Source organism: Trachinotus anak, unplaced genomic scaffold (assembly GCF_046630095.1).
Source record: "Trachinotus anak isolate AG129_WGS33_773 ecotype Australia unplaced genomic scaffold, CSIRO_AGI_Tana_v1 ptg000019l, whole genome shotgun sequence".
NCBI lineage: Eukaryota > Metazoa > Chordata > Actinopteri > Carangiformes > Carangidae > Trachinotus > Trachinotus anak.
In genome coordinates, this window is record NW_027273870.1 from 22698197 (window position 1) to 22770285 (window position 72089).

Sequence of the window (72089 nt, forward strand, 5' to 3'; positions counted from 1 at the left end):
TTTACTTTTTCTTACAGTATGTTTGCTGTAGTGTCTCACTAACTGCTGTAATCATTCAAAATCAGTCACTGTTGCCTCTTTTCTCTCCCTCCAATTTATTCTGATATACAGCATGGGTTTCTTTGTCTCCAGCGTGTTCCTCGAATGCACTACAGATTTCTGTGTTTGCTGATCAATGCCTGATATTAGAGTAGTTCAGTAAGAAAACAGACCGACCTGAAATGTAATATAGAGAGATGAATGGGGAGAGATAATGATCATGTTTTGCATGACTGAAACTCACAAATATATTATAACACATATTGTAATGATGAGCTGTTTGTATTTTAAAATAATATGGCAAGAGCCACTGAAAGGGAGGATAAAGGAAGATTTCCAAAGGCAGCACAGGATTATTATGACTAATAATTTTGGGACATTGTTGAGTAGAAACATAATGTTGTGAGGGACAGAAAGGGATGAAGAGTCTCTTGAGAATAAAGCAAAGTGAAACATGTGCACATGTTGAAAAAAGAGAGTGACTTAAAAAGAAACAATAAATGGAGTTCAGCAGAAACTTTCTTTTTTTTTTTTTATATATTTTTTATCCCAAAGTTGCACCAGTGACAGCTGCTGAGAGTATCCTTATGGTGTCCGAAAAGATTAGCAGCAAATGTTGTGATACTTGAATGACTCACTGTTACTAATGGTCACTTTTAAGCCATTTATTTATTTATTAATTCATTTGTTTGTAGGTTCGGTTTCATAAAGGCAAATGTTTCTGGGCTTTTCAGAAAGTAAAGTGAATCTTAACATAACAAACCTTATTGACTGATTTGGCACTGCCAAAGAAAAACATATTGACAATATTATTTGATAGATTGGAGGCAATATTTAATGATTATTGTAAATTCACTTAAAGGATAAGTAATCAATGACTTACCAGTGTCTGTCAGTGACTGTCTTTAAAGTTGGGAATCTCCATATTTAAGAGGCTGAAGACAGTTGTCTTTTTTAAAAAATGACATAAATTATTCTTTAATATTTTATTATTTTTTAAAAAATCAATCCTGTATTAAGTGGTGGGGGGGTGGGGTTATGACTGACTGACAGGCAGGCATTGTGAATACCATTAACTAACAATAGCATAATAGCCATTTCATTCTCGTGGACGCACACACAAAACTGTTATTAGCATTTCTGTGATTATAAGGTGGGTGATGATCATCATGGGAGGTTGGATCATATTGTTGACGAAGCAGAAGTTTTGGCTTCTGGATGATTTAAACGCCTTCAATCAATCACCAGCACAATACGACAGTTTCCTGGTGCGCTACTGAGTACTGGGGCTTTTTTTCCCCCTGAAACTGATAAAAACATGAATGATAGTTCAAAAAGAATAATGAATGGGCTGAAATAAAGCAGAGCAGGAGAGCGTAAAGCCATGAATGAAGAAGTGGGACGCTGCTCCGAGCAGCTCAGTTGCTTTTCCTCCTTTCGGCCACCGAGCGACAGTATTTCGCCCCCCCGCCCCCCCCCCCTCTTAGAAATAAAAAGCCCCGCTCCTCTCCGGACTGTTTGGTCACATGCTGGGAAGGTTTGAAGTTGCGGCTTCATGTCACACATGCGTACCGACAAAGTGAATGGCACACGGGCGCAGGAGTGACGCCGAGGCGACCAGAGAGGCGAGACGACCGGAGCCGACCCACGGCAGCTGGGCGACGTCCACGCAGGAGAGAGGGAGAGGAAGGAGGAGAAGAAGAAAGAGGATGAAGATGAAAGCCGCGGGAGGCGACAGTATCCCACCACCGGCGCCGGTGAGAGCCAGGCTTTAGGACGCGCAGGGAGCCGCGGCGCGCTTGAATTTGGCTCAGCTGAGAAAGTTCAGCGGCTGTATACAATGGTTATAAATGGGTCTCACCTGAACAGCTCCTCGCCAGACCCCAGTGACACCGTCCTGAACCGCCCGCCGTGGGTCACCACAACTCTGGGCTGCTTCCTCATCTTCACCATCGTCGTTGACATCCTGGGCAACCTCCTGGTCATCTTCTCCGTCTACCGGAACAAGAAGCTCAGGAACGCAGGTGAGTCGGTTACGAGTCGGGGGGGGGAGAGAAAAGTGTGCGGCAGCTGCGTTTAAAAAAAACTAAACAACAAAAACAACAAAACAAAACAAAAACTCTTCAGCCGAACCTTTTTAAAGTGACAGCAGCCACATGTCAGGGCTGTCGGGGTAAAACACACTTGTGCTCGGCCGCTGTGTCACTAATGAGAACAGTTTGCTTTTGTTTCCCGGTGAGCCGCTAAATCCGAGCTCTCACAATAATACAACCTCCCATTAAGCTGCCCCCCCCCCCCTCTCTCTCTATTATATCCTTTTAATAAAAATACTGCCACATATATTCTTACTCTCGCCGGGTTATTAAGTGGTTCGGGTCAACCCCCCCCCCCCCCGCTCGCCGCAGCCTACTTTCTGAAGCGGATGTAATTTCCCTGACCTGCACCGAGTGCTGAGCGGGTCCACGGTGAGGAGCGAGGAGAGACACCACGGTCACTGTTGACAGTGTGAGGCCACGGGGAAAGCCCGGCGCTCGTCCCAGCTGTGCTCACACTAATGCCTCCCAGGCTCTTCCGCTATCGATGTTACTCCAGCCTGCAGATTTTATTTAATAATGATAATGACAACAGAATTAAAAAAAAAAAAAAAATTATTACCAGGTCGATGATGGAACATTAAGCCCAGGAGCGTGTTTTCGTACACACCACTTGGACGTGGGTTTAATTAAGATAAGGGCTTTGGATTAAATTGTGCGCCTGGAGTTTGGACAAGATTGACAAGGCGGTGTTGATGTTGCCGAGCGAAGGTGGTAAAACGCTGATGACTGAATAGTCAGAGAGGACTGAGCGCTGCTGTGAAAGCCCGAGAGGCTCCTGCCGTGCTCAGGTCCGCACACACGCACTGGCAGCTACACTTAGACCGACTGTCATCATTTGGAGGTTGTGGCAGGGCGATTTGCTAAATACACTCCTGACATCACCATTTCACTCACTGCAGAAATGTTAGGGTCAGAAGAGATTTCCATCATGTGGGTAGGGAGCGGAGATCCCCTGCAAGGAACACTAAGTGATATCCAGGATGTACAAGGATGTGATTGCCTCTCACTGAGATTCTTGCAAGCTGCCATTGCTTTATTTAAGCGCACATGCAACTCTGCAGTAGTCACAGAGTTGCATGGGAACACAACACTTGCTGTCTTGAAATAGAATTCATCTCTGAAACTGAAAACGTGTGATTTTTTTTTTATTTTTTTAATTTATTTATTTTTTTTGTAAGTCATGGTACTGCACGTTAAATTGTGGAACAAAGTATGAGACAAGAGGAGAGATATATTTAGGAAACTGCATCTTTGAAGTTGTTCCGTTATTTAAGGCTAATTAGCAGCAGCAGCAGGACTTTAATCAAGCATGGAGTTAACTTATATTATCTCCACTTTAATGATGTGTGTGGTTGAGCCTTTCTAGCTGGGATTACCATTTATTTATTCACTCCACTGGATATTCAATTTTCGCTTTGCCACACTGAATTCCAACCAAGCATCTGGAATAAAAGTCCAATGTCTGAGGATCAAAAGAAAGTGGGGGGTGGAAGGGGGGGGGCAGCTTAATTACTGTTTTGCAAAACTGCCCATGAATACAAATAAGGCCTACGTATGCTGATGACGCGGTTGCTCAAATTCATGGCTTTTGAAGTGCATTTGCTACTTTCCATTCAAGGTCTGGAGACGTGCGTGCCTAACTTAAGGCTCTTTCAATTTCCTGTGCAAAAAGCCATTGGCAAATTATGTGCAAATTGGCAGACATATTGATTGATGCAAAAACTTTTCCATTCATACTTTCATCACTGTCGGAATGTTCTGAGGACGGGGCGGGCTGATACTGTTCATTTTGCTGAGCCTTATCGGGGGGGAAATTTGATGCCACAAATGATTATTTCATCCGCAGCCACAGATTTGACCTGGACTGACCAGTCTCAACTTTCAGGAGTGGATTTTAACTGCTGCATTTTCTGTCCTGAAAGAATTCAATTTCCTGTCATCGAAGACATCAGAGCTCCTCGGCGGAAAAACAAATGGACATAAACTTTCTTGGCATCAACTAAATGTTGTTAGAGATTGCACAGCAGTCCAACAACAAGGGGGTGAATTAAATAATGAGTAATGAAATATACTCAGTGGAGAAGCTGGCAGGCGTTGTGTGGTCACATATTGCAGGCAGCAGCAGCACTGCTGTCACTGCGTGGCCTAACCCTCCGTCAGCGCACAAAGTGGCCAGTGAGAGAGGGAGCCAACAACACATGGTGAGCGGTTCGAGCTGCATGACTGGACACAGAATCAGTTTAACGCCAATAAGTCATGTTCTGTTGTAGATAAAGCAGTTTTTTTGATTCATGAGGGGAAAAACAAAAGATTCCAACAAGCTGACAGTTTTAGCTGGCTTTTCGGCTAGAATGCAACATTAGCTCATGAAGTATTGCACGAGGCAGTTTTATGTCGTTTTTATAGATGACGACAGAGGAGAAAACCAAACCTGGTATCCCTGTGTGATTGTTGACATGCCATGCAACGCCTTTTCTTCGCAAAGGTTGTGGTACAAGACTCTGAGCTTTGAATTTGAATTTCTCACCGCTCTGGCAAAGTGGAAAATCTGAGCAGTCCTCGTTGTCAAGTGTAGCGACCCAGCCAGGGCCAGCAGTCTTCATTAGACAACAATGGAATCATGCTTTTTTTTTTCTGAATGAGAACAAAAGAGAGTCAGATGTCTGGAAAATATCTGAAAAGTCTTATTTGTGTCTCACTATCCCTTTTTTTTCTTTTCACAGCAGAAAACTTTGCAGGTTCGACAGCACGGGAAGTTTAAACAGTGACTTACCTACTGTACCATTCACAGCCTGAAGTGACAGACAAAAGACAAGCTTTAGTGTGCTGATACCTTTGTGTACTGAGATTCTCTGCTGCGCGCCACATCGGAGCGGGGCTGTCTGTTTCTGTGCATGACACAGAGTTTATCCTTTTTTTTCAGGGTTGCGTGACTTGGCTGTGTGTTGGCAAAATGTTATTAAGAATCATTCAGTATACCTCCGGTGTCTGGTACGGTAGTGTTGCTCTTTTGAGGCATTAATGCAGAATTAAGTGGAATTTGCATTTGTCTTCAATTAAAATGAATCTTTTAGCTCTCTAAATATCCATTGGCTTTGTTGGGAAACGGAAATTAGCTCCGAACTGTGGAGCTCAATAAAGAGTTGACTATGAAAAGAAAACAAATCCCCTTCTGTAGATGTTGTACAGTAGCTGTTGCTTTCAAAGCATCCTGTTTTATTTTCATCATGAGGAAAGCCATTTGAAAGACTTGTTTTGTGAGAGACTGTAATCCTGTAGACCAGGGTTAATCAGGGTCTCATGTATCAGTATCAAGAGTGCACAGCTATGATTAAACCAAAGAGACCGAAGAGACAAGTTTCTTGGGGTGAATTTATTTTGCTGGAACAAAGCTAAAAGAAGGACTGTACTCATGTTTCCTCCCTGTCGAGCTGAACTGATCTCCAGTTAAACTTTTCCCAAGTTAAACATGGGTGGCAAGCTGTCTTTAATTGATTTGATAAACTCTAATGATACACTTGCATCTGAATTACCTGGCCTCTCTGCACTATCCTTTTCTTCTAAAAAAAAAAAAAAAAAAATCATCAGTGTAGTTCTGTGCCTAGGAACCGTTAGCAACATCTCCCACATGAATGGCTGCGTTTACTATTCTCTAAAACTGTGCGTTCCCTGCATGGCAAAACCACACTTCAGAAGAACTTTCATTGTAAAGACTCAATGTAGAGTTCAGTAACACAGAGAAGCCATGTGTCTGCGAGAAGTTGTCAGGCATTGTCAAGCTACTCTGCATAATGTATCCATTGCCAGCAGTATCAATATCGGGTGGCTGTATCATGTGTTCCCACCTCTGATGACAAGACTGCCTCTTTGTGAACCCTGCTGTGCCCGCTTTGGCTCACACTGCTGCAGTTTCACCAACAGTGACTGAAGTTGTTTTCTCATATGAACTCCCTTTCATACACTCCAGCAGATTGTCTGTGTCTCACCTACTGGAAACACTGTAGAACACGCACTGTGGAAGTTGCAGTGTTTTGTTTGCAGTTGTCTGACGATTTTTCGCAGTCTGCCTCATAGTCTCTCCAGTTGAACATTTTCGTTAGCGTCTTTGTGTAAATGACCCTTCTTTTTCATCGCACGCTGTGAATTCTCCAGACGGCAACCAGTGCTATTCACACATAGGCTCAAGGGGACAGTACATGGACTTTGTACTATGGAACCAGCAGTGTAAAGTCTGTTTACTGTCTAGTCCAACTGATTTGGATGTTTGCGTTCTCACATACAGCTCCTCCGGGTGATGTCTAGATAAGATCTGGGTTGCAGTGCTTGTGTGAAAGCATTATAAGAGACAGGAGCTGTGAATGCATGCCATCTGTGGCTAAAAAGTTCTTATGGTGTGGTGTTAGGCTAAAATAAATTTGCCACATCATGATCAAAGCAAGTGTGTGTTGTAAAATGTGTTGTATTAAGCAAAGGACAGTGAACAATGTGTTATATCACATTTTGTTCAAGTCACGCTTCACTCAAAACTGTGTTTTACTTGATATTCCTTGACTTTGATGTTTTTATCGTGCAGAGTGTGCAGAGTTGGACACTGCGAGTGCTGTATAAGGAACAACATACTATTACTGAGTGGCTTCTTTATGCCACACAGCCTCAATTCTTTGTGGCACTGAAGGTCCCTAAGGTGTTCTACTACACGGTGCATCATCATGCTGGATGAGATGATCAGATGATCAGTTTGCAGGAAACTATTGCAGTTCTCACACAGTGTAAAGAGAGCGAGCGTTAGACAGGGAGGCTGAATCTGTCTCTACACAGGAGGTGTGGCGTGAGCAGCATGTTAGCAGAGCAGCAGCAGCAGCAGCAGCAGCCTCCATGCTTGTAAACACATGATGCGTTCAGGCACAGTAGTGACTTGTAGGTCACTGCAACTCACCTCCTCACCTCCCTAACACTGTAGCTAGGTATGAAAAAAGAAGGGAAATAGACTTGAAACATGAATATGAACAAATATGTTCTGGGCCACGTTTATGAGTGAATATTGATAGCTTAATCATCTTGACAGCTTGATTCACCATGTCCTGTGTATCCTGTAATTCCTGAATATAAATTAATTTATCGGCTAGTGCAGAAAAAATGCAGACCATAAATAGAAAAAAACTAGGGCTGTCAAACGATTAATTTTTTTCTTAATCGCTGAATTTCAATAGTTAATCGCTATTAATCAGATGTTTTATCACATGATTAAAATTATATTATTTTTCATTTCAGAACTGTTTTCTCTTGCTTCACAACACATAACCGTCACTCTGTTTGAACTAGAAGCTAACATTAGCATGTTTGTGTAATTATGAAGATGTCTGACAATTTATTTATCCGTAGACGAGCTCTGGGTTAAGTTAGATTTTTCAACTCGTTTGATCTTCACCGACGACGATTCAGGCATTGGATGTAAACACTTTAGGTCTCCTGACACGCCCCTTTATGCAGACCAGAACCGCCCCCCTTTTGCTCCCATAGACATGACCTGAAGTATCTTGCTCCGCCATGTAAGGTGTCTGTGGCAGCTTGACAACAAGTAAGGGTGCCTTTGGTAACAGCATCAGTGATGGTGTAAAATAAAAAATCTTTGGTGGCACGCGATTAACACGATAAAAAAAAAAAGAAAGGCCTTATGCTCATTGCGATTAACGCGTTAATGCTGACAGCCCTGAAAAAAAACGAAAATTGGATTTGGTGTCATGAAATTCTTAAGGATTAAAACTTTAAATCTGAGTTTAAGATCTGTGGAAGTGTGGAAACTTGAACCCGCCAGTGGACAAGGTATTTGAACTTGGAGAAACCATATCAGGCACAGATAATTATTCAAAGCTGAGTATTGTTATGTTTCATAAGGCATGAATGTAAAGGATCTTTAAAGTTTCTCTTTTGTGTATGAGGCAGATTCAGCTTTTCAGTAAAGTTTAACAGTATTTAGTTCAGGTTGGGCCTCAAGTGGGCCTCAAAGCTTAAGTTATTAAAGGGCCCCTCAATAACTGGAAAGGCCAAAGGTTAGAGAGTATGAGTGTGTGCTAAGGTTGACATAAGAGGCGCTGCACTGTATCTACTGTATGTTTCCTTGCCAAGACATCATCAGATTATATGCCTCATAAAATAAACACAATCTCAGGGCAGTCACATATTTTCTGCTGCTCCGCGTCATTGAAATGTTAGTTCTGAATTTGATACCATCCTGAGTATTTATCCCACGGATCGTTAATATTTGAAGAAAAACAAGAGGTAATACAAACACTGCAACATTTAATTAAAGTCCTTACATGTCAATGTTGTCCTATCATTCCAGCTGCTCTCTAACAGATACGTGACAGCACAGGAGCCGTGGCAGCTCACTGGGTTTGTCAGTTTCTGCGGTGATTGCTGTGACAAGCGTCGGAGCGGCACAGTATGGTGGAGCAGCTTAATAGCATAAGAACTGAAAGAAAAAGGGCTCAGCGGGTGAAAAATACAGTCTAATTGGGGACCCACAACAGCCGGCAGGTCATGACTTTGCAGTTAATTCATAGTTTGCCCAAGCTGAATAAATGAACATTGAGTGGGAGAGGATAAAGATCTCCTTCTTTTACTCATGAGGCACTTAACTCCCAGCTATAGATTAGTTAATGCCCCTGTTGTCAGCCAGGACACGGGGAAAAAAAAAAAAGGAGCGCCTGCTAGCGTACCCCGAGGCTGATCTGCACCTGATAACTTCCAGTCAGCATTAACCACCTCTTCCCCTGCTTTTCACCGCGCTCCCCGAAACATGGAAAAGACTTGATACATTTTCATTAATTACGCCCGGCCTGCAGATCTGCTTCGTACAGATTTCCCGTCAGGGGGCTTTTGTGGGTCTCATAAGGATTAAAACTCAAAACATTAGATCACACATGTATCTAATTGGGTAGCAGATATATATGCACGGCTGTGGTTCCGCTGCTGGGATTGTGTGCATGATGTTATCAAACCTCGTCTGGCTTGTTTGCCGCTGCCTTTCGCTCTCAGACACAGCGAGGGAGAAAGGTTCACGACAGTACATGATAGTGGAGATAAAGGCAAAAAGAAGGCAGGCAGCAGATTGGTGCGAGCCTGCCATACAAAGCAGACACACAGTGAAAGAGACAGCGGCTTATTTCTTCACTCTGAGAGAGAATCTGAATCTTCTTTCAGTCATGTTAGTTTGTTGCTTCCACCAGGGTTAGGCTGGGCTTATCTTTTTTTTTTTTTTTTGTGACAGCAACCATCAGCAACCATCATGGGAAAATTGCTCAGTAAAAAGCTGTCTTGTTTTTCTCTATTTGACCCAACTATTCAAGTCTTGGCAGGTGCCACATTGTCCTGCTGGGTTTAGGCCTCTTTCCAGGGTCATCTGAGAAAGAAAAATTGACCCAGCAAGCGCTCATTTGACTCAGTCGACTCTTTACTCGCTGCCTCAGCCTTCTAGACGATTTCATGATTTTCTAATATTTGCTTGATAGGGTTATCTGTACACACCAGCCTGCCTGCAGTAATCCATTCTGTATATATGATTTGCATCAGCTGTATGATAAGAATGTAGGCTTTGCTTTTCCACATGTCTCCTCTGAGAAGACATCTCTCTGTCTCTTTATGTTTCTGCCCAGCATTTGGTATTCCACTCACCAAGTTTTTTTTTTTTTTTTGTGCCTCATCTCAAGTCTACCACCTTCTTTATACTTCTCTCGCTCACAAGTTTACTCACCCTCACACGCACACTGGATATTTTTATTTTTTTCTCTTTTCACTTAAATTTGACCTTCTAGGCTTCATATTCCATGACACCCTGTCTGTTTGTATCACTCTGATCCAACACCCCCACCGTTCTCCAGGGATGTTATGTTGTCAGACCGCATACCTGTAGAGGAATTCTGCCAATAGCACTTTGCATCAAGCCAGTCAGGCAATAAGACGGTTATCACACAAAGCCTGTGGATTCCAGATTATATAAGGGCCAAGTGGGCAAAATAATTTAAGCCTGTTATTTTTGATAAGAGTTAAACAATAACCGGCCTGACGTGGTCGAATTTAACGAGAGCAGGCGCCTGGCATCTGGTCCTCTCTGTGGCGACCCCCCTGTGCATGCCTCCATTCTCTTGCTCTCATGCTGATTGTGTCCGTCTCTCCGTCTCACACACTCGAGGAGAGAGCATGTTTTTTTAACTTCAAAAGGAAGACGCAGTCTATAAATACGTATACATACAAGAGAGCATATTTGCAGCCATTTCAGATCCCCCCTCCACCCCCCCCCCCCATTCCAGCTACCCTCCCTCCCCCCTTTCCATGCTTCCCTGTGCTATTTTTAATCATTTACAATATAATACAGTGAAACTTCTTTCTGCTTGATGGGAGCTCGGGATGACGCACATGGGAAGCTTAGGGCAGTGAGATCAAGTAAAACCTAATGCTCATCCAAGGGGAACTATGCATAACACATGCATACTGTAGAGTGCTTACTGTAGAGCGGTAACTATTTGATTACGCATACACACACACACACACACACACACAAGGCGGTAAAAGCTCAGAGGTTAGAGATGCTGCTGGTGATGAGAAGGGTGTTTGAATCCCAGTTTGAGCTGAGTGGAGAGAATCAGAACGGGGAAGCGGGAAACGCTCTCCTCAGCGCTCAAGGTGCCCTTGACTGAAGCACTTAGTCCACCATTTCTTCACTGGCAAACAGTGGAAGACTGTGGTTGGACTCAGCAGCTTCCAGCTGTGAATGCGTCAGATTGTATGACTGTTAAAATGGGACGCTGATGAAAAACAGAAAAACATGCAGGCTCAGTCAGTCCTTCTCAGATGTAATTTAACGCACAAACTGACCTCATTGTCGTTCAAATTCCTCCTTCATTATCTCTGTCCCTTTTTTGTTATTTTATCATTAATAGCTCTAAAAACAGAGTACGGTCCGTCCGGTGGACTAACAAGCAAACTGCTCAATCAGAGAGCTTCGTCATTCTCTATGAGCCAATGGGCTGATTCGGTTGAATGGCATGTAATGATGATTATTTTGGCAGACACACGAATGCCATTTGATGTAGCTCTGCGAACACTGCCCCATTCAGCCTTATCAGACCACTGTTTGCAACATGCTGAAAATAATCCTGAGGTTAGAGGGGTGCGTGTTTTCTGTGTGAAATTAGTAACATTGTTCAAACGATGTCTGATCTAAAATAGGAGAGCAGATCTTTTGTTTGATAATAGGAACTAAATTTGGAGTAGGCTTAGAGTTGTCAGAATTTAGGCAGCACATGTAAGCCCTGTCAGGAAATGAAAACGGGATGTAAAATTCTCAGAAGATAACAAATAGTAAGATAATGTTTTGTTGTTCAGAGACAAAGAAAAAAAAAAAAGAGTCTGGCCATTTCAAATCTGAATTTTCTGAGACATTCATGAAGACACAATTGTTCTTTCAGGCTGTACAAGATGAGATTCATCCTGAATTTCCTCAGAAGTCTGTAAACTTTTGTGTTATATAATAAGCAGTAGCGAGAAATCTTCTCTGTTAGATTCACTTTGGTACAGACTGAAGACAGGACTTTTTAATCAGTCCACAAAACAGGAGATTAGGACAAGATTTTACTCATTTTAAAGTCAGTATTAAATAATCTTCAGTAAAATATTAAAGAAATACTTTGCAATAAGCCTTGTTACCTTAGAAATCAAAATAATGAAGAAGAATTTATTGCATTGCTAAAATTTTCTGTATTGTTTGTCCAATATTAAGCCTCTTTTACCTCAGTGTTGTGGTTTTATGGCTCACAATTGTACTGTTTCCGGTTCATTCTTTTCCGAAGCAGGCAGCGAAAAACCTCTGGTATACCCTTCACATGCTTCACATGCTTTCTGCTCAGTACCAAATGGTAAAGAGTCAAAGTTAGTGACTAGCTTGTGAACGTAGTGGTGCATTTAGCAGTTACAGAGCCACGTATTTCCCCAAGGAATTGGTGGAAAACAAATTTGAAGCTAAAGATTGTACACTGGATGTTTGTCAGGTAGTCAGAAATATCACTGTATTTGCTGGATGTCTCAGTAAGCAACTGTTTGCTAACAGTGCACGTTGACGTGTTTACAGCTTGTCTTTGCTGCCCCTAAGAGTAAAAGACGAAAAACAAGACTAGATCAAAACCTAGTATAATGGACCACCTTTGGTCAAATCCTGATTTTATAAATGCAAGGTTGTCTCACAAAATCACCAAACACATAAAGGAAACACAAAGACTGTGCTGTGTTTTCAGCTGTATTTACTTATAAAAATGATCAGTAAGAGAGAAAGTCATTTTTTCAGGCTTTTCCTGTATTACAGTCTTAGTGAAAGAGAGAGATGAGAAAGGTGGGCAGAGAGAGAGTGAGGTTATGATTTGCAGCAAAGTGTTGCAGGCTGGACTCAAACCTGGCCCGCCGCGGCAAGGACTAGGCTTGGATCCGGGATCCTCAATAGTTTAGCCTTTAGTTTCAATGGACAGAAACCGTATTGCTCTGCTGCAGTAAGCGTATTTCATTTTAATTTCCAGTGGCTGGTGTTTCTGTTGTTTACATGCTAGTCAGACCTGCTAGTTTCTTTAGTAGTTACTGATGAGTTCACTCTTTCCCTCCCTCCCTCCCTCCCTTTGCTCAGTGTATTTTGTTTAGTTTTTCCTCTGCCTTCTTCAGTTATAATGATACTTGTAATAAAAGTAGTTTATTTGCAGTAATGGTGGCAAGGCCTAGTGAACTGGAAGCGTTCCTTTGCTTCCCTGCAGTTCCCGAGCAGCCAGGAAACCAAAGCGGCTTGGTAGACTGCCCGTAACAAGAGGTGTAGCCCTAAGCCCCTGGTTGGCATCCATTCACGGGCCAGCCATTTACCAGGTTTACAACCAGTTTGTCTGAAAAAAAAGTATCTAAATCTGGCGAAAATGTGATACATTGGCAATGCTGCAGACTGTAAACACCCCCCTATAGAACCTGTTTGCACCAGAAACTCCAATTCAGTGACAGGACACTTGGCTGACCAGAGGTGGAAATATGATCACTCGGTCAGTCAGTCAGTCAGTCAGTCAGTCAGGGACATTCAAGATTAGGCCCCACTATTGCGTTCCAGCCAAAAATCAGTTGATGCAGGTTTAAAGACATGTCAGTGCTCTCTGGTGGACAAACCATGTCAAACCACTTCCTAAATGATCTTAAACATATCTGGCAGTTTGCTGTAACTTATCAGCCAACATCTACGCTCAGAGATCAATATGGAGATCATCTAAAATCACCTGATGACACACCGATACATCACTCAGGCTTTGGAAAAGGTGGCTGGAAGTGCTTGCCTCTGTGTACTCAGCCATCCACATATTTAATACTTATGGTTGTGTAATGATATGTTGTCATCCAACAGCCAATCCTATCATTTACTCATCCATTTAATTCAGTCTAATCGCCGATGAATATTTCCATTATTAGATCATCTGTTGTGCAGCTAGAGTCCAATTTAGTTTCCCTTTGTCTCTGTTTTGAATCACTTAAAGTTCGCTTAACTCAATATCCACTTTATATAACTGGCTCCAATATAAAGATGTGGACATATGGAATGTCAGTGACTCCTGCACTTTGTTTTACCTGCAGAGTTAGAGAGAGCAGTGATTCTGACTGAGCTTTTCAGCAGCCTTTTTCTGATAAGTCACAGTTAGCAGTGTTGAGGTGTACACTAATTCTCAAGAGGCAGATTATGACGCATTCTTCGTGGCCTGTCACGTTCGTAAAGTAATTAGTTGAGTCCTACGCGTCGCTCTAATGAGCAGGAGCTTAGTGTGTGTGATTTCCTTGTCACAGTATGCTTTCCTTTAATGACCCATAAACATGCTCCCTGTGATTATTGTCTAAATGAGTGTATTTTGTCACACTTTAAGACACATTCACACATCACTTGGGCTCATTCCAGCATTCTTTGGGCACCGTCCAAAAGCAAAGGGGAATTATGCAGTAGGAAGTTAGATGCTCATGCTGTTCAGTGCTCAGTGACCTAGTCTTAAGCCTCAGCTTCTCTGAGAATATGAGCGTGAACTCATGTGGCATGTAGCATTATGAAGAAATAATAATATATTTTATGGAAAATATTGCAGCGTGATCAAATGGGAGATGTAAGTAGATATGGATGATATCAGTGCTGCTTTGGGCCAGATTGTTTTGCTGTGGTTGCTGTTCATTGAAAAGTAAAAGTAGATCAGGGAAGTTTAGGGAAAGTTCAGTGGTCATACCAAAATTGTCACTGACAACATATCAGAGATTAAATATAACAATAACACTGGCTTTTTGTGTTATTAGGGATGATTTTTAGTGGACTTGATGGCTTTTTCACTTCTGGGGATGCAGCTATTTTCTGCCGATCTGCACCTTTCTTCATCCCAGGAACACCCCATATATCTGCTCTGAGCATTAATGAGAGGAGGGTGTTTTTGCTGATAGTATTACACAATAAATGCATATTAAAGATGAAGTCACTAGGGTTGGGATTTGAGAATGTTTCCATTCAGAGCCGCTCCCAGATCATCTGGTTCCTGAGAATTGTTTCGTTCTGACGCTGTCAGCTCCTCCATTACAGCTTGTGCATTGCTCAAAATGACTTATAATTGTATTAAGAGATTTTGGATTATTATCAGGGCAGAGAAACTCCAAAGCAACAGAGACAGGACCCAAAAAACACAGTTCCCGAAATAATCATGTTAACAAACAACACACACAACACAGAGCAACATTATTGTTTTATCTAATTGGAATCTTGTTTGTGGCAACATTCACTTGTTGCCTTGGCTGTGTTTTGCTTTATTTGCCGACCAGTCGTTTACTCCAGCTCTCTGTCAGTTTAAATACAAACCCGGTAACCAAAATCAGTAGAAAAAATCTGTTTAAAGCTGTGTTGATTCACAGCGGATTTGGCATTACTAACAACCTTTTTACATTACACAGTCATAGTTTGGTTCATTATTTTTATTGAAATCTCTTCACAGAGCTTTACTGTCAGGACTTTAGCTATGACAGGAAAGAAAAGCTAATCATTTTACTGGACTGGACACCAACAGAGAAACACAGTATTTTCTTTACTAATAATTTGGTTTTCATGCTTTGATATATGGTGGCAATGCATGCCATTAAAATAGATTAGTGCATTTGATAGTTTGATAGCTAATGGTGAAATGTGATGTTGTAGGTTTCTGACTGGCACAAAGTAAAGTAAATTCTAGGGAAGGGCAAGTGAAAGCAAAGGAGTGATATGACTATCAACAACCTATTCAGGCCAGTAGCCTCAGTGGCAAGGACCACAGCATGGATTAAAATGCTTTCTCCAAGTTGAGAGACAAATGTCATGAAATATTCGCATTAACATTAAATAGTGTTAATATTAGAGCGCATCTGGATTTGATAAAGCATGGAACCCACAAAAAGAATAGATAAGGGATCATAAATCAATATCCATACCTAATGTAGATGGCATAGCATGTAGCACGTTTATTAAAACCTTGTAATATGCCGCAGCTCTTCGCTGTTTGCTATGGATGGACTGTGCATGATCGATGATTAATTAATTGTTCAGCCTTTAAAATATATGTATAAAAAAGTGAGGAAAAAAATATTCAAATTTCTTGTTTTGGCCACCAACGGTCCCAAACCCAATGATCTTCAGTTTACAATGATATAAAACAGAGAAAAGAAGCAAATCCTCATATTTGAGAAGCTAGAATAAGTGATTGTTTGGCAGTGTTTGCTTATGGCTTAAAAGGATTAATGGAGTTTCAGCTCTACTGTCATGTTAAAAGTTGCAGATGAGCCACTTGACAATTTTAACATAAGGAATTCAGAAATGTTCAGTGAATATGTTTTGGCCTGATCAGATAGATGCTACCCAGCAGCATCATAAAACAAGTCAGTCAGAACTTATAACAATACTATGAGATCATCACATTAGGACTGGAATAGTCAAAGGGTGCAGGGCAAGCTGTTAAATTGGTGTTTTCACAACAACATAATATTATCCCTGAATCAGGGTCAAGGTTATGTTAAAACAAATCCCCTGGACTAGATTTGATGTAACCAAAGTGGAGACTTCGGTTACATCAAGTGGTTACATCAGAACAGATGTTCTCCTGGGATGGGAAAGTTACATGAACTGGTGTGGAGAGATGCATAGCTGGTGATGTACCCACGGGGTTGGGGTGATGATGTTGCCAGAGGACGTGAGCAGCTTTCCTGCTGAGGGTGAAAAATGTTTGGAGAGCTGCGCGTCAAATTGTAGTGAAAGCAGAGTATGAGAATCTGTCCTCCCCTTCCTTTGTAATTCAATTAGGTTTCAGAAAGGCAGCAGCAGATGCTGTCACTTATTCAGTGCAGAGCCTTAAATACAATATCATCAGATCCGAGATGAGTAATTGATCATTCATTCATCATCTCTGGTCATTAATTTCACATGAGCTAAATCATCCTGTCAGGAGTCCAAATTACTGTCCTGTGCTGTAATTTCAGGCCAGGTTACTTTGTGTGTGTGTGTGTGTGTGTGTGTGTGTGTGTGTGTGTGTGTGTGTGTGTGTGTGTGTGTGTGTTCTCAGATTCAGACTGAGGACGTTTTTGCAAAGTGAGGTTATTTTGACAGATCCTCACATCTTTACAGTTGGGGTGAGACTAATAAAATGAGAGTTGGAAGTGGATTTAGTTTCAATGCGGGTGAACTTTGAGGGTGAACATATACTGTAGAGCTGAGGGTTTAGGGGAAGATTAGGGGCTGAGGAATGAGGGCTGTCAGGGCCCTGTGTCTGGGTGTGTGTCAGCATACACATGTCTCAGTTGTGAATGTATGGTTTAACTTCAGGGAGGCTAAAATGTGAATTGTGTTGTGAAGCAGTGCTGAAATAATTAGTCAACAGATAATTTATTGATTTTGATTAAATTATTGTTTAATCTGCATTAACCTGCATTTTTAAAATTTTTCATTTTATGGCCATTTCGGGGCAACAAGCTTTAAACATAAACAATTTGAGACCTTCCCATGTACACAGCCAACAAACATTGAGCAACATATCTACTGTGCTTATATCTATTGACCCTCCATTATGTTCACTATGTTCACTCTCCACTATGTTCACACACGAACATTCTCTCTCTCTTTCTCTCTCTCTCTCTCTCTCTCTCTCTGTATGAGAGTTGGAAGTGGATTTAGTTTCACTGTGGGTGAACTTTGAGGGTGAACATATACTGTAGAGCTGAGGGTTTAGGGGAAGATTAGGGGCTGAGGAATGAGGGCTGTGTATATATATATATATATATATATATATATATATATATATACACCTATTTTCCTATTTCACTTTTGTCACTATGAGCAACCTCTTCTAACATTACTTGTAGTCAGTTAGAAGAGGTTGTTTGTTTATGTAAAAATATTTATTGGTGCAGCTTTAAAGTCATTTATCAAGTAAAACTTTAAATATTCTATGATTACAGCTTTGAAAATGCAAGAGTTTTCTTATGGTTTATATAATGAATAACTGTGGCGTTCAGACTGGTGCTCGGACTAAACAAGTATTCCAAGATATCCTCTTGGGCTCTGCAAACTTTCACAGTTTTTAGTGTATAGACTAAACAATTCTTTGTTTTGTTGAAAAGATATTTTGAGATTATTTTATATTGGAAATATTTGTTGGTTGCAGCTCTAGTTATGCTTGTGAGACTGAAGTTGGTTTGTTTTCTTTTTCCACAGATCCTTTAGGTTTAACTCCCCCTACAAACGACAACAAACACAAGCTAAATACAGACACACCAGGGTCCATTTGTTCCATGCTGGGAACAAAAATAAGAATCTGATGAAAAATATTGTACAAGGAGTCATGACTCCTGATCGTATTGGTTGTGTTTGGGTCCTCCTTTCTATTATCAGCTTGTTGATGTCATTGTTGCAGAACATATTATGTCTGTTTGTGAGTGTGTGAGACGCAGACTGGAATAAAGAGGATGTGCATGACAAGGGTGGGTGGGTGATGGATGTCCGTCTCCTAGCTGCTGTGTGTCTTTACAAATGATTCCTATTTTTCAGTGCATTTACTACCAGTCCATGAAGCGTCTTTCCACACGCAGATACAGTTACAGTCTCTCTCTCTCTCTCTCTCTCTCTCTCTCTCCTCTATGTTTAAGTGAACTTTTGATCTTGTCATGATAATTATAATGGGAATGGCTACACAGGAAGTGATGTGAGGTTGAGAGACACATGAATGTGAAAAATACTAGTGATGCAAAAAAGATAGTAGGTTTTTAATATAGGGATTAGTGAGTATATGACATTCTAGCTGCTGTGTATGTGACTTTGAAGTGGTGCTGTTATATGCAGTAAATAGGAAATTGGAGGCTGTGTCCAAAGCTTATGCTCAGTGACACTCATAAAAAAAAAAACATTGTGAGGTAAGCCGTTAACCACAGCAATAAAATATGGCTCATCTGTTCAAAGCCCTCAAATTTATGGTATGTGAGTCTGAAAACACAGTAAAAACATGACATAAAAAAAATGCAAAAAGAATCCCAGCTATGGTATAAGGAGATTACATTGAGCTCTTTCAGGTCAATTGGGGTCAGATACGATGATGGAAATAACTGCTGTGCAAACTAATCATATATAATAAAGCTCAACAGATGCTAAAGCTCTGGTTTGACCTCGATTTCCATGGGAACAGCAGTAATATATCAAAATATACAAAGGATTGTTCGCTTTGGGATAGTTACATAACTCATTACGTTACTGATTCATCACCTAAAAGTGTCATACAACCCTGTCAGATTATTTCCATAACCAGCACAATGGTAGAGATATGGACCATGGATTTGAATTGTCACTTAAACTGCACTGTGTGCACATTAGTTCAGCTCTCTGCATGCTAACCAGTACAGCTGTTTATATAGGCAGTGTCACTGATAGGTCAGTAAAAGACTCTTCCCTTTTTATGCTAAATGAAATGGACATTTATATGTTAAGTAGTGGAGAAATGGAGATTAAAGATGCAGGAGCAAAAGATTGAGAAAACTGAATGTTTTATCTGTAAAAAAAAAAAATGCGAGTGACTAAAAATATCTGCAGACTGTGCAGAGCAATCGTTGCAATAAACTCTTTAATCGCCTCAAAATGAAACGTGTCTGTTTGAGGATGAACTCCAGCTCTTACATGTGTAGCTCTAGTAGTTGTGTAAATTCAGACGTCATCGCCTGTGTTTCTTTTTGGCCTGTAGAGGACAAACACAACACTGTCATATAGAGGTATATATAGACCTATAGAGTTGTTAGATGACTTTGTTAGCAAGCAGTTGCCTTTGCTGCCATGTTACCATACATTTGGAGTTGTGCATTCATTCTCCTTTAAACTCTGTTTGGGTCTCCACCAACTTCTGAGCCAGCCAACTTACCTATATGCTCCCACTGCTGTGCAGGTGGTGCACAGTGGGTGTGTCAGAGCGGCAGGTGCTGCTGGCACGAGAAACCAAAGCAGTTAGCTGAAAGATGATGAAATACTTCAATGACCTGAGTGGAACTACAGAGTTGGGTGATAATTCTATGTGGGGCTGTCACTACGAGCGACACCTTTCGCAAATATCATTTAGTGCAACTTTAAGGCACAAAAAGCCAAAGTGGAAGGCCATGACTCGTCATGCACATCATCTGCTGCATGTGGAGAAATGGTGGCTGTCCAGAGGAATGGCTTTGAGGTGTGAATGAGGTGTTGGTGATCACACTGGATTCATGGTTTCTAATACCAAGCTGCAAGTATTTCACTCAAAGCAAGATCCTGAATTGCACAGCCGCTGTTCGTGGAGCAAACAGCAAACACACACTCACAGATACACACATCAGCTGTGCAGCGTAATAAGCTCTGAACTTGCACCATGTATGAAACTGTCTCCACAACGTAAACATAAAGTATATTAATAGTTTATTGAAAATAACTTCAGCTCCAGGCATAAATATTTACTACTGAGGCATCTTGTACTATATGTCAACAACATTTGATTTAAATTATGAGGGGAGGAAATTACATATGGTGATATACTGTATATCATTAGCATACAAAATATATATAAATTATAGGTTATCTCTCCCTGCCCCATATGCAGCAACCCTGCATTGTTGTTTTCCCTTATGTGGTGTCACAGAAAACTAAAACTAACACTGAAATAAACACACAAAACAATGGTTATTGTAATGTAAAGGTTAAGAATGACCATATTTCACATTTGGCTTGATGCTGAATTGGTGACACTAATCGTGGGTGCCCACCTTGAAACTGCGGTGACAGATTTTCTGTGCTGCTGGGTTGAAGATGTGTGCGCGCTTTAGAATTTGTAGCTTCTTTGCAGCAACATCCATATTTGAAGCATTGTCTACTGTCATGGGTTCTATTGGCCACACATGTGTACATATACAAGGAATTTGATTTTTTGCAGAACAAGAACAACAAAGTCAAGCCAAATTGATTTTATTTATAGTATATATCCCTATATCACAAGTAAAAAAACACAGTTAAAACCTTACATTAAATTCCGTCTTAATTATTCAGTATTCATCAGTATATGAGTGTGGGCAGACATGGATGTGAACTGCAACTTGACTCATTGGCGGAGGCATACAACAACAAGGCAGTAATTCTAGTTCAACTCTAATATGCAATGCAAAAGTTGGCTGTAGATGAAACTGAAAGCATTTAACAGCTAGAGGTTTGTATCAGTTTGGCAGCTACCAGAGGTCTGTTTATAATTTCTGTGAGCACTAGAGTAAAAGACATGTACAGTATTTAAATGAAGATGAGTTAAAACCAGTAAAATCTAGAGGACAGAACGTGTATAATTTATGCATAATTAATGTCCTCAAAATAGTAATTTTTAACAGGAACATTCTTGGTTTTACTGAAGGTTTGGTTTTTATTGTACAATAACCTCAGTGACCTTGAAGCATGATGAATGTGCTCAATTTATAATGAGTGGCAGTAACTCCTCATTAAATGCTTGCTTTCCAGGGACCTAAATGACATAAATGGGATCAATCTTCTGACAAGATCAAGCTGCTTGGTAATTGCAAATGGGAATCCAAACCACCCTGTAATTGGTTGCTCTGTGTGTGTGTGTGTTATTATGTTACATTTTTTTATTTTATTTTACTTGAATAAAATTGTATTTTATAATTGTATTTCATCTACCTTTAATCTGTTGTGTCCTAACACCATCACTGCTGGTTGGTCAGGGCAATGGATACATTTATTTTCTGCAGTTGCTTTAAATTGCTGTTTGACATGTTGTAAAGGCCACACTAGCATTTGAAACATTTCACAGCCGTGGTAGTTCATTTCAAATAAATCAATCAGAGTATTTGCTTGTGGGAGCAAAATAAATACGGCTAACGTAGCTTACCAACAAACCCTCTAAGTAATAACCATGGATGTAGTATTTCATGAACTGGATATCAGATGCTAAGAGAATGCACGTTCATTTGAACAAAAATTGATCACCAAGTACATAAAGCCAAGAAGTATTCTAGGTTTATTTCCATGTCGCTCAGCTTAGCTGCATTAGTGTTTCTCCTGCTAGCATGCAGGCATGGTCCCATAGACTCTGCATAGGGATGATGTCACACACATAAAAACAGCTTTTCTGGCCTCTGAGAAAGTTTTGCAAACATAAAACCTACAGGGAATTTAAAAAAAAAGAGGAAAAACTAAATGCAACCCTTTGTCAGTGAAAAACGCTGCTCAGCAAATCATGACAAAATGAATTCTGGATGAGCCTCCTCTATATCATTTATTGCTGTTCCCTCTCTTAACAAGCTCTTCCTTTTCTGAAACACCTATTGTGTGGTCTTGGTGTTGGATTTCAGGTCCTGTGGGCACAAACATTATATCAGACACTGTATGGTCAAATTGTCAGACTTCACCTTCTATTAATATTCTAAAGCCTTGAGGCTCTTTGTCATCCACCAATCTGCTGGAGCTCCAGCACAACAAGGAGCAGAATTGGATGTTTAAACACTCTCCATGTGACCATCTGCAGACAGTACCTCTCTTCATCTATACAGTAGCCCACTGTCTGCGGAGCTGGATTTATGCCCCTTACGTAACTGACATGACTTATGTTGTCTTTCTCGCCAATCTTGACTTGTCTTTGGGAAATGAAGCAATATCTGGGAATGAAGACATGGACATGGTTCTTGTATTGTTTCTGTTCCTGGGTGAGTTGAAGATTAAATCAGATGAAGCGTTCATTAGGAGGACAATAACCATGGCTGCCAGGCAAATAATCAATGCTGCAAATTTGATGTGCATTGTTGTATAAACTGTAGATGAACTTGTCACAGCTCTGGGATCATTGGAGGTTTTTAAAGGAGACATGTGGAACACAATCATTGGTGCGTGTGTGCAACTCTGTCTGTGTGTGTGTGTGTGTGTGTGTGTGCGCACGCGCGTGTGTATGTGTGCATACACGTGTTTCAGAGAGATACAGAAAGAGAGAGGCAGTGGTCACCACAACACTGTAAAACCTATCCCGTGTGTCCTGGTTGAACTTTAAGTCTGTCTCCCCCTATCTGGGTCAACCCATCAGCCCCCTGCCACGCTCTGCACTGGTCTGCCTTTCAAACAGCTACTCTACTACTCAGGCTGGAATCACCTGTGGAACAGTGAAGCAGGATGGAGGGAGGGAAGACGTGGGGGTTAAAAGCTACACATGAGAACCCCCCCCCCCCCCCCCCCCCCAGAAAAAATCTGTTTCCAGCAGACTGTTTGTCTGAATTGTGTCTGAACATTTTGTTCTTCCTGTTTTTGAAATGACTTGTACACAGGAAATAAAGTAATTCATACTGAACTGCCATAGCCTTTATTTTGGTGATTGTAATGGTGTGTGCATGTTTGTGTGCGTGTGTGTGTGTGCGTGTGTGTGAGTGAAGGTCATTCTGCAGAAATGGTTCTGTCTTAGTTTGATTGTCAGCTGGTTTTGAAATGGTGCACCCTGGGATTTTTGAAGAAAAACATGTTTTAGAAGCTTCACAGAGCACAGCGGTGACACACACACACACATATATATATATATATATATATATATATATATATATATATATATATATATATAGTAATATTCATAATATTCATGCCCCCAGTTGTAATCATAATGTCACTAGTCATTATTAATTTTGTTGTGATCGTTCAAGTTACAAGCTGAAGTTCCTTGTTCACTCACAAGAACAACAGTATCCTATTTTATTGTTGTTGTTGTAATGTTATTTGAATGAAAGAGGAAAGCCTTAAACACTAGTGTTCAACTGGTGTGAAAACAGCAAACATCAGATTGCATGGTAAAATTAAGATTTCTGTTTTTCTGTATTTTACTGAATCAAACATAGCTGAAAATCAAGGTAATTTTTGCTTACAACGTGTTTTGTTTAGTTTCTTACTTATAAGCAGGGTTCAATAAGAACTATGGGTACAACTTCATAATTTTATTAGACATTAATCAACCTGTGAGTTTCTCCATTAGTTGTTTAGTCAGCAAACAGTGAATAAATGCCCATCACAAATTCCAGATCCCCTGGTGATGCCTTGTTTTGAAGATTTTCAGCTTATTGTCATTTGAAACCAAGAAAACCAGAAAATATTAACATTTCAGAAAAGAATTAACATTTCAGGATGATTTGCCATTCCCACCTGAAAAAATCAACCATCAAGGGATTAATTGACAAATTGTTAAGATAATGATAATAAGAACTATGATCAATAAAAACAGTTGGCATCAGTAAAGCGGTGATTCTGCTACCAAGTGATATCAGGACCTTAGCTGCAGTAAATCAGAAACTAATGACCTGGACAGGATATCTGTAAATGGGAGCAGAAAGCACCCACAGCACGTACACTGAATCTGTCCATAGTGATGACCATCAACCAAAAAAAGGCATGCTTTTTCTGTATAGATCACAACCTCAATCCAAGTGTACAAAAGCAGGAAAATTACAGCTTCAAGTTTCTGTGAGCAGGGATGTCCAGAGATGAATCTGCAGCAGCAGCCTCAGGCGTGGCTGAATCCTACATCATTCACATGTCTCCGGTGTGAAAGGGGTTAAAGGCACTCTGGATTCTAGCATCAGCAAAATAACCTGCTCCTGCCACATTACTGTAAATGTGATGGAGCTGGAACTCAGCAGAAATACCTTCATTCAAGCAGCACTTAGTTTCTGATTAGGGTCTGCGCTGGCATTGTCCTGCCACTTGTGTCCTCTAGTTCTAATCTTGGACGGTAAGAGGAAGACAAAGAATATGCCACAGTGCTGTAGAGCTGTATAGATGATGGAGTTTTTTTCTAGTTTATAACAGATGCTGTAGCTGAACCACAGAGACTGGCTCACTGGGGAGCAGCTGGAGTACTGTAAATCTTAGCAGCACCAGCAGCTACAAGAGCTGTGGCCACATGGTTCACCCAACCCACAGCTCCTCGGGGGATCTGACGTACAGTAACCCCCACACAATGACCTGATGTTCATCAAGTGTGATGCAGATAAACGCTTGTACATCTCTGACTAAAGATGACAACACTGGTGGTAAACACAGATAGTAGAGATGCAAATATTGTTAAATTTCATGCCTGGTCTGACACACAGGTTAATTTTTTAGATCTTGTTTTGCCACTAGACCATGACACATGAAGACTGTGTAATCAGATTGACAACATGACATTGGACAACTTGTCTAGGGGCCTTTATCTGGAAGACGTGACTGGTCCTGTCAGGCTTTGTCAGGCCACCAGCTGTGGGGGCCAGGCTGACATCCAGTGTGACACCACCCGTGGTGTTTTGTCATCTCTGCTCCCTGACCAGAGAAAGTAAGTGTGGCGGACAGGTATTTTCACAACACATGATCCTCAAAATTGCAAGTGGTGGCTGTGAGAAAGGAGCCCAGCAATTTGTGATTGAGGCTGCTTACGTCTTTTTGAAGTTTGACGAGGTTAGCCGGTTAGCTGATAAACCGCACTGGGTTTGAGATGCTGTTAGGATCTCGACTCACACTGCCGCCCCTGTGCTAAAACCCACAGGACGTCATAACAGCATCAAGCAATACAGCTTGTTTATTGCAATACAGCTTGTTTATCTCCCCTTAAGTAAAGCAACAGACTAAATACTGACTTGAGATCTGAAATGTGTTGCTGTTAGCAAAATTCCTGTCTCATTAAAGACAGAAAATGCAACAGTGTTTAAAGAAAATGTGCTGGATAAAGGACATTGTGTGCTAATCCGAGAGCATCTCGAAAGGAATCTCCTGCCCAATGGGAAAACTTTCTGGGTCTGATAAGAGAATCACACAGGAGCCACACAGTGATAAACAGTCTTGGATGTCACGAGTCAGAAAATTACCTCCAATTAAACCGCATCTCACAAAAAGAAACCTTGTGCTGTCACAGTCATTTGGATGGATTTCTATTTTTTTTTATTGAACTGGCACTGTGTGTGTGTGTGTGTGTGTGTGTGTTGGTGTTAACTGTGGTGATTAACACTTGATTCTGACATTTAAATATTCTTCAGGCTACTTGGGGCCAGCTGCTTTCTGAAAACAGCCCTGGTGCTTGGTGCAAACTAGAATCAGGCTGACAGTTCATAATGCTGCTTTCCACTCTGCCGTTTCTGGTTGGTACACTTCCCCAGCAGAGAGGGCACTTGAGGTCAGTTTGTAATTCCTTTTCTTGCCTTTGCCACACCAGGGTAGGAATAAGCCACTTCTGCCTAAATCCACATCAAAAGTGCTTCCGTTTTCACTATTCTTTCAGCAGCTCAAAACAGACTCTCCGTACAGTAACAGAGGAGGCAGATTTTGCCTCCCGCGTTTCATTATTAATGTACTGTATGTTCTGTGTGTTTTTGTACTCATCCCAGACTCTTGAAATAGGTTCTGGAAGAGAAGTGAGGAGATTAAACCTGCCGAGAGTCTCATCATCCACGCCTGTCACTGGCTTCATTCATAAACACAATATCCGCAAATCCAATAGTGACCCAGGGACATAATCGCTCCCCTTCTTCATAGGGCTGCCTTCATCTCTTTCTCTTCTTCGCTGTGTTTTAATTCTTCTCCATTTTGCCTTACCTCTCCTTCTCACTCTATCTCTCTTTCTCTTTGGATTATTATTAATACAGTTCAAGTAAAGTTCCACAGTCACAGTTGTTGTTTTGTGTGCGTTTTGTCACATTTCTGTGCGCACACCCGGGAGCTGCCAACCTATTTCTGCCGGACGGATTGCCTTGATAATCCGATTTTTTTTTTTTTTCTGTCATAGTGGTAGCTGGGAGATATTTTGAGTGAATTCCCCAAGACTCTGCTAAATATCGCCAACACAGAGTGATAGTCACACAAACACACATCATACACATACTTTCATTCATGAAGGGCTCATCTTTAGACCTTTAAATTTGTCAGCGCAGCTACCGATGGCTGAATCATGTACGAGCATCACAACAGTGATGATAAAAGAAAAAGCACAAAAGTATGTTGTTGTTTTTTTAAGCAAAGAAAAGGTGCAGAGAGGTAATACACCGAGGGCTCTGCTTTAATGGCAAAGAGGCAAAGACCACCTTCAAGTACAAGGTCGTATTGGCAAGGCCAGTGAATATGCACTCAAGTATGAGCAAAGCATCAATAGACTGTGTGTTCAGATGGACGGAGACTCCGTTACGTCACCCTTGGTTTCTGAAGAGTAATTTTGAAGCTCAGAGTGGGCTGCTCCACTGTCGCCATATTGTCAGTGTCTGACTGCACCTAACGCCCAGCTAATCTCAAAATGGGTAAAGAGTTCAGGTGTGTGTGGAACCGAGGCTCGGAGCAGCACGCCCTCAACTATGTGTAACTTTAAGCCTCAATAATATTTAAACAGGTGAGTTAAATAAAAATGTACCCCCTGTTCAGTTGTCATTAAGGGGTAAATTAGCCATAGAGACCAAAACTGTTTTTCGTACCGGGTGGAAACATGTTTAGCATAAAGCATTTTCCAGTAAAATAGAAACACCTCGCCTTGTGCTGCCTCAGTGTGTTTGGAACCACTATCCCTTTATGCTGCTTCTTCCAGGGCGTGAAAACACCAAAGCAGCAAAGTATATTTCAAGGTCAGGAAAATACCCACATCTTATAGCACAGCTTTCACCAGTCTGTGTGCTGCTGTTCATAATTTGAATTCATAGTAGAGAAATGCATTTGACTATATGGAGTGTAATTATAATCAAAATTTACATATTCTTGACATATTGAAATGTATTCATATTCCTGGGGTGGTTTTTCACACATTATCATACATTAAGATGTGAATTCTGCAGCATGTTCTGCCATGGGTGCTGTATTAAAGGGCCTCACTCTGACCTCAAGGTATGGTAACAAGGTATGCAGTTAGACTTGACTTTTGACCGTGGGTAATGAAATGCCTAGTTCATTAGTGCAGTCAGGACAAAAGGCCACAGAGTGTCAATGCTGTCATATTCAGACTTGCTCTACCTGCCGCTAATCCTCAGAGCATCATATCTTACATGGAGCCTCAGACTCTAACAGGGGTTTAGTGGGTGGTGAAAGCCCAAAATGACTGTGCAGTCTACCAACTGCTCAAAATCTGAAATTAAACGCCCACATTCTCCATTCTGTTCAAGTACCACCAGAACCAGTTTCTTCCATTTTAAGAAAGAGGCATCAAATCCACACTCAACACCCATCTCTGTAACAGCCTGTAAGAGCTGGTAGACAGCTGTCTACAGAGAGCCTGTAGGCTGATGTCTTGAAAGGATCATACATTCTGCTGGAATTAGACCAAACTTCTAGAAATAATAATGTTTCATATACACACAGTGGTGAGAAAAAGTAAGTGAAACCATTTTGTCACCCAAATTATTAATGCTTTTATGTGTAAATTCATCTTGAAATATGGTTTAACTAATCACCACTTACTTTTTCCACTTACTTTTTCTGTGAATGTTTAATGGGTGTGTTCACAAAAGATACTAATCGATTGATATTAGCTTAGGTATATTGTGTTTGTCTTCACTTGTGACTTAGATGAAGATCAGTTCATGTTTTATGACCAACTGAATCCAAAGGGTTTACATATGTTGTCTTGCCACCACAGGGAGAGAATTCAGATAGCGACGTTTGAGGCGGTATAAATCCAGGGACAGATCTACTACATCTAGTACAAATTATCACAAGGCTGACATGTTCTAAATGTGACAGGAAGCTGACTGAACGTTGTGTCTGCTGCGTTGCTGCTACTGCCAGCTCCATCTTTTTATACACAGAGTTTGCAGGCTACTGGAATATTGCATTTCCTTTCACTATAAATTCATTTCTGATTTACTTTAGTCACTTAAATGCCCCTGTCTCCACATGTGGCTGCTAAAATGCTTAAATATGTATTTATATTTTTTCATGTCTGTGTCATATTCAGATTCAGCCTAGACATAGACAACTATAGTGGCAGGTGTCAATTTTATGTAATATAACAATTAACAGGTCTTTGCTCTGTTTTTGCTGGGACACGTGGCGAGATGTTGAATCTTTAGATCACATGACGCAGCCTTGAGTGTGTCATAGGGGGTGTGTCCGCTCTAACCCGTTAACATGGGCACCTACAATGTAAACCAAGACGTTCCGCAGCCGTGACGCACACGCCACGCAGCCAGTGTGTTCCTGGCCTAAGGGCGTTGGTCAGAGAGGTGACAAAGACTCCAAGAGCCACTGGCAGAACAAAAGTTTTGCTGAGATAGCACGTTTTGAATGACAGCAGTCAGAGCAGCACTTGCTGGGCAACATGTCAGAGAACTGAGAGATGTCACTGCTCCAACAACGGCATGACTCCCAGAGCAAGACACTGCTCTGAAACAAGGGGAAAAAATGACCTCTCCAGATGTAATGCATGACAGTCTGGAGGAAACAGACAGTTAACAGCATCCCTGCTGTAAAGTGTGAAGGTGGCAGCCTCTCGCTGTGGGTGCTGAGGGACAGGGGGACTGGTGAGGTTGGAGGAAGGATATGTGCAGCTGAACGTGAAGCCATATATGATGGACAGTTTGTGTTCCACAGGAGGAATATGCAGCCACCTCTGTCAGAAGAGACTATGTTTATGAATCCAGATTCCCAGCGATTAAATGTAGATCAGCTGTTGGCATAGACTTAATTTGGGTTAATGTCCAATTACAGTGGAGTAACTGTATAATCGGTCAGCCCTCTGGCTTCACCAGTGTTATGTTGATGTCTGTGGGGGAGTGCAGCAGGAGCTGGAGTAAATAACATTCACAATGTTTAGTGAGTGGAGATAATAAAACTTAATAATAGATACAACTTTCAATCTTATTTGATTTTATGATATGAAGCAAGAGGGAGTTCCCTCTTTTTTTAGCTGATTTGATTTAAAAAAAAAAAAAAAAAAAAAAAAAAGCAAAATTTATGAATGGAGAAGAGCCAAGAAGGTGGAGCTTAAATGATTAGATGAAAGTAGTCAATGAACAAGTAGAAGCAAGAGATTTCAGAATCAAATAGTCTCCCTGGCTGCACTTAAGCTAAGCTCCATATTAAATCACAGCCCTTCCATATCACTACAGTGGCTTCAGGACAAGAAAGTGACAGTCCTTGCATGACCCAGTAAAAGCCAGGTCTTAAATCCCTTCGGAAAATCTGTGGAAAGACCTCAGTATAGCCGCTCACAGACGATTCACTCTCAGCTTGACTGAGCCAGAGTGACTGTGCTTGGGAAAAATGGGACAAAAATCCTAATTCAGATGTTTCAGTCTGATAGAGACTCAAATGTGTCATCAAAAAAAAAATTCTAAGCATTGATATAGATGGTTAAAAACTGATATGGGGATCAAAACATCAATTCTAAAACATTTTTCTGACTGTCACCCAAAAGCATAGCTGGATACAGTCTAAATCCACTGTCTATCTTTTCAGCTTGCCAGTCTGTGGCGAGCTACAGTGGCAAAAATGCTCAGACGGGCTTCACTTGAACTAAAATCCAAAAAGAAACTGGTTGAAAGTGTGGGATTGCAGAAATGGAAAAAAAAGGGGGGACACAGCACCAGGCCATATCGCTCCTCAAGCCAAATGAAAACTCGGAGGGATGCGTCAATCACAAGACAAGTCACAGTGACGGAGACAGTGAGTGAGAGAGTCCAACAGCCAAAAGAGCCAGCTGCCTGTAGGCCCCCTGCAACATGACCTTGTCAAGGTCAAGGCTGTTAATACTGAGTGACTTGACTTTAAAAAACCGTAACAGGGGTCAGTCGAGAGCAGCCGAGGGAGGGAGAGGGAGCCCCGTAAACAAAGACTGTTTGCACATTGTCTCAGCAGCTTCTCCAAACATGAGAAGCTTGTTCTCATTCGACTGTACGTATGAGGTTCCACTAGCTGCAGCCAGCCATCATCATCATCATCATCCCCCCCCCCCCCCCCCCCCCCCCCCACCACCACCACCAACAAACACACACACACACACAGACTTGTTTCTGTCACTGAAGAGGACTTACAATAACTCCTTACAGACTTATTCTAACCATAACCAGAACCACCCCGAGCTTTACCAATAACCAAACCTTAACCAAAACTTTTAATGCTTGACCTTGAGGAGACAATTGATCAAGTGATCATTCACAATGTGAAAGGGGTCGCCCATAGTGACAACCTGCAAAAAAAATGATCACCTGACACCTGACCTCACCGAGGAGCATTTATATTTTTATATTTTTTTGATATTTGCATTTGGAGTCAGTGAAGACCAAAACTGGAGCAAAAAGCTGAGTGGCTACGATACTTAGATTCAAAAGTCTGAGACGTGCCTGAATCCAACACTTATGAACAGGGGTCGGCAACCCGTGGCTCCGGAGCCACATGTGGCTCTTTTATCCCTCTGCTGCGGCTCCCTGTGGCTTTGGAGAATAAATAATGAGTATTAAAGTATTCAATTTATTTTATTTTAGTTCATTAGTTTTTTTAAATGTAATTCTAAATTTGAAAATTATGGTGATCTTGTAACATTAAAATGTGTTGAATTTTTTGTCACCAATGTGTGACACCCGCCTGCACGCAATTAATTGAGCTTTTTGACCCCCGGTAATTTCGTTTTCTCTGCAGCAGTTTATTGATTTCATAAATGCAACAAACTATAGTTGTTTTTTTTTTATACATAGCATAAAGAAAAAACGATATATGTAGTGTTATCTTCATTTTAGATGTCAAAAGAGTTTTGTGGCTCTCGGTGTTTTCTTTTCTGTGGGAAACGGGTCCAAATGGCTCTTTGAGTGTTTAAGGTTGCCGACCCCTGCTTATGAACCTTAAACCTAATTCTAACCTAGCCCCTAAACCCAAAGGCGCTCTGTGTGGTTTTCGGGGAAAAATCTTCTTACCCTCCCCCTTGTGAGGACTTGCTCCCTAAGTCCTCACAAAGATAGGTGTACAAGAGCACTCACACACACACGCACACACACACACACACGCGCGTATATACTCAGTAAAGCTCACGGGATCTTGTGACAACAGCAGGTGCACCTAATTCCATATAGAGGGCAGCTGAATGACAGATATAAAAGGACAAAACTTAATTAATAGCTGCATGTGATTCATGGCAGTAGAATGGTTGGTATGTTCTATGGGAGATAACAGACCACCGGGCTGATCAGTTGTGTACTTGGGGCGAGACTGACAGGTCTGCCGAGGGGTCATGGCGGACATGAAATTGCCTCTTGCACAGGAGTGCTTGTAGAGATATACGATGCGCTTAGTTCCTATCTGACATTAAGTAAATGCATCATGTCATCTGTGACAGGGTGTTGTCACATAGGGAAAAGTGAATCTGGGCTTGTCATTAGACCTTGTAATGTGATGCTTAGTAGCATACATGCAACATGTTCCTTTGATACAGAAGTGACAGCTGTGAAAATGCTGTGTGGCTGCATCTCGGGATCCACCAATACCTGTAATGAAAGGCCACTCAACAGTACATAATGCTCAAATGCATAATCAAGGAAAACTGGAGACACAGAGATGTGTGTGCTTTCATGCACATTCGTTCCACAGAGCGTAATAAGATATTTGCTCTTTTGCCTCTCTGAAGCACATCATGCGTTGCACTTGAGAGAGAGGCTGAAGATCACAGCCGCTTCCGTCGCCCCTCCGCTTGCAACACTGTGCTCTCCAACAGGTCATGTATAATTTCCCCATCAGTTTGGGGACAAAGAATACACTTGTGTGCCCTTGATTACCGCCCCGCCTGTAGATCATGTTTGCCCGGCACGCACAATGTGGAGTCCTTGCTGGCAATTAGAAAAATGCATTATTTAGCGACAGGGACCCCCCCCCCCTCATTTTCATTATTCACCAACATCAAAAGGTGACAGTTGAAAGCAAGTTGATGTTCACACACGCCAAATCACCAAGGGAAGCTACCAAATGTGTTTATGCATTCACAAAAGTGCACATGTACACATAAACACACTGCAAAATTTGCAGATGCATTGCCTCTCAGCATCCAGCCTTGAGACCCTTTCCCTGTGGCTTATGTAACGAAGTAGCAACAAAAACAAATGCTTGTCTCTAAAGGACGGTGCTGGTGTTTTTGCATGTTTTAGCATATTTACAAATCGTGTACTCTTAAAATTACTGCCAACCATTTTCCAAAACATATCATAGCTTTTTGGATTTTCAAATGGATTATTCCTCCTGCCAGGCAGCTTTTGCAATTCTTTTTAAGAGCAGTATGAACGTGAAGAGTCTCAAACCTCTTGATTTAGATCATCACACAAAAACACCTTCAGTGTGATAGAAGAGGAAAAAAGCTTGAAATGGGAAAAACCACATGGGTGACTTTACAGATGTTCCTTTTTCCTATGATGTTCATGTTTTATCCTCTGTGAGTTGATTCTGTTCTACACATTTTTTGCGATTTTCTGAATGAATAATTTGGCAGTCTCTCTCGCACAATCACTGGTGCTCTCTTTATCTCGTCTGCCTCTGTGGTCAGTGACTCATGTGTCCTTCCTTGTCTCTCCTGTGGGTGTGTGTGTTCGTGTGTAGGGAACATCTTTGTGGTGAGCCTGGCAGTGGCAGACCTTGTGGTGGCCATCTACCCGTACCCTCTGGTCCTCACCTCCATCTTCCACAATGGTTGGAACCTGGGTTACGTCCACTGCCAGATCAGCGGCTTCCTCATGGGCGTCAGCGTCATCGGCTCCATCTTCAACATCACCGGCATCGCGATCAACCGATACTGTTACATCTGCCACAGCCTCAAGTATGATAAACTGTACAGCGACAAAAACTCTGTCTGCTATGTGATGCTAATCTGGGCGCTGACTGTGGTGGCCATCGTGCCCAACCTATTTGTGGGTTCACTTCAGTATGACCCACGAGTTTACTCCTGCACCTTCGAGCAGTCAGCCAGCTCAGCGTACACTATCGCAGTGGTTTTCTTTCATTTCATTTTGCCCATCATGATTGTCACCTACTGCTACCTGCGCATCTGGATACTGGTCATACAGGTGAGGAGACGGGTCAAACCAGACAATCGGCCCAAGCTAACGCCGCACGACGTTCGAAACTTTGTCACCATGTTTGTGGTGTTTGTGCTCTTTGCCGTTTGCTGGGCGCCGCTCAACTTCATTGGCCTGGCCGTAGCAATCAAACCGGAGGTAGTCATTCCCCTCATCCCCGAGTGGTTATTTGTGGCCAGCTACTTCATGGCCTACTTCAACAGCTGCCTTAATGCCATTGTGTACGGTGTGCTGAACCAGAACTTCCGGCGCGAGTACAAGCGCATTGTAGTGTCAGTGTGCACGGCACGCATCTTCTTCCAGGACAGCTCAAATGATGCAGGGGAGCGGCTCAAGAGTAAACCATCGCCACTCATGACTAACAATAACCAGGTTAAGGTGGACTCGGTCTGATCCAGAACACAGAGGGATACTGAGAGGGTATGAACAGATTTGCTTTGACTGAAGAAAAAGAAAAAAAGAAAAAAGAGCTGAGCAAGAAAAATACCAAATATAATTATAAAACAGCTTCTATGCTCTGGGCTGTCTACAGACTGTCACACGGTGCTATCTGACCTCTGAACAATCACAGTAAGAGCAGGGGTGCATATTATCTTTGTCTTTAATCAAGCACTTTTGTTTGACTCTGCAGTATCTGTAGTACAGTAAATATATGATGTTGGTTTTGTTTTCATGTTTTACAGTGATGATATAAATGTATCATGCATTATATAAGTATTTATTTTGTATGAAATGTCATGTAGATATATAGTAAGATATATCAGGTTCCACTTAAGTGAAGACAAAATTTTGAGGCCAATTTAAAAAAAAAAAAAAAAAAAAAAAGAAAAGGAAAGGAAAAAAAAAAGAAGAAATTTCTACAGTTGAAAATATAACCAGAAGTTTCTAAATGAAGTTAACCAATTTTAATAACCTCATTTGTGACACTGTAAATCTGAGTGCAAGCAATGTGGGTTGCTGCTGTCTTTATTATGCCCTGCAATACTGTCCCTTTCATTAGGTGGAGTAAATATTTTAGTAAATAAAAAATCTCTCTCTCTCTCTCTCTCTCTCTCTCTCTCTCTCTCTCTCTCTCTCTCTCTCTCTGCCACCTTGTGAGCTCATTATACTGTATGCATGGATATCAGGAATTGTTCATATGCAAAATAAAATCTGATATTGATGGAGGATCTTGCTTTATTTCTGTGTTCAATTCACTCATCACTTACAAATGAAAGTTTATTGTGAGTTCGTTCTTTTACTCTAGTTTAAAACTTTGGACACGCTAAAAAGTCAGAGCAGGCTTGTTGATAAGTCAGCAGTTTAACCAGATTATCTAAACGACTTTATCTGGAGCTAAAACAGCTAGTGAGAACCCCTTAAGAGTCGTCATTTCACAGGAAAACTGTGTCACATAACGACAAGTACGGGAGGTCAATGTTGAACCAAAAATTTGGTTTGCAAACTGTCATGGATGTTTCCACTCCATAGTTTGACTGGTAATTTTACTGTTTTGCTGTTTTTTTATAACATTGCAAGAGCTCATAAATGAACTTTTGTACCATACTATATAATCAATAGTTCATTAGGTAAAATGTGTTTCTCACATTTAGCCTCCTCTCATTGATAAAAAGATCATATATACAGCACCATATACTACAGTCTCCGAAATGGCTATAAAGATAACTCAGCATCACTGTAATTTTAATAAGTTAACATAATAACTTGAAGACAGACTTATTGCAGGGCTGCTGGATTAGATTCAGTTGACCCTAGCTATAGCGTAGCTGATAACATGGAAAGTGGGTGTATTAGAATTTATCCTCCTGCCCAAACCAGTGTAGAGGTGTTCACAAACACCTTTAAATTGTGTTATTTGGCTTGTCCTCTATTCATATTTTTGTGAAGGATCAACTTTGACAGCACTGCTACAAATCTGCCTGCAGTGGTAATGTAATTTTATCCAAAGTGGAACACAGTCAATGAATATTTTTTATGTCAGGCATTTTTTTCTGTGTCATCTGACTCGCATGTGTGGTAAGTCCTACACAGAAGCTATCAGGTTCTGTGTGCAAACATATTTCAAGGTGAGCATATATAAAAAGTGTTGGTGGGCATCAGCGTCCTTCACAGTGTGAAGGACTCAGCAGTGCACAGGAGGAAGGGACTGTATAGTCTGCTGTACATCATAGTTTGCATGTGTGTTGCATAGCGTGCGTGGGCTACCCGGTTAGTGGAACACAGACAAAGGCATCATGCATCACAGAGGAGAACGGCTCAACTATGCAGTTGAAATCCACTTGGCTTACATAATGCCTGCTGACCATCATCCTCAAAGCAAGAGCTGAAAGAGCCAGCTCCCAGCGCACTCCCTGCCCCCTTCTCTATCCGTTTAATCCCACGAGCTGTGGTAGGAAACGACTGGATGGGATGGGGATGAGCAAATGTAAAAATCCCAGGGATTTACACTGCCCCCAAACAGAGTTATACTGTAATCTGGGCCCAAAGATTTTTATAGCCCAGGATGTACAACGAAATGGAAGAGGAAAGTCAGGTGTTACATGACCAATGGCATTGGTCATCTTCCATTACTGATTCAATACCAAGGAAAGAAAACAGAATGTATCTTTCAGAGTGACGAGACCACAGATCAGAGCTCCAGCAGAGTATAGCCTTCAAATATGAAAACACACTGAAGCCCACGCCATCTTCAGCAAAGTTATACAGTCTGTGTAAACTTTGACAGGAGAGATCTCAGTTTCTTAAAAAATGTTTTTGTTGGCAGAAAAATATTCACTGAGCACATCTTTACAATATCTATTCACTTGACCTGCTGCCAAGTGAATTTCTCCCCCTGAGTGGTGCTGTATAAAAACACATGAACTGATCAGTAAAGGATCAGTTCACCCAAAAAAGCAAAACCTGAAACATATGCTCTGTATGTCCATCTCTTAACATTTGGTATTATGTTGGAAAATACATACAAAAGTAAAGAAAACAGTCCACAATGAGGTCTGAGAAGCCCTTTTTGTTCTGAAGAGACAAATTGCTGTTGAGTGTTTCAAAAATCATTTTCACTGCTTTGAGTGCCAAAAAAAAATAATAATAATAATCAGTTGATCCCCATATTCTTGAGATGGAGTCAATAGTCTCAGCAATAGATATCTCAAAATGTTGGCAAACAAAACTACACTGGACTCTTGATGACTATTCAGGATTAAGAGGGAAACTTTGTTCATCCCTAAACACTGCATTAACTGTGATGAAATCATCTGAACTCCAGGTTTAATTGCTGTCTATGGTGATGTGACAACCCCCTTTTGCAGTCTCCAGCCATATACAACCACCTCTTATCATGTGACCTAAGTTATGTACTTAATGACACCTGAGCAAGTTCCATTTGCTGAACAAGTCCATGGGCTGTGGTCAAAAGCTCTGGGAAAAGTTAGTAACTGGAACTCTGTGTATTTTATAATTTTTCAAAAATTTTCCCCTCTCCTTTTCATGCCTTTCCTTTTTTCACTCACCATTTTTTAGAGGAGTTAATTGTAAATTTTGCTCTTGCTACATAGCCAAGATTAGCACTGACTGCTGCTTACTTACCACTCTGGGCAAAAGCTTCAACCATTGTTGCATTTACCAGACAAGAGTAGTACGCCATCTGAGCAGTGCTTCATAAGGGCAGCCTGGATGCTACAGTGAGTCAGTATTTTAAAGTGATGAGAAGGCCGACTGGGCTGGGGCAAGCTGGTTAGCATGTTAACATTCAGTACAAGAAAAGGGGTGAAAGAAATAGAAGCAAAACAAGAGGGTTGCGTTTCACGGCTGGAGACAGCTCTTAGTGAGCAAAGGAATGAAGTTTGATGCTGAACTCGCAACGTTTCTTCCACTTAGTTTTCCTTTGTTACATCTGTGTCACTGGTTAACATTGCTGGGCAGCTCTGTCACTGTGACACTGAAATGAATAAAGAGACCAGCTATCATTTCACTTGTTTCGTCCATTTTTGTTTTGGTTGGCTCCAAGTGTCACTGAAAGATGACATAAATAGCTAAGATGCTGGATAATGCAGCTCTGTCCTCACATTGTTCTCTTGCAGAGAACAAAGGTGAATCACTGCTGCCACCTGGGCCCCTGAAAGAGCCCCCGGAGCTGTTGAAGCCCAGTATAGGAAAAGACTGCACTCCGTAGTCTCACAAAGACACAGCAGTGAGGAGATCACAGTGATCTCACCAGCAGTCGAGTTAGAGACCATTAGCACCCTAGCTGTGTTCCAGCCAGAAAGGCACATACAAAGGTGTAACAACAGATCTTCAAAATGTATGTGAGACTTATTTTCATGTTGCACCTCCTCGCATCCACCACTACTGTACTTTTGTGCTAAATTGCACTAGTTCCTTTTAAAATGTTCAGCTGCATAACAATGAGCCTCTTCTCAGAAGTGTGTCTTCCTTGAAAAATTTGAAGACACAATTGTATTTTATTTCATTCTTTCCACCAAGAGAGGCAGCTTTACTTACCGCCTCATTCAGTCATTTTCTCCTGCAGGTTTTTTCTTTCTTTCTCCAGCTTTCATCCAATAATGGAAGTTGTTTTCATATACCTTTTACCACATTTCCCAGTAGAGCATGTCAGCTCTGGTTTCGGCCTGACCACACAAGAATCTTATGGACCATTAGGAGCATAGAGAGAGAAGAAAAGAGAAATATGCAGAGAGAAATGAAAAAGAGAGTAACGACAGCATGCTGGAGATGCTCTCATTTTATTGGATAAATTAGACAAAAGCTTTTCAGTGTCTTTCAACCGTTCAAACAAAAGACAAGTATTGTGTATTTCTTTTATAGGTTTGCCAAAATGGAGCTACATGTGTGATTCTGTTTTTCTTCACCACTCTGTAGAGGTAACTGATGCACTGGAAGAGCAGCACATTTCAGCTCACGGCTTTCATTCAAAAACATCAACAAACATTAGGGAGTTATTGAACGTGTTTAGCTTTGCTTCCCTCATCACTGAGCTGACAGGTGAAGCCTCAACTGTTTTTTTCTCTTCTTAACACGCCGCCTGAGCCACACTGGCTTACAGTATATGATATGAGAGTGTTAAGAGAGTATGCAGGAATCGGGCCTACTTTGATATGGTCTTGGATAAACACTTCCCAGAAATGTGGCTGTAAAACGTTAGTGCTGTCCTGAATTACAAAAATGATGATTGATTGCTTGCATCATATTGGGGTTTATAATTTATGAGTTACTTCATTCAAACCAGTCCAATGCCTCCAGTAATTCTGTCATCTTGAGTGCAGTCCTCCTTTAGATTGAGACCTACTCCACAGGGTGTATTACTTCATTTCCTCTAGTGCACCTCAAGGATTGGTGCTTGTTTCCCTCCTCTTCTCTCTGCTTAGATCATCCACTTGCACAGTTTATCTTACCATTGCTATGCAGATGCTACCTAGTTCTATCTGTTCCCACTGCTGGATGAAATCAAAGACCTGCCATGCCATTTTGCACTATATGAAATCAGAAAGATTAGGCATACTTCTGCAGGCACAGGTCATTTCACACCTTGACTACTGTGGTGACCCTCTGGCAGGGCTGCAAGCAAGCATAATAACACCTCTGCAAATGGTCCAGAACACAACGACTCATATGGTCTTCAATCAGCAAAAAAAGTCTCACTCCACAAACAAAGAACAATAGTCTTATGTGGGAGCACACACCTCTATACAAATAGGCCATGTTTACCTTTGTATTGTTTTCAAAGGTTTATTCAGTAGCCAGATATAGTTGTAAGCAATTTCATTGGCTGTGCAAAAGCACACCGGGAAGAGAACAGAGGCACAGGGTCTCTATGGAGTGTATCTACCCAGGGAGCAATTTTTACCATCTTTGCAGAAGCCCTACAGCCAGTTTCCAATTTGTCTATGCTGCCAACTTTGCCACAGCCATATGGTCTACTGTTAAAGATGTTAGCGTTCCTGACATAACTGCAGTAATATTAAAATGATTAAAACTATTACTAAATAATTAATATTAGAATGATATATGTACTATACTAATTGTATTCATTACAATACTATATTCTACTCACCTATGGAACATGTGATGGGTTTATAAAAAGCACTAACTATTATATCACAGTATGGGAAAGTTGAATGTTCTGAACTACTTGATTTAACTAAGTAAATGTGACAAATGTTACTTGCTGTCCATTGGTTACTGAAGTAATTCTTTACATAAAACTGTGTCAGATTAATTGAACTTTTCAGGTCACGTGTTAATTTTTTGTTACAAAGTATCCAAAAATGATTCCTTTCACTTGATTTAAATGACTGCACTGAGGGAAACTGAAAACTCTCACTCCACTTAAATCAGCGTCCCAGGCACACAGCTACATGAACAGCCCCCTCTCTCTTTGACTGACAGACAACAGCTTCTTTATAGGCCCATCAAGCTACTGATGTATCAACTTAGGCAGACCCATATTTCACTCAGGGGTGTCTTCATCTCTCTCTCTCACCTTAAACAAGTAATTGACAGTCCCACTTGTACTAGTTAATATTGATAAATCCTCTACAAGTTCTCAACAATCACTTTTCAAAGGAAACTTCTTTAATCATAAACAAATTCTTATAAACATAACGTTAAACCGACTACAATCCTCCCATACTTGGAATTTTCCTGTGACATCACCGATGACATCAACAGCAGGCAGGAAGTGTTTGGTTGCCCTCTTTACCTACTGGCAAAAGCATGTTGAGTATGGTAAGTGAGAATGAAGAAAGCTAATAATATGTGATTCATTGAAGGTAAAGGTGAAATCAATCAACAATAACTGAAGTGAAATTGTGGTTTTCTTAATTTTGATTTAACCAGGAAAGGTTGATCACTTGCAGTAGACTATTACAGCTTAAATTCGTTCTGGCTTAACAAACCACAAGCATGGGTAAAAACACAAGTGCAAATTAGACAAATGGTGTGGTCTCACCCACAATAGCTTTCGACTGAACTGGTTAAAATAAACCTAGCCATCTTATTCAACTCATCTTGACATATTGAAATCCAAAAATATCATTTTACTATAGAAAAGGGTTAAGATGACATTTTTATATAATGACTCTTAGTTACCCAAACAAGCAGAAAAAGAAATAATTGTTAAAACAGTTTTGTTCTTTTTCCATTTCTCCTTCTCCATTTTTCCATTTGTGTTTTGTGACTGATTGTTTAAGTGGCGTACAAGAACAAGCATGTTTACTCTGTCCTGCCTTCTAATCTGATACAATGCTCAAATCGAAATGAAGATATCAGAGATTCTCGTTCAAGAAAAGAAAAACTGAAGGTCTAATATGCATGAAATTTAATAACTGAAAAAATAATTTAATCATAATGGAACATGTTGTGGCTATAGTTTAAGTTATAACAGGATGTTTTCATGTTAAAGTAGCATTAGCAGTAGCATTTTAAGAAGAGAAAGATCTACTTAGAGGCTACAGAGAGGACACTGCAGCCTGTGTGTGTGACAGACACTGACAGTGCTTTACTGATGTTTCCCAGGACAGTGTGACTTATGTTTCAGCAGAGTAAATACCATTACAGCCATTATATAAAAGCTTTGTCAATGTAAACAAGGATATCAATTTTAGGATGATGCCACAGATTCTTGTGTATACTCAGTAGTATACAATATGCTGGGTGGCTGAGTAAACATAAATAGTCATAGCTTTTCAACAAACGCTGCAAGGGTTAAACATGTTTGCATTCATGGCACAGTGAAGTGGTTTGGATAAATGTGTGCTCTAAATAGCATGTGTTTTTCACTGTTCAGTTCTTTTCTGACCTGTTTATGGGAGCTCTTTGCTTAGCTTGTTTACATTCGTAGCATGAATGTAGCTGTTTTCTGTAAAATGACGTTATACAGCACTCAAAACCTCAACATTATAGTTGCATACTGTGATTTTTCCTTTTTTTTTTTTCCAGCAATTTTTTTTTTTCACCACTGCAGGGTACAGTTGGAGCATGTTCTCCTGCCCATATGAGCAGCCAGTTTTATGCACAGAATAGAAACATCAGTAGCAACAACTTTTGCAGCAAGGTATTTAAACCTTTAAAATAAAATTAAAAAGTGCTATGGGAGAGTAAAAGTAGATTTATGTTCTATTGAGCTCAGAGGCAGAAATTGCCTTAAAAAACATAAGCAAGAGTTGCATCTGAGGCCTGTGTCACTGAGCTGCATCTCTAATTTAATTGGTTAATTTAAAACCCGGAGGCCTTTCAAATCTGGAACATGAACTTAAATTCAACTGTTTCTTTTTTTCTTCAGAAAAGTTCTCTGAGTGATTTTTTTCCCCCTGTATGCACTGAATCCTTGGACTCTGACTCATACAGTATTTCATGTAATTTAATTAATCAGTCCTGGTGATTATTGAGATAAGATTTACATTACAGCCTGCCAACATCAGCCCTCAAGCCAAGTCAGTTCATTGGAAGTGTATGTACAGTCTATAAAGCCTGGGAGAGGGCTCTCATTGCACTCGCCAGTTTCACAGAGGGACATTTTTGCTGTCATTCTCTTATCAGGAATCACAGTCAGTGAGGGTGGATCACATGACAGCTCATTGTCCTTGTTATCTCAAACAACATGACATCCTTATCTCCAAAATATGACGTCAACGTGGCATTTCTTTCTTTCTTTCTTTTTTTTTTTTTAACACAAAAAACACACCCATCATCCACATTTAAGGATTAACTCAGTATGAGACAGTAAAAGCTACAGTGACATTTAGGAGTTCAAAATCAGAAGTATACTGTGGTAGGTCTATGCAGAGACGGATAAGGAGATGAGATAAGAAAAATTACTATGCTATATTAGCATAGGAGTTGCTGACATTAAGTAAGCATCATCCCTTTTATTCGTATGAGTGTGTACAACACTGTGTGTGAACACTGGATTATTTCATCAGAGGATTCTGCCAGGAAAGGCACGATGATGATGATGGTTTCAGGTGTCTCTCAGATAAACTGACATTTTTTTTCTAGCCCCGTCTTTTTATAACTTTCAGACTTTGAATGTGCTGTGATGAAGAACCGTGCAGCCACCCTTTAATTTTCTTGAACGGTTGGGAGGCGGGGTGGCGGTGGGGATGGAGGGTGATGCTGATCTTCTAATAGGAAGAGGTGAGATGTCGGTGCCCTAATTAGTGCGATACTACTTTTACTTTGTGGCATAATTAGAGTTTATTTAAGAATCACTTTGCAGCTGATGTCATTATCTGCCATGAAACACTGACCCAGGTGTGCAGCTCACATACGCTCACTCACACAGACTCATACTCTGAAGCCTTTTATCTCAGCAGGCCTTTTTCACAGCAGATGTTTTGACTTTGTCCTAGCAGGAGAACCAAAGATGTTACTAATTACATTAACGATGGTTTTGTTCTATTCTAGTGTCCCAATAAGGCGTGATGGTGACCGGGCATGCACAATAACCAGCACCTTGAAACCAGAATACACCTGTATTTTTCCTTCTGTGACATCTCAAAACGTCTCCGGAGAAAAACAACATTGGTGCTTCTTGAAGATCCAAGAAAATACTGTCTTTTGGTGATACCTTCAGGTAAGAGGTTGTACTGTCTCATTACAGACACTGACATTTTCAAGAGTCCTCTCACAGTTAGCACAAGAACAGTCTGATGCATATGGACTAATCTGGATCGTTTTTCATTATCTTAGCGTGTGGAGTCTTCGTTCTGATTCCCATTGAAACAACAAATCATCATTGTGTGGAGTGGAAACAAATTAAGATACGTGACTGAACTGACTTTGCTGTAGCCAGTGAGTGCTAAGGGAAATATACGCAAGTCACATCGGTGGCTCACAGAGGGCCTGAACACACATCTGCCACATCTTAACATGTTGTGCGAACTAGTGTCAGGCTGTCACAAGGCACATTCGAGACAGAAAAGATTAAAAAAAAAAAAAAAAAAAAAAAGCATTAAACATTATACACAAAATTCACACAAGTATAAAAGAAAAATCCACTCATGTTTCTCTGAGCAAACCCTGTGCACATTTGCTTATGTGCAGCCTGGACAAGTAGGTTCCAGCCCTGCCACAGTAGGAGGATTCCATGCACTGTTAATGGGGATGACTAACCCATGCTCAGTAAGATAACGTATCTCTCTTACTTCATTATGCCACTTACGGTCAAATTAATCTTGTATACATGCAGTTAATGGGTCAACATCAATATCATGATACACATGATTCATGACTGGGGTGGTACACAAAGATAATAAAACATAATGAGTGAAATTTATTGTTGTGGGTTTTTTGTGTTTCCTGTGATTCCTCTTAACTCTGCTGAGATTCAGTCCCATGATGCTATGGGATTCTGGAGGAGGCGTACTTCACTGCTGGACCAGACTATTTTCAGTGCCAATCTACACCCACAACCAGAGAAAGAAGTAGATTGAGGTAGGAATCTGAAGGGAATTCACAACACAAGCATTCACAATATTTCCCTTCTTTATCCTTTGATTACAGACAATGATGGTATTTATGAATGTTCAACATTTTCTACATGAATTACTCTTATTAAAACCTGCACATGGCCAGTTTTATTTTAGGTTTTATTGTCTTTTATTTCCTTAGTAGGACTGATGTTAAAGATGCTATTTGCATTCTTCCTAAAAATACTTTTTTACTATGTCAACCTGGATATTTTACTTACTTATTTGTGAATATACAGTATATATTCTTGTAAGTAGAAGGTAATGTCTCTAAATGACATTACTTGTCTGTGTTGCTTTAATATTGAACTATAGAGGGCGCAACAGTGCTTCATTTCTGCAGCGCCCTCTATAATGCGTAAAATCTTTGTAGCAGAAAGAGCGTGTGAATTTTTGCATTTGTAAAATGAGTAAATTGTACTGTTCTCCTCAGTCACTCCAACAGGATGTTACATTTTCTGGATAACAGTCTGAATGTTTATCGGAGTAAAAAGTGTCCACGCCATGGTAAAGTTTAGTTTTACACATTTCAAACCACACTAACACCAGATGGACGTAAATAATTGCCTTGAGCTGTGAATGTACGAACAGCATGGTAGTCTAGATGTGTATGTCTTTAACCACTCATTGCATTATTTACATTGAAATGCAGTCATATTTCATTTAATGTTGGCAGCTATTTATAGAACCCTGAGAGAAGTGTAGGCACGAAAGGTTATCTGGGTCATGTGCAGTTCCAAGTCTGTGTATGTGCGCGTGCAACTGTTTCTGTGAGGCAGAGAAAAGCTAATAGAGACGGGTACAGGGTACAATTTACAGAAGTTGATGGAGGACATCTGAGAGAACATGCAGGTACAACATAGAAAAATGAAAACTCACTATGTCCTAAAATATGGCCACATGTAGAGTAAGGACAGCATAAAATTCTTGACAGCCCATCTTCTTAATCACTGAAGTCCTCATGACACTGTCGATGCCAAATGAATTTGCTGAGATAACTTAATGTTCAGAGCCCTCACAATTACACGGATCATGCTCTAAATCATGTCACGACCAGCAGGCCCCTTTGAAACTGCAAAGCCAGGAGTCCCCCCCTCCCACCCCCAACCCCCTTCCATATGTACTCAAGCTGTGTCCCAATTCAAAGGTTAGATCCTCATAAGGTTACAAGGACTGTCCCATTTTACAGGTTCCTGAAATGCTGGTGTATCCTTTGCAGTCACTCGTGTCCCATGGTCCATTGCACACAGGTCCATTGTATTTGGATGCAAATAGAACATTCAGGTGATCTTCATGTCAAAAAGAATAATTGAACCACTTTGTATAGCAGACATTTCATCATCAGTCACTGGTAAATGTGAAAAAGATCCTGTAGGTAGTAAATACCAGAAAAATGGAAGATACGTTTGCCAGTTGTCCATCATGTTTTGAAGTGAAAAACCTCATTGAATGCAGGTGTTAATCATTTCAGTGCCCTTGTATTCTGCATTTGACTGTTTTTATTGAGTGTTCCTGAAGTGTAAGTTCAGCTGAATGCAGGCAGGCCTCGCTGCCTGGATAGGTTTTATTGGTTGGATGCACCCAGGAGTGTGTTCATGTGACGGTTGGTTGGAGCTGACACTGTCTTACCCCAGTGCAAGTCAATGAATGAGATAGTACAGTTGCTCTGATTAAACAGGTCAGTGATCATCAGCAGAGAGGCTGACAGACTCAAATGAGGGTCAGAAAACTTCTAAACTGTTGTTCCAACACTCGCAAGACATTTGTTTTTGTTCACATATCACAAAAAAAACCTCCCATACTGTTACTAATTTAATGTTTTTTAATGTCAAATGATAAATGAATCGCAATCACTACTTTTTATACTTACTCAGAGTCCAACCCTGATTTGTTCACTTGTTAGACATAAACTTTTACATGCTGCACATATTTCTTATTTGCTGGTTTCACTATATTGTGTCAAACTAAATGGTGTCTCTTGCTATCTCGTAGCCAATCTAGCATCCATAACAGGTACAGACTGAGGGAAATTCTACACTCCGATCTGAGCTCTCGGTTTGTGTTTTTGATGAAGATCGAAGTTGGAAGTTGAGTGAACGATGCGTGAATAATGAGTGGATTCTGCTTTATTTAGTCTGAACCTGCTGGGTAGCTAATGCTAGCTAGCCATCTGTGTGCAGATGTCAGGCTGATGCCTTGTTAACACAAACAGTGCAGGTGAATTAGTGAGCAGACTTTCAGTTTCTGCCCTGTCTGTGCTCAAAGTGATCATTAAAGCGGACGTCTCTACTTAGTCAAAGCATCTGCTACTGACAGTCCATGTGCATGATGATGTCCTTGAAAGTCGCTAGCAAAGTCAGATAGCAAAATGAAACCTCTGGCCGACCATATTCCTGGGTCCTCAGCTTGAGTCTGGCCCATATACTTCCACATCCAGGTTCTGGCTGTTATCCTCGGGTGTTGTCTGACAGCCACAACATTTTCTGTGTGTGCGCCAGAATTGGTCCAGATGTGGAAGTAGCATCTGATAATCATGCTGTATATGGGCCACATTCGGGCTGTGGAACAGGACGTATACTGGGTTAGAAGAAAACAAGCAATTTTATATGCAATTTATTTTGCTACCGGGGTATCCTTGGTCAACTGCATATATAGGCTTAAAAAATATAGATGACGCACATGTCACTTGTTACATTTGCCAAAGAAAATAAATCCTTGGTCCACAGTTTTATAATGTGAACTTTACACAAGGAAACAATAGTGTTGCTCACTTGTTAAATGTAGTAAAAAGTCCCCAGAATAAAGAGGAACTTTATGCAAAATTGGTATTTATGTGTTTATCTGATATGTGAACGAATTGAATAAAATCTAAAACGAATTGATTTTGGACTTTCCAAACCAAAACTGAATTGAGAAATCAAATCACCGGAGGTAACCCCAGCACTTTTACTGTAGGGTCTTAATTAGTTACAAATGCTTTGTAACAAAGGAGATATGGATTATCAAAAATTATCAACATTTTTTTCAGTATTCATACCAAAACACCCATAAAGCACCAACACCATCATATTATCTAAGAACTGTGGTAAACTCAAGATCAGCTTAATGTCTTCACAATCTGGACTCTAAACAGCAAACAGAAGACCTGAAGGCTGCATTACATAATTTTATTATTCCACGTCAATTAAATGAAACACGGTACATTGAGTTATGTACGACATATCATTAGCTAATTCTGTCACTAGCACATGACAAGACAGCTGCTCTTCTCTCAAACGAGAATTCATCTTGCCAGACTCCACGCTGTTTGCTTGTGGCCAAACCACAGTGGTTCATCACATGAGGGAGGAACTACTGGTAGCTATGGAGAAGTGACTGTTTTGGTGATCGATGCCTTTTATGTGCAAACGTTCCTTATAAAGACAACAACAATTGTCTACTGACATGTTAACTACATTTCAAACCTCCTCAGACTGCGGATCATTGTTGTTTCCTCTTGTGCACTCTCCTTCAACACCGTATGATAAGTGATTCATCCAATCACCTGCCAAGTATTTTTTGAAAGCACCCGACCTTTTCCAAAGAGTTTCCAGCGAAGGCTTCCCAGATGGTCCTGTGTAACAAACCATCTGGCGCGTCAGGTTAGTTTCACATGAACATAACAGTCCGTTTTGCTTTGTAGGCTTCAACAAAGATGGCAGCGCAGCAGTCGTTATAGGACCAGACTCTCATGCTGCCTGCCACTGAAGAAATATGTTCATGCGTAGGATCATTTTCCCACTGTATCTGACTTTGAGTGGGAGTCAAAGAGTGGCAGGCAGTGGTGACTCTTGTGACCTTTGCGCAACATGTCATGGGTTTCAGAAGTACAGGACAGTAGGAATTTTTTTAAACATTTTTCATCGGTTAACCTTTGTGTTATTGATAGATGTATTGTTTAACTTTGAAGAAAGGCAGGTTAGCTGTTTCCTCTTGTTTCCGCTCTTTACGCTAAGCTAACCTTAGCCAAACTAAGCTAAACTTAGCTAATGTCTGCCACACTTGGAGAAAATCACGCAAAGCTATGAGATAAACTAAGATAAACTAAGCTAAGATAATCAAATCCTGCCTCCGGTACTGTCATGAAAGTGGTATCAATCTCCTCATTTCATGCTTGGAAAGAGAGTAAATAAGTTGAACTGTAAGAGCCAAGCAAAGTCAGATCAAACGTACTTGGTCATAATGTTCAGTTCAGTCACAGCAGATGGCAATTTAGGCACCCAGATAAGGATTCATTAGACTACATACATCTTTAATTATTATGATGAGTTATGTAACATAGATGAACTGCTTATGTAAAAAAAAAAAAAAAAGAAAAGCTGTCCATTACCCTGTCTGAAATATTGCGGCATCATTAATAATTTTAATCCATTTTTTAGTTGTATTTTTATTTTTAATAAAGACTAAAAAGCAGTACATGTACAAGCTTGTTTTATTACATCAGTAATACTGACAGCACCATTTCACCTCCAGCTCATCTCCCTCTGTGTGTCTGCAGACCTCACATTAAATAGACAGATACCATACAAGTGCATTAACAACTCAAAGAGTTGTAAGTAAGGCAGTCTTGATGGTTTTTCAAATGGATTAAATCACTGTATTAAAAATGAGCGAACCGTCATTTTTAGCTCTTTTCATTATACAGTGGCATATTCAGACCATCCAATCTATCCCTTCGACGGAGGGATGATGGCGTCTGAATGTGGAATTAGCGCATGCCTCCACAGTGTCTTTGTGAGATTTCTTACTTTTAATGACTGCGCTAATTAAGAAGTCCTCCTCGGGTCCTGGATAAAACAGGAAGAGCAATGATGGATGGGTTTAGAGACAAAGACAGAAAAGGGAGTTGAGAGAGATGCTTAAAGGCGGCCCCAGTAGGAGATAGTGGTCTGCTCTCTGTTTCAGTTCACAGCAGGGTTCCCTTTTAGCAAAGGTCCAGAAAGTGACACTTCCTCCTAATGAGGGAGCAAGACAGCTTTTGGACACACTGCGAAGCCATTAATAGTGTTAACTGGGCTAGCTGGAGGAGAATACATGCTCCATGACTTAGCATGTCCCTGTCTCTTTGTAGAAGTCTTGCACACACATTTATGTAGACTTTACATACTTCAACAAGCACAGTTTTCACTTCTCTTTCAGTTCTGCTTGATTTTGAAAAATCAGACATCTTAAGTTAAGATGAACAATGTGTGGCCTTATATCTTCACCTTAATTTAAGAATGCCAAAAAACTGTCACTTACAATGATAACTGAACAGAAGCTGGTGTATGGATGTGAAATACTTATCCAATTCAGCCACAGCGTACTTAAAGATACTTAAGGTATTTGTGCCTTTGTCAGTCATTATGTTGTCCTCAGCAATAAGTGGGATCAAATTTCATTTAGACTGAAATGTTATCCTTCATGATTGTTTGTAGATACTAAAAGAATATAAAACTAAACTTAGTTGTTAGTCTTCTGTTAATATATTAAAGTCAGACAGACTTGTGACTGTAAACTCTGGACTCTGGAGTCAAAGACCCAGGATTTGTATACTTGCCAAACATTCCAACCACCTCCTTACGACTAAAAACATTTTCAATGGATGTAATCCACAGTGCAATTAGATTTCCTCCAAAACATGGGCAATAAAACCTTTTAGCAGTAGACACAGTAGGAGACAGGGTTGCAATGAGAGATTTCACAGCAATAATCTAATGATGAAATAATATTGGCTGCGATCCATTTAAAGTTCAAGATTTCTTATGGGAGCAGTGCTGAAATGAAAACAGAATGTTTCTCCAGCTGCCAGTCATTTGAGCACTCCCTAGTCACTTCTTAGTTTCTCTTTTTTTTTTTTTTTAATCTTATTTTTTAGAAAAAGCTGCCATATAATTATAATTCACATTTTCTTACACAAAATGGGGAGAAACCAGATTGTGCTTACTTCAGTTACTTCATTTCTAGGCGTCTTTTTTTATTTCTTGCCAATGAAAATGTTGAAAGGTTTATTCTGTTTTCTAAAGTCACATCATTGACAAAACTTTTGAACCACAAAAAATAAGTATATCGTCTAAAATTAATTTCTACTGTGTGTGTAACCTCCAGCTGGTCACCCTGGGGTCTGTATGGCACATAAACGTCTCCTACGATCAATTCCAAGACAATTACGGAAACTGAGGCAGGCAAAGACGAATGAACATACATCCGTTCAAAAAGATGTCAAGGAAGCAAGTAAGAGCATTGTACCAGTGCCAGGCTCTCATACTGCACACAGTATACAAGAGCATTTCTCAAGGGGGTAGAATGTCCCTGTGTGGCTGCCAAATCCAAAGTCACCTTGTCCTAACTTGACTGGATCTGCTGTGTTACTTTGTTTTGTGACAAGACTTCATCAAATAGCTTGAGCAACACGTTGGTGCTGCCATATCCGCTGCTCAAATTACTACCCATCTGTCATGTTCATGGAGAAAATTATTCTCTGTCATTTTCTTTCTCTTTTATCACTGCATCCGGTCTTTACTGGTCACTCTATTCCCTGACACTGATCTTAATAGAGATAATATGGTTAAAGATTGAATTCGTAAGTGGGTGCCAAAGATGAAGGAATTGAAAATTGTTCACTTTTGAATGTCTTAGCGTGTAGCGTTTGCTGTTCGTCCCTTGCAAATCGTGAGGACATTTGCAGCTATAGCTCCTCTTGTCAGAATCTTCACAAATTCTCTTGTCTTCTAAATCTTGTGAATGTTAATGCGCTAAATCCCGTTTTAATAAATAGTCAGTCACAGAATCCCCGGATTTAATAGGGGATCAGATTCTTGTCACTTTAGCTGGACGGCCGCCTGCTAACATGGACGCTCACGCCACAAAAAGTTATTTTCTCAAACTGGCAAAGATGAAAAAAAGTACTTTTTGCTCTGTATAAAGCAATGGTCACAGTAAAGTTAAGTTAAATGAAAGTTTTTCCATTGCATGACTACATTTACAGAAAGTGATTAGACCCAGGGGTAAACGACCCAACTCAAAGACTTAATAGCTTTTGCATCATACTGTATATGACAGTGTTGATATTGTAGCTTAACAATTGTGGGTAGTGGGGTGACCACACTGAAATAACACCTTTAGCCTAGAAATAGGTTTTATATATGTCAACTAGGGCTGTATAATGGACACTGAGATCCTTGAATTTACTGAGAATTTACTCTAAACTCTTTTTTTTTTTTTACTTTGCTCAGGAAAATACCTGTGGGAACACAGGATTTTGAATGTGTGTGCCTGTGTGTTTAAATCCTGAGGACTATAGTTGTAGCGACAGTTACAGGTCAGCTGTGTGGCAAAATACTTTTGGAATAAGTGTTGTGATGTGACCAGAGGCTCTGTCGATGATATCTTTACGACCTTGGTTGTTATGACAACGGCCACCAGGGACTGGGCCGGCTTGACTCTGTCTGTCTTCACAGCTGTCCTTGAGACAGACAGTGAGCTATTGCTTTAGGGGCCTGCTCGTAAGTGACCTGTGGACCTAAACACCTAAGGAAGGAACAAAGATTCCTGTTTTTAGAAAGTGGATCTTCAAATCTGTTAATAAAAACCATGAAGACAGTTAAATAAGTGCCTGCATCAGACATACATTTCTCCATCCCAAAATCAGAGGAGGGAGTGGCGTTCAACAGGTGGAGCATCAAGTGCACTAAACGCAAACTACCGAAACAACAAATCAAAACAGCTGTGTTTATCTTCATCCTCACGCAGGAATAACCTCAGATCAGCATTTTAAAGATGGTCATACACTCCTGTAATACCACTAAAACATGTTAAAATTGAGGATCACAGGATTCTTTATGGATGATATTGGGACTTTTTCACCTTTAAAGTTGATTTACGCTACTAAAATGACCACATCATCTAACAAATACAGGAGAATAATATTACAAAAATTTAAATAAAATATAATTTATGATTTATGATGCACATTTATGTTTGTAACTTTATTAATTGCCAGACATTTAATATTTTCTATGATATATTTACACAAAGTAATAAATCCACAATCACAGGAACATAATAATCAAAATGGCCACAATGACAGTGGCTTGCTGTAACACATACATTGTATTACGGCAATGTATGTGTTGATTTGTGTGCTCTATACTCTAAAATTTCACCTAATACTATGAACCATTTGATGTCTATGAAACATTTAACATGATGTTGCATGTAACGATTAAATTCTCATCTTTTTGATCATCGTATTCATTTTTTACAAATATATAGATTATGCAAGAAATGGAAGCTTGGGGAGAGAGGATGAAGCTGTGCAAGAAAAGTTGTTCTAACGGTTGAACTTGAGCCAGACTGGCTGAAAATGAAGACTCTCTTGATTTCGTCATGAAATAGAAATGTAAAGTAAGTCAGGTTTAGCCAGTTTCTTCATCTGGCACTGATAGGACTTTGCTCTTCTGCTGGACTGGACTCTGCTGGTTTATGGTTTGCTGTGCTGAGGGTAACATATGGGGTTAATGAACTGTGTTGTACAGGACATATGCCTTCTCTTGCTTGGAAAAGAACAGCTCTTCCCTTTTATCCAGGTGGCTATATCCACCAGGCTCTGATACCCCACTGTGAATGGTGACACTAGGGAGGTTAGTGTGTTATGCTTTTGTGTGTGTGCTCACTGTCACTTTGTTGGAACAAAAACTCTTTTCATTTGGAACATTTTTATTATTTTATTAAAAAAAAAAATCTATTACTTTTTAATAACTCTGTGTCAAACAGTTGCGAGAAGGTCATACTTGAAGACGGTTCATACAGGACAAAGACATTAACCCACTTTTCCAGCCATGATATGTGGAAGGAAGCTGCACTCTTGATTTAGTCACATGCACTGTTCTGGTGTGCTGGAAACGGTCATGGCTTCTTTTATATAGAATGGCAGTAGATTAGCACTGCTGTCGAGGGAGCCAGTACACTTTCACTCAAAAGATTTAAGCCGTCTGTCAGACAAAGAGCTCCAGTGGCATTCAAGCATTTGAATGTGATGTTGCGAGACACAGAGCAAACTAACTTGTTATCATAGCTCATTATTTAGCTACAGTGTGAGCTAATTAATGTTTGTGTCCAAGATTCCGCTGTAATGGTGCGATGATGTAAAAATAGCTTGTGTGACCAGAACGACAAGATAAACGTACAGTGAAAGACACTAACAATGTGAGATAATTTGTCTCAGAAGTAATTGTTCTCTTCAGCAATGCTGCCTTAACGCTGATTAAGTTATTATGAGAGATATTGCTATTTTCACCAACTGGAACATGGGCTTTACGTATACATTTATGCCTGTGTTGTGCTTCAGACTGTCCTTTTATTCTGTAAGGTTGTTTTGTACTGTATGCTGCACTACAAGATGGAGAGAACATAATACAGTACATCTAAACAATTACTGCACAAGGTGAAAAGTCTTTTTTTTTTCTTCTGTCTCTTTGCAGCCTTGTTCCCACTGTGACTCAGACAGACAGCTTTGTCTGGATGCTCCTCTCATAACATAACAGAAAAAGAAATAGAGATTGTGAATTGTCTTCGACATAAAGAACTTGTTATTTGCTTGTTTGTCAAGATGACCATGTCCTGTTGCATAAGTACATACAGTTTACAAGGAATTGTTATGTGCCCTGAAACTGAATTCTCTCATTTAACAAAACTGAAAACTGCTGCTCCACGGTCATATTCATTATTATTTTACTTTTGACATTAATCACTTCTGAAAACCATGAGCTGAAACTTTAGCTCATATTGCAAATATACAGCTTAATTTAGACATACTTTTTTTGCATTTATAAATAATTTTTGTGTTTTATAATGTTAAGCTATTTTAGTTTCCTTTTTATAAATAATTAAAATCTGTGAGAGGGATGTTCAAACGTGCCTCTTTTTGAGCTCTTCCTGTGACTTTCAGCAAGGTGCCCTGTGAAGTTTTTTCCTCTGAATGGACAAATGTTACACTTTTCAACAAAAATTTAAATCTTGCCTTTTTGCATGTGGAATAGTTTGAAACTGACAGCAGAGCACGAATCGCATGTTTTGCGTTGTGCATGTGCATCCTCATGGACACATACAAACAAAACACTGAGACACTGCTCTATTGCACTGCTGGTGGTCAAAAACTCCCTATATGTTTACTGCCTTGTGTGGAGCAGTGGTTTCTAATGGAAGAAAATTTTTCCCATTCCCACAACTTTTACTCTTCATACAGAAATCATACGTCAAAATATTCACACAAGCCACTTCAGCGTCAAAATGGAGACCAAAGAAGTAAAAAGAGAATAATCTGAAATGAAATTAAAAAGAAAAAAGGAATTCTCCACAACATAATTATAGAAGCATAGCAAAATATAATGTTCTTTCACAGCGTTTTAAGTTTCTGCTTTCCCTTTCAGTTTTTTATGTTCTGAATGATAACATCATGGACTCAAAATCATCCATCTTATCATCATCAAAGATGAGTCAAAGTTATACAGAAATTCCCTTTCAGATCATCACATCTCCTGCTGTCTGCTCACTGATGCTGAACAAATTTATCAGCAGTGGTGTTTGATGTCTCCTGCTGTAAAATGTAACTCTGCATTGCCTTGACAATGGTCGATACCATCATTTATCGGCCCAACCCTTGCTGTCAGTAATCACTTCAGCAGACCACACACTTTTTTTCTTCATTATCCACAAATTTTCATCCAGCTCTGATTCAGTCCTGTGTGACTTCCTGGAACATGTTAGTGGTTAGTGCTGCTGTGTCATGAACTTCCATTTTTCTTTCCACTTTACATGAAAGTCCACTGAAATGTATTATTTAAGTTTTTCCGCTTCTAGAGTTACAGTCTAGCACAATACAGTCATATTATCAAAGATCACTGAAGTAATCCCAGACCTCTGCCCCTGCTAATGTCCTTTTAAGATTCAACTTCCACTTAAAGAAAAATGTTTACTGTAAAGCTCTTGTACTTATTTGCTACAAAGTGCTCCAACAAAGTGGCAGTCCTGGAAATAAAAGGCAGACATACTGATACAGTGCATCCTGTCACATGAACTTGTTAGAGTAATCAAGCAGGAAAGCCTGGTTATTCATGTTATTTACAGACAAAGAGAGAGATGGGTTTACAGTGTATTGAAAAAAAAAAGATCAACTCAGATGGGAAGTAAGGGCAGAGTGATAGAGTGTGCGTGTGTGCAGTTGGCTTGCTTGCTGCATGGTTGGCATATTCTCAGTTGGATGAGAGGACATTTATGTGATGTCAGCACGCATTAACCTCTCTGAAAATACATGGGAAACAAACAGGGACACATGTGCCCAGATCCCACCAGCTCAAAGTAACAAGCCTCTGGAAGGAAAGGCTATGCTGGACAACACAGCACAGATCCAAAAATAGAAATGGGAGGATGAAAATGGAAGGCTTCTTGGTTGAAGAGGAAATGCAAGGATCTCCAAGATTGTTGACAAATAGTGGAAGCAATTTAGAATTCATAATTAAGTTGCTGGTGAATTTATGATGCTATTTCTTGTGCAACATCAAGTAAGTGACGTCTTTGGACCAATCCTAGATTTTATGCAAAGAGCAAAACGGCCTTTCCAAGCATTATATCCTTAAAAGCTTGTCAGTCTGATCTCTTGCTCTGTGGCTCATGACAAGATAAATTCTCTTCCTGTTTAAAAGTATAATTTACAACCAATAATACAGTTATGTCCAGATGTATGTCTGGCTCTAGTTCAGATTTTCAGAACTGGTGGCATGCAGAGCCGAGACTCAGACTGTGATCAATCTTATGCATTGCAGAGGCAAATTTGCACAATGTGTGCCAAGACTGCACATAAAAAAAGCATAGTATCTTTTAACATAGCCTCTTTAAAGTTGTGTTTCTGGCCAGCATATATGGTATCAAAGGGACTGATTACCTTATTCTGCATCATTTATACGTGAGATGGAATGAGAAGGTAAGAAACACATACACTATGGACCAGATATCATTTTAATTGGCCTGACTAACTGAACTGATGGCATGACTAACTGACAAACATGGCATGCTAATGTCATCGGAGGGTACAATACAGTGTTATTAAAAAAAAACTAAAAAAATCCATGTGCATGTCACAACCACACAAAGCCTCGCGTTTCTCTGTGTTGATGGAGAAGCATCAGGGTAGACATCTCAGCATGGAGGTTCATACTGTACATTGGAATCATTGGAACATATCTGAGATAAAATATTCCAAACTCAATGTTCTCTTACCTGAAGGTACGTTTTGTCATTTCGTCCTTTGAGAGGTGATGTTGAAAGTGGAATTGCTTGTGAATTAGACTGCAGTGAAAATACTGTGGTGGTGGTAACTCTGTGGGTGCACACGTGAATCCATGCTAGATAAAATGATTGTTTGGAACTGTTGATGTCAATGCTTGGTCTCTTGTCTTTTAGGCTAATTAGAGTTTGTATTAGTTCTACTATCACTTGGAAAGGCTGAATTTGTCCATGACTTTTAGCTCTGCCATTTCTTTGCCCACTTGCTAATGAACTAGTTTTCATGGATAATTATAATCATCACACAGTTTGGTGAAAAAATGTAACAACTGACTAAGGTCAGTGGGAAGCTAAGGTGTGTTGGTCTATCATTACCAGTTATTGTAGGAGTAAAAATAGAAAGAAGAGATCAGCATCTCACCATTTTGTGAGCCTGTGTTTCCTCCTTAACAGAAATATTCGGATAAAGTATTTTCAACTTAGCTGAGTCACTACACAATCTTTCCATTGTACCCCCAGGGAACTGCAGAGGCACCCCGAGCGGTACATGTGCCCCAGTCATTGACCTTGAGTTAACCACTTGAAAGATGCTATCTACATCCAGCAAGCTCCTTTTGCTGAAGACAGCAAAGTTGAAAGCTCCACAAAAAGCTAGTAATTGAACCCTGAAATTGATGTATTTTACCACAGGGTGGATAATGGTTTATCTTTCACTGACTATTAAAAAAGTCTGATTTGGTCGAAACCATAGACAGTGTATGTGAATTGTTATATTGAGCAGTATTTTTGTTTGCTATTGATTACTGTGGATTGTCTGAAGGAACATTGGAAATCCCTTCATGTTATATTAGATTCAAAACCAAATTCTTCCTATTTCTGCTCTGACACTTTAGTCATGTAAATAATGTATGTGCATAATTGATGATGCTTATGTGCATATGCATAATTGGAAAGCAGGGATTGTTGAATAATTGACATGACCTCTTGCATGTTCAATGGATGCGATTGGCTCTTGTATTAATTTAAGTGTTTCTCATGCAGTCTTAAATCCATGCAGACGTGCCTGGGAGCGAATATGTGGGTTTGAATGGCTGCTAGCGTACTTAGGTGTGCTTTTTCACACATTAAGTAATCAACTCAATTCTGCTCTTCTTTAATTGTTACTGCTACCCTCCAGAACTATTTGGGAGAGCAGCCTGCTTTTCCCCCTTTCTTCACAGTGATGAAACTACTCCACCTACTCTTTCTGCCTCTCCCACTCGTGCTCTAAAACCTCCAACCAAAGGCAGTGAGGGCTGCTGTGGCCCTCTGGGCTTTGTCAGCCAGCTCCTGGCTCCCACGTTACAGACAGTCCAGTGTTTCCCTAGTAATGCCCTGTGGGCAGAGATGCTAATTTGAAGTGTTCCTGGATGAGACAGCTCTGTGAGAATATAAGCCGGGGTCCACAGAGAAGGACTTCTAATGCCTCTATGCTTTAATGCTCTTCTATCACAAGTGCAAACGTGAGAGCTGGTTTTAGAAACCTAAATTACCCTGGCAGCCTGTGCTACCCAGGGAAAGGTAGCTTTTGTGGGCTGTGGCTCCCAAAAATAGTTTCACAAGGCATTGACTCTGTAAATTTTTAATGCTTGTGCAGTCTGTAATGGGAAGGCAAACAAACAAGTTCAATATAAATGAGTCAGATTTTTACATGCCAAAATTAGACTAAGTGTTTAACCTTAGGGATCCACAGAACTGATGAACTGAAAAGAACTGTGTCTTCTAGCTTTTTGATCAACTCTGGGTCATGGTTTAGAGGTTACCTCCAACAGATGTTAATCCTTTAGATATGTAGGAATGTCTGACTCAACACGACCTTCCAGGAAAAATTGAAGTTTTTAAATGTCGCAAAGTTTCTCAAACTGTGGACTACAATAAGTACATCTCTTAGATGAATACATTACTCTTTAATACAATCACTTAATATGATCATCAATTATAAGAACAGCTGGGGTCTGATGAGGCCAGTTTTTACCAAGATTAGTCTTCGTCATTACACCTTTATTTGACCGTGACAGTAGAGATATAGACAGGAAACATGGGGAGAGACAGGGGGTATGACATACAATCAATGTTGCTGGTCAGAACCGAACCAGGGTCTTTGTCAGACCAGAATGCCCATTTTCAATGCCAGCAGGTCCCAAAAACTCCCCCCTGACCTTTCATGTGGCACCTCCATCATGTCAACATTTCTTCAGTTGTCCAAAACTGGTCCATGGTAGGCTATCTCAAAATGACCAGGTGAGAAAGAATGACTTTTCTTGTGTTTGTTCATAGTTCCCAGAGTGTACATCCTTTTCATTGCAGTGATACTGCGGTGCCTTTTGTTCTAGTGCAAATTATAGGCCACAACTCCAAGGAAAATCTGGATCTAATGCACAGATTGACATGAAACACTTCGACGCTATCACTATCATTGAAAATAAAATTCTATAGATGTATACAACACATTTTTTTCTATGCCCACATAACACAGCCCGACTTTAACTTCTCTCACAAAATGGAGATAAATTTGACTTCAGTTACAGTGGAAATGACTAAAGTAAAATAACTAAATGGCTCATACAGCATTGCCCATGTTTACCCAACAATTTCATTGAGAACAGAGGAATTATTACATGTTTACATCTTCCTTTTTCTTGTGCTGGTGTATAAAGCCCACTGCATTCTTTATTCGACAGCAAGTGATATACATAGATATCTCATTCCCTTTGTCAGTTCTTACTCTAAAAAGATTACTCTTTCTTTTACTGAGGGTCCAAGAGACACTGTGTGGTGAAGCCCTCCTTACAGGTGCTGAGTCAGCCAAATAGAGATGCGTCTGCAGGTGTTGCATTCACATCTCAGGCCACAGTCTCAGGGTGAGTGCTTAACAGTAATGAACAGTAAAACAACTGTTATGTTCTGTATCTGTAAAGGGCCAAAACAATGTAATGTAAAAAGAAAAAAATCATGTGTACTTAAGCTTAAAATGTGATAGAAATCATCATTGATATTATTATGAGTATGTAATGCTGGATACATTATAGCTGGTTTATTACATCAAGGGCCTCAATACGCTAAATTAATAAATTAAACCACTTGTGAGATATTACTTAATAAAAAAAATCTTATTGTGTTACTCTTTCTAGTATGGATTTTTTGTTGTTATTGTTCATTTGTATCATGTTGTGTTCTCTGTCTGTGCCAATCTGGTGATTATCAAAGTAACAATGTTTGTACAATTTTTGTTTTGTTTTTTTTAAATTTTGTTCTTGGGGGATTTATTTGTCAGGGTCCACAGTGTCTTTTGTGCGTTATAAAAAGTGTCACTTGTGCCACAGTGTGTACTGTGCTAATGGATATAATATTTTAAAAAGCACAGAAACCCTCTTCATATTCGGGTGTATTTTGTCATGTACCATTAGAGAGGCTTGTTCTGCTGACATTAAGTGGTGGCAGGTCATGTCAGTCATAGTCGGATACGAAAACCCAGAGTTAGCAGAGCCAGTTGATAACCAGGTTTGTCATGCAGGTTGTTCAGGATGCCCAGTGTTGGGTTCAGTGAAGCCAGATAATGTAAAGATATCCTCGATATGTTGAATTTGCTTCGTATGCTAGCTGTCTTGCACTCCAGCGCACAACTTCTGATAAAACCAAAACTTGTTTTTATCCTTCAGTTTTTGTAATGATTTAATTAGTGAGAGTGCTGGGAGGTGGATTTTGATACTTTCAGACAGAGCCAGTTGAGGTTCTTCCTTCTCTGTCCAGTCTCATTTGCTAAGCTAAACTAAGCTAAGCTAAGCAACCTGTCTTTTGGCTGTAGCCTCATATTTTAGCAGCCAGACATGAGAGTGGCATCAATCTTCTTATCTAACTCTCAGCCTGAAAGTGAGAAAGAGTATTTTCCAGACTGCTGAATCACGCTTTCTACTGCTATATGCCATTTCTGCTGTCATAGCTCAACAAGTGATGTAAACTGACTTACCTTGCTGAGACACTGCTAACCCAGCATTTGTACTTATCCTGTCTATAGATTAGCACCCAGAATAGTAGATGATAACAACCAAGGAGCAAATAAATGAGCAGGGATTTGGAAAAGCAAGACAAGACTTCCAATTAAGCCCTATCTGTAAAAGCAGCACACACTATAGCCCTCAGAGGGACTAACTGCTGCAGGTGGAAGTCTTTGACCTTAACACACAACTTGAGCCTGTGCTACACACACAGCTGCTGTCAGGTCCACCACTCATTATTCAGGTTACTAGTTATAAATGATGGGAATCTGAAGAGGTCAGGAATTACTGGAACTGTTGCTCATCAGCAACACAGTTACTTCTTCATGAATTCACTTTACTGGGAGAACTTTGTGAGGTGTTTTTCTGCCTTTGGACTCGGTGGGTGCTGCTGCACACTCGTGTGAGATACAGTAGCTCTATTATTAGCTTTATCTTCAGCCAGCAAGAGCAATGAGACCACCATGCACTGTTGGTCCACAACTTCTGCACGAAGTCATCTCCTGATAGCTCCAAGGTCACGTCATGCCTGCTGTGTGGTTTCCACTTTAGTGTGTCTAGCTCACATTTGAAGCCCTCGGTAAGAAACTTGGATGCGTTGTTGGTTCTCGTGCTTTTGAGCAACGGAGGAGGCAGTGTGCTTTGTGTGTTTTTTACGCACATATTTGGCTCAGACATAGGTTTTTTTCACTCATGTAATCATTTGTTTGTAAGCTACGCCAGCTCAGCTCAGGGCAAGCTGTTGTCATGGAAACACCTGTCCCTTCGGATTATAGAGGCTGTCACTGGAGCCAATTCAGCAAAGGGATTTTAGCTGCCTGGTAACATTTGCACTTATTTCGCCACAGATATGGCATCTTCTTGGAAAATTGTTATTAGAAAATTGATGAAGAAAGTCTGCTGCTGGCAGTCGGTCTTTGTGAAATACATGTATGAAGTTTGGCCATACCTGCCAGCATCTACTGTGGCATATGCTGCCCAGTTTGTGGGGTCACAAATGATGACCCACATTTGAATTTGTGGCAGCTGCACAGATCGATAAAGGTATGTGAGCCCAGTTAAAGCAGCAGAGCAGCATCCTCTCCCCCCGCTTCCCCCTGAGACGCTTCAGAGAACTCTATGACATCCAGAATTACACAAAGGAGATGTTGTGTGCATATGCCCTGTGGGGTGAAAGTGCAATCTTTGACATGCAAAATCATTCAAACCATGATTAAAACATTTAACAGTGTGAGTCTGACAGCTGATAAAGTGACATATCTGTCTTTTCAAGTAAATCATGTGATTTTAATAACCAGAGTTGTACTTATTTCCAAGAAAACACAACACACAAGACAGAAGTTAAAGATATGTTGCTGCATTTATAAAACAAGCAGAACATTTAGAGTGAGGATGTTAAAAACTTAAGTGTAATAATAAAACACATTACAATACTGTGCTCAGAGTGCTTTGATCACATCCGTTTTGGTACCATTCACGTGTCATCCAGTCAAGCATTATTCATCTGTATTGAAATGGAAAAACAACAGATTTCGGGGGCTGGGCGGAGGGAGTTGAATTTCAAAACAAAAGCTCATCACTCAATAAACAGTGGAGTCTAGAGTACTTAATCTCATGCATATTTAATGAGGAGATATTAAAAACGTGCTCACTCATATTGGGCACGCTGAGCTGTGTGCTGATGCTATTTATAGATCCTCCTTCGACTGTTTCTGGCTCTGCACGTGAGGCTTTGGGAATGTCAACACAAGGCTGCAGATAACAAGATGGAAAATGGGAAATGTCAGAGATGACAGGGCTGCTGTGAGTATCTGTGTGCATTTTTTCTAAATATTGTCACCATGATTAGCGTCAGGCTTAGAGGTGAAACATTGGCCTTTTGCCTGTCAGGCAAAGGCTTGGTTATTTAGGTTTAATGCTTTTCCCCCAGTGAGAAGATGATTTGGGGGAATGTAGCTGCTATTTATAGTATAGTGTAGTCATGTGTGGAAAGAGAGAGAGATGAAAAGAGAGAGAGAGTTAGTGATGGGGGCCTGAGTGCATTAGTCAAATCTAAAACTTCTGTTTTAAGTCTTAACTCAGTTTTTTTCTCAAGTTGCATGACTGTTAATTTGCAGATGAGATGAGAAAATTACCTTTGGAATAATGGCAATTAGGTTTTCTTGTCCCTTACTTAACAGGATATCTCAAAATCTACTTAAACCTGCACTAATCAATATTCTTATATGATCAATGGATCACACAGCAAAGTAGTCGCTCACTGTGACAAAACTCGCAGAGAATTATCAGCCAACCCTTCACTCGGCTCTCGACGGTGTTTATAGTGTCTTTCAGTTCATTGGTTTTACTGATGCAAGTTAACTGTCTTGGTTGTCTCTCATGGTTCTCATCAACCATGTTTAGCAGCAGGAAGCTGCTCTGATAAACCCACTGCCCAGCAACAAATTGCAGACAGACAAAGGTAGCACCTAGCTGGTGAACACTGTGGACATTTAAGCTGCTAAAGATGTATGCAGACTTCCCTAAAGTACACCAAAGATGTCCATTTGGATTCAGGTCAGGGGACTTGACTTGACCAGGTCATAGTTTTCACTTTCCTGCCGAGCTTCTGGATAGACTATCTCCCCTACACCTTTTGCACTCATGCAGCCCCATATAAGCACACTTTCAACTCCATGTTTCATACACAGCACTATGCAGTCACTATGTCATGGCATGGTCCACACTAAACTTACTTGACCCCATCTGATCAAACAAGTTTATTTTGGATTCATTTGATCAGAGAATATGCTGCCAGTGTTTGTCGGGCAACTTTTCATGTTAATTAATCTCATGTTACAAAGGTAATTCTTGTAGTTTTGTACTGTTTGTGAACAATAGTTTTTGTTTTGGATGCCATCTGTAGAGGTTGACCCATCTGTTTTTAAATGCAAGGCCGCTTAAATATCCAGTTTTGGATGGCAAAATGACAGCCACTGCACCTTCTGTTATTGTTACTATGGTTCCTTCTACACATCGCAACCACTGCTGCAACTGTGCTTCATCTTCTGCTCAGTAGTCTACTGATGCTCATAGCATCTCCAGTTCAGGTAATTCCTAACCTGAGATCAGTTTACAACCTTGTTCATGCAGTCAGCCTTAACTATAATTCACAGATGTAATTTTTGTTGCAGTGATCATTGGTGAATTGATGTTTTCAGTGGTCACAGGTGAACTCAACCTTTGTTAAGGTTTTACCTTGGAGCCTGTGTTTACAATGTGGTCTATCTAACCTGTTTGTTCTTGATTTAACACCTGACTTCAACTTCAAAACAGAACTATTATTTTTAAGACGACAATTGTGTATGTTGTGTTTACATTGTGTTCCAGTGGGCAACACATTAATGCTACTTTAATAGATTTCAATGAAATTTGCTGGAAAGGCACCACCTTGTAGTGTAGCTCCCCATCTTCAGGATATGAAGAACACTGAACGGGATGCGGTGGTTGTGCATGTGATATGTCTCTTTGTGCACAGCTCCATCAGGGTCCAGCAAGGCAGTATATTGTTAGTTAGCCCACAGGATTCAGCCTGACATTTTACTGAAGCATGGAGATTTCACCCAATCCTCACAATTACCAACCTGCATCTGCAGTTGAGGCTTTCAAAATTTAGTCTCCATCTGAATATTGGTTTCTAATGCATTTGAGGATTTTTTTGTTGTCCCACTGAGGCCCACTGGAACAATAACGGACAGAGTGTAATCCAAAGCACAAATGTTGTGGTGGAATATGAGATTTGTCATGGCTCTCTGGGTTTTTCAAGAGCTTTTTTTTAAAGAGTAATTTACTGATGGTGGTCCGCCATTAATAAATTACCTGGAATCAGATGTACCTGTTAACCTGTTACCTGTTTAGTATGTGATTTGAGGTTATCATCTGGCTTTATCTCACTCTTGTGAAGTCTGATCCATCACCTAGAGCAAGGGACTTAGCTTAATTCTCACATGTAGAACATGGCAGCCGATCTCCTTTAGATAGAAGGATAATGGTCAATCATTTGTCAGGTAATCAAGTGTAACCTTCATATCAATAGATTAGACCCACTACCTTTAAAAGGATCAGTACTTTAATCACTTAGCCCTGTAACTACAAATTTCACTTCACATCTTGGCTGACAATCTTACAAAGCATTCTATAACAAATTGATTTCCTACCTTCAGTTTGCTTCAAGTCATTTCAGTACACTGTGCAAATCAAGTTGCAGGGACGTGAAACTTCCTTGACATAGACAATCCATCCAAGAACACATCACATGACCTTTATTTTCTTGTCAGAGTTGCATTAAGGTCACATGCAAATGACATAGTCTCCAAGGCCCATTTGAACTCAGTCCTTGTGTTCAAGTTTGCACTGACATCCAAGATCCAAAAGACAGATGACAATGCTTGTAATTCTATTCTATTCTATTCTATTCTATTCTATTCTATTCTATTCTATTCCATTCTATTCTCAATATGACAACAAAAGACCAAAATATACAATTGACAAAATGCTTTATGTGGTGCATTAGCTGTTTTGGAAGGCAGTAACTAAATTCAACTCCATCTCAGCCTTGATGGTTTTAAAAAAAACTATAAACGTAGTTCAGATTAATTCAATTTATATAGCAATTTAAAGATTATGCAGCTAATTCAAAAGCAAAAACAAAATAAGTGAATAAAAAGTCCTTTTTTTATTTAAGTTTAAGTCTTTCCTTGTTCCAATAATCGCTAGTCCATCCACGTCTGAGCAGATCATTTCTGCTGTAAATGATACTGACAATGTACATTATTCCTCAATAGGATATTGAGGAAAATGTCTTTTGGTCTTTTTCACCTTCCAATCAGCCTGCTGTGGTGTGATGTGATGAGATGTGATGTGAAATGAAATCGACTGAGCGGTGATGTCATGATTAGTGTTTGGAAATCAGCTCAGCATGTCAATCATCTTGCCATCACAGTACCCATCAAAGCCCCTGAGAAATGAAAGCCAAGGGCACAGCGATAAGACTGACAGAGGGAAAGAAAGATGGAGGGGGCAGCAATAGGAAGCTTAGGAGGTGGTGGAATTTATGAAAAGGCTTGTTAGAGAAAAAAAGGGAAAATATAAAGTCATGAATATAAGTAGAAACTGAATATACGACTAGGATGTTAAAGAAAAGCCAGGAAAATGGCAAATGAAAGGATATACTGATTACAATGTTTAAAATCTGTATACTATACCTATTATACTGTCAGTCACATTGGAATTTAGCTGCTAATCTGATCCCAAATAGAACCCTAAATCCAGTCATCTGTATTCCTCTGCTCACTCGCTAATGTAGGCCACTAAGGACTGGCGTACATATTGCTGGCTCAGATCCTTAGCACTGATCGCTGACGTCTAGTTAAGCTCATTCCTCGGCTGAAAACACAATGTACGTGTCAGTGGGTAATTTGAAGGGCATGTGCTGAAACAAAAGACCCATTTTTCTGTGTAACGCATGTACTGAGAGTGTGTTTTTGCCCCACGTGCCGTGTGGTGCATGCTGTTTCTTACATGGGCAGCCCCTGTGGGAAACAAACACCTAACTCGGCATTAGCTCTGTGTTTCTGTATGCAGGGCGACACAGACATCAAGTGCGATGACACAGCGTGACACTCCACTGCCAACTGGTTGAGAGCATTGAGAGTAATGTTTCAGACATCTTGTAATTTTGCAGAGTTCCCTGTCGTGATCTCAGCTTTTTGTCCAGTTTCACACAGGCTCTACCATATAAACAGACTCTATGCTTGATTGCTCCCCTGTGTGCAGCACTGCACTGAAAATTTGCATACATTTGCTTGTCCAATCATAACAAGCCCATCTTTTTCTCATTGGGGCTGACTCAATATAATGGGCACCTTGGCACTTGGCATCCACTTTTATTCAGCAGCCAAAAAAACAATGCAACATTCAAATGACCACTCAGATTCATCCTCTCAGACATGGCCCTGACTACTGGGTCTGAAAGCAGCAGCTGATTTCCAGCTGTTCAGCTGTATCTGCCTATGGCTTGCTGTCTCTACTTCCCCACTGGGCAGCGGTGCGTTGAAAGCCCTGTGTGAGTTCTCTCTCTCCTACTTTTGGCTATCATAGGTCAGAATGATGGGCAGGTCGAGCTGCTAATTTGGCAGGAACCTTCCTCAGATACACTTTCCAGCTGAGTAAGTGTTCCCACATGGCCACCGTGACACAAGGCAGAACTTTCCTACATTTATTTAAGGAAGTCCATGGAACTGCAAAGTCAACTACTACAACCACCAGATATCAGAACAGAACTACATGGATTAAAAAAAAAAAAAAAAAAAAATATTTTATAAAAGTGTTGCAATCTAACTTATGTCACAGCTCTTTTCCCAAGTTAGAGGAATGACTGACAAGTCACGATCATCAGGTGGGATTAACGGGATTTGAGTTACCAATATAGCTAGCTAGCTATCTAGCTATTTTCATGGAAAATGGTGACATGTGTGGATGAGATCATTGCGGCTGCGCAAGCTGTTATGAATTAACTGGAAGAAAAAAAAAACTCATAAATTGACATATAGGAAACTGCAAGTGAGGTTAGAGTTCCCCCTGCTGGTGTATGTAAGTGGAGTGGAGCGCCACCTCTGTCTTGATCATACATGTGGATAAACTGAGTTGGCCGTGTTTATGGGTGGGAAGCCAGTGAGGGATCAAATCTTTGTCATTGTGCTGGTGACTGCTACTGGTTGTCTTGGGCACCTACAATGAGGGTGGTGGGATCTGTGGGTGAAACAGTGAACCTTTTTGTTTTTGTTTGAGTTTGTTTAGTGGGGCCAGTCAAAAGCAGCACACATTTAGAGAGCATGTGCATTTCAGATGTTTGGAAGTGGCCAGGTGGAACAGTGCACTCTAGGTGTCAGAGTCAATGCATTCTTGGTAGCACGTTGTGAGCTACACAGCATCACTATAGGTCATGTATGTAACATTGACGTCACAGGACAAAGTGCAGCATAGATGCATATGTGCCCCATGACGGAGATGGAGGAGACACACTGAGCACATGAGAGCGGAGGGACCTGCTGTCAAAGCAGCTGTTTCACACACAAACATAAAGCACAGATACTCTTTTTAAAAAAAAAACTTTTTATTAGTATACTTATGATAAAACAATTCATGTTAGCCTTACATTTTCATGATATAATGTTAAGATCCTATGTGAAAATAGGCCAAAATTTCATGGTTCACTTCTCTTACCTTTCACGGTTCACTTGTTTCCTTTCCCTTCACCTCCTACATAGCGGTTGTGTAAAAGGATGCACTGGTGCTATAGATGACAACCTAGTTGGGGGTTGTGCATATGAGGGGCATAGTTACTCTGCAGCCTCTGCCAGCCATTTTACATGTGCACTTACAGTGATCATCCCTGTGAGTATTACGCCGTTCATCCTAATGAGAAAGGTAAAGGATCACTCACAGACAGGTCATGTGTCTGTCGATCATCTCCAACCCACCTTGCTGGAGGTCAGAGGAAAGGCTGATCGCTATTATCCTTACAGTGTCACACTCCTCCTCTGTCTTTAACCTCCCCTGTCCTTGATGTAGGTGTGACACTAGGTAATGCACTCAACGTGACAATGGTTTCTTTATAAAGTCTGCTTTTTTTTAAACCCTACAATTACAATATTTACATTTCTCCCTTTTACACATTTAATTTCTAAACATTAGATCTGCACAATTAATTCAGTGCAGAGTGTGAAGACCATTTTTGTGGCAGACATTTTGACTTGTCATAAACGGAAACGAACAGGTGAAACAAATCTCATTACCAATGGCTCACTTCCATCAGGTATCCCATTAAACCTTGACAATGAGACAGCTCCCACAATACCAGGACGCTGGAAGTAGCTCACCTATGTGGAATACTGTCATTTTTAATGTTACCGTTTACGCTTTGAACAGGAAACACAGAAAAGTGCTTGTACTTTATGTTACATGCCTTTGGAAAAACAGCTGTACCTCAAGCATCTAGACACCATTAAAAGACAGTTACTGAATGAAGATCCATAGCCTGCGCACCAGAAACCCTGACAGCAGGAAATGTCTGCTGAAAGAGAAATGCAAATAGCAAACAAAAATCCCATAATCTTCTGCAGTGGCTCGGAGGGCTGCAATCTGTAGTCTAGCAGGGACAAAGAAAGGTTTTATTCTTTGAGAAGCCTGCAGTTCCAACGAAAACATGCTTGTCCTGCAATTACCTTTTATAAAAGGAGACAAAAAGATTGGGGATTTTTATTCATGAATTGTCTGGTACTGTCAGATTAGCAATTTTGTGCATTTTGGAGATGGCCTTGAAAAGGACTAGTTACAGAGCTTTCAGAAGAATAATGAAGATATAGCACGATAGAAATGTGCAAGGTTATCACTCTACACTAATCAGAAAATGTAGAAGTATTCATAAATGTTAAAAAATATACCTTTAATTAGAGGTCCCCAGTGAGTTATAATCATGGTTTTTAAATAGACAGTTATTACTTGTGGCGCTGTTTGTCTCAACGTTAATTCATGTGTGGCAAATGTCAATGACATTCAGTTAATCTTCTTCATATGTAATTAATTTAAATGATAAGGCTCATTTATCTTCTACTGTGAAAACATTACTCACATTTGTCCGAATCTCAAGTGAATTAATACAGCATTTATTTTATTTTAATGGGAGTAATGTTTATTTGTTTATTTGTTTGTTTGTTTATTTCCTTTTTCTGCGGTTAACATGACTAGTGAAATATGACTACAGACTAAAACTACCATCTCCATTTTATTTCTTTCAGTATATACTCTCATACCCAAAATCGACTGTGTTGTACACTGAAGAACAAGCTGTTAGTCACTGATGCAAATAAAAAAGTTTTTTTCGAAAACAGGTTGGAAATAATCTGAGGTTTGGACTAATCAATTGTGACCAATTAAACCAGTAATTGCAGTGCAGTGCAGTAATTAATTCTGGCAATGAAGAACTAGTGAGATGTGCAATCCATTTATCCAATGGCAGGGCACTTAAATTACTTTCAGGAAACTACATCAAAAACAATATAGCTTCTTTAATCCCTATTTTTACATTAACTGCAAAATGTTTATTTGAAACATGAATTGGGTTGCTGTGGTGAACCCACTGAGCATTTTCCCTTAACCTGCAGTCCTAACAGGTCTACAGTAGCTCCTTTAAAGTATCTTTGAACTTTTCATAGTTGTATTGCTTCAGTTCACTCTCACTGCTCTTATTAGCCTTGTTTCCAGCCACAGCATTTTTTTCTGGTGGGGAAAAAAAAAAACAAAAAAAAAAACAACTCTTCGCTACCTGGGTATGCTAGCTGGATATGTTGCAGTTGAAAGCTGTGTCACAACTTACTGTGCTGCCAAAAACGTCAGTTAGTGCAGCTTTAAAATGGCCCAACACAAAAATGAAACCCTACCATACAAATATGTTAGAACAATGCTGGAACAAAACTCGAAGGGTTAGGGTTAGGGTTGGAAATTCCCACATATTTTATTGGATTATATCTTTTTTTTGACAGTTTCTAGTCGTAAAGGTCTGCTTTTCACAGTGTGTTAAAACTGAAGTGTCTTCATGAATAACGGCAACAATTACCCAATGTTTGCAACTTTTTGAAGTACATTTTTCACATCATTTGTTTTCAAATGGATGGGAGTAAAGGTGGGCAGCTCAGACCTGTTTGAGTAGCTGAATGCTGAAGTATGCTGGTGTTTGTGTCAGGGAGATGAAAAGGAGAGTGGGGGAGAGAGATAAAGATGTATCAAGGATTTAGATCCAAGCTCTGAGCCCAGTTCATTATCCAAAACAGCAAAGCCACAAAGAAGAAACTACAAACACTGTGATCCCTCATATTACAGTGCATGTGTGTTTGTGTGTGAGTGCGTCTGTCAGCTATTCAACCACTCCTGTGGTTTGTTTTTCTACTTGAGAAAAATGTCTTTGTTCACTGTTTTCCTCTTTTGTCTCTTGACTCAGTGTTTGTGCTCGAAAAAAATAATATGATTTCAAGACCTGCAACTAAACTCATGTCTGTCAATAGCCTTGAGCCCCATCAAGCATATACATACGTGTGGTTGATATGCTATGAGTCACTAAAGTCTGCTCAGTAATAAATGAACACTGAGGATGGAACAAATGTTAGTTAATGCTTTATTTAGATGCATCCACAAGTTAATATGATTTTGAATGAAACAGCACCCCAGTTGAAATAACGACATGCTTAGTGTTTACAGCTCCACTCCACTTAGCATGATAATCAAAAGTGTAAATGTAATATTTTCTTATCAATGCAGTGAATCATTAAAGCTGCAAAAAATGTGTCAAAGGATCACTATGCCATTGTTTGTTGTTTGTTCATATGCCTAATGCAACCTAGTTTACATGCTGCTTGAATGCTTGTTGGTCAGGAGCAAAGCTGGAGGAGGCAGGATGTTCTTATTACCAATGCAAAAGCTTGTGCAGAGCAGCTTGTGGTGAAAGCAGATATCAACAAAGCATGGGACATGGGAGCATGAAAAAAGTGTTGTTGTTGGAAAATTGATGAAGTTGTTTTTGTGCCAATATGTTTTTTTTGGAAAACATTCAAAAGCAATTGTTGAAGGCTGGGTTTCTGGTTCGCCCACTAATAAACACATACAAACGATGAAACCAGGTGAAATTGACAATACCCAAGTGCAGCATGGATGATGGAAGTTAGAGTGGTGAAGGCGATGGAGTGAGATGTGCTCATGTTATAACGGCTGTGCTGGACAGCTGCATGAATATGATTGGATGTCACTAGTCAGCTGATAGCCACACGGCTGTGAATTCATCCAGTGACTGTGAAGCACGAATGAATCAACTGATACCAATCAGCTAATGCATGTTAGACTTCAGTGCTCTTCCTGAAATAGCATTATGCTTTTTATTTTGTTGTTTCATTTGGAGAAGTTGTTGGTCAAAGACACACCTGTATGATTACAAAACGTGTTAGTACTTTAATGAATGTAGAGAGAGAGACAAGAATGAAAACAGATTGCAAAAAGAATCCAATTGTCACAATAAGCAGACACTTTGAAGGCTAAATGGAAAGAATGTCCAGGGTATTAAATGTAGACAATAAAGACTTTATGTATTTCAGATGTATTGACCACAGAAGTGGTGAATAGCTTTCATGCATTGGCAAGCACAAATGTGTTCTCTTTCATCATGAAGTGGAAGAGTGCTTTAGCGTTATATTCAACTAGTCAAAAACAATATTTTAACATTAACTGCAAAATGTTTATTTGAAACATGAATTGGGTTGCTGTGGTGAACCCACTGAGCATTTTCCCTTGACCTGCAGTCCTAAAAGGTCTACAGTAGCTCCTTTAAAGTATCTTTGAACTTTTCATAGTTGTATTGCTTCAGTTCACTCTCACTGCTCTCATTAGCCTTGTTTCCAGCCACAGCATTTTTTTCTGTCTTATAAATAGATGAAACTGAACAAGTTCTCTTAACTTTCCAATTTTAG

General features: G+C 40.2%; 1 protein-coding gene and 2 long non-coding RNA genes across 6 annotated transcripts in view; 2 read left to right on the top strand and 1 right to left on the bottom strand.

Moving 5' to 3' along the window:
• The first annotated feature begins 1555 nt into the window (after window positions 1-1555).
• On the top strand, window positions 1556-34886 carry mtnr1aa (melatonin receptor 1A a). Its single transcript, XM_071504808.1, has 2 exons — window positions 1556-2063; window positions 33244-34886. The coding sequence occupies exons 1-2, from the start codon at window positions 1880-1882 to the stop codon at window positions 34110-34112; spliced, it is 1053 nt and encodes a 350-aa protein (XP_071360909.1). The 5' UTR covers window positions 1556-1879; the 3' UTR covers window positions 34113-34886.
• A 5521-nt stretch (window positions 34887-40407) lies between these two features.
• LOC139637114 (uncharacterized) overlaps window positions 40408-72089 on the top strand; it is an 85109-nt gene continuing 53427 nt past the window's right edge. The window contains exons 1-5 of one of the 4 annotated variants that reach the window (XR_011694534.1): window positions 42637-42869; window positions 43140-43308; window positions 43425-43856; window positions 44060-44168; window positions 47886-48560. This is a non-coding gene — a long non-coding RNA (uncharacterized lncRNA). Of the gene's footprint in view, window positions 40461-42636; window positions 42870-43139; window positions 43309-43424; window positions 44023-44059; window positions 44169-47885; window positions 48561-72089 lie in introns of those variants that run through there. The other 3 variants (XR_011694533.1, XR_011694535.1, XR_011694532.1) reach the window with 3 other exon arrangements.
• On the bottom strand, window positions 59928-64998 carry LOC139636606 (uncharacterized). Its single transcript, XR_011694436.1, has 3 exons — window positions 64734-64998; window positions 64427-64547; window positions 59928-62289 (listed from the first exon to the last, which is right to left on the bottom strand). It is a non-coding gene; the product is annotated as an uncharacterized lncRNA (long non-coding RNA).

Bases quoted from the DNA above. Each gene is read 5' to 3' on its own strand.
- mtnr1aa (XM_071504808.1), top strand. From the start codon at position 1,880: ATGGTTATAAATGGGTCTCACCTGAACAGCTCCTCGCCAGACCCCAGT. The intron at 2,064-33,243 runs GTGAGTCGGTTA...GTTCGTGTGTAG, and splicing joins CAAGAAGCTCAGGAACGCAG to GGAACATCTTTGTGGTGAGC.